The sequence below is a fragment of the Struthio camelus genome, chromosome 10, assembly GCF_040807025.1.
Source record: "Struthio camelus isolate bStrCam1 chromosome 10, bStrCam1.hap1, whole genome shotgun sequence".
NCBI classification, from domain to species: Eukaryota; Metazoa; Chordata; class Aves; order Struthioniformes; family Struthionidae; genus Struthio; species Struthio camelus.
The window spans coordinates 14,909,552-14,981,640 of NC_090951.1; positions in this window are offsets into that span (position 1 = coordinate 14,909,552).

The window sequence follows — 72,089 nt, forward strand, 5'->3', positions numbered from 1 at the left end:
CACACAAATCCAGATTTTTCAAAAGGAAAACTGCTTCCTTTTCCGTTATCAATATCATCTTTTCTACCAGTAAGAAATCTGAGTAGATCCCATTCACTGTGGCTCTGCGCTGGCATAAGCCATTTCAATATTGTAAGGGTTGTTTTAATCTACGTTTGAATTGATGTACTGTATGGTTTGGAAGGAAATTATTTTAAATTGAGGGCAAGAAGCCAACTGAGGTCATAGTTTCGCTTAATACACATGCTGCAGACTGTAAACATTTTTACCCTCATAAACATGCAGCAATTTAGTTTAAAACAAACTTCTTGTCTAGGACGATCTTAATCATGTTTTTCTGCAGCATGGAGATTAGCTTTTTTCTGTAGTTTCTGAAAAAGCAGGATGTAAGAATGACCTGGTGAGGATTTAAATTAACTGGAGCTGAATGCCATTGATGATAATCTGTGTTTTTAATTACTCCTGTCTCTTCTCAAATGAACTCTGTAGGTTTTCCACTCCATTGTAATCATTTTCTTAAAATTATAATTACATTTTAATAAGCCTAGTGGCACAGTAGCAGTGCATAAAGCTGCCTTGCAAAAGACCAGGTCCAAATACACCCTTGAGTTTTTATTAATGGCATTTACAACTTGAAGATTTTAAATTTTGATGGAGGATACGAAAACATATCCCCTCCATATTTTTAATATTATCTTAAAAAGACAGACTGCAAAACTCCGAACTCTGCCATATACATAGCAGATAACTGGATCTTCAAGAGCCTGAAGCCTCAATATTCTGGACTGCTGACAGCAAAAGAAATTCAGTCACTTCTCAAAGTAAGTACAAAAATATAGGCAACAAACACCCTGGCAAGACACTTTTCAAGATGCGCTTTGGGTACCTGCATCTCAGTAGGATGTCTGCACCAAAACGGAAAACATGCTTGAAGACTATGCCAGCGTAACTCAGCTAAACGTAACCTACAACAGCCATCAGCAGCAACAACAGCAAGGTGACTTCGCTGTGGATTTGAAGACTATCTCGAAACCTGCCTCTCCAGCCGGCTTTCGCAGCCTGTCCCAGGCAGGTGTTGGCATGGAGCCGAGCGAGGGAGACGGAAAGCCAGCTGGGTGCGCAGGACCGCGCTGCGACCGTGCTTCCAGCTGCCACGCAAAGGCATTGCTTGGTTTAGGAGTGAGAGCTTCATGAAGAGACAAAAAAATACCAGACATCTAAAGGACCGATAAATCTAAGGGGATTTTAAAAGTTTTGTTCATTCCTACTTTTGCCCCCTACTGGCTCTGCTTGCTCCTGACTTCACTAGAAAACTGGTTCACACCGAAATAAGTCTGTGAAGAGTCGAACCAACATGCCACTGAGGACTAAGCATACGAAAGGGCTAATCACGTTGAAAATCCTGCTGGATGAGCAAACCCAATGCACCACAGAAGGGACGATGACCACCTGAAACAACATCACGAGGACAAGCACCAGTTACACAGAAAATAATTTACAAAGAATGAGTTTGGAACAAAAGCCTCCTAAAGCTCACCTTAAGTCTTTGCCCATCTCAGAAACAAAACCAGGACTCTCAAAATCCACAAGCGAGCAGTCCTCACCAGCAATTTTTTTTGGCTTGACCTACACAAGTTGCTGCTCCTAAGGAAGCCCACTGCATATATTGTGCGCACTACAGATACTCCAGGGGCACATTTTGATCTCATTTACCCTGATGTAAATCTAGCACAACTTCACCAGGGCAGTTCAAAAGGACCAAAACTAGCCTGCAGATTTTAGTGCGAGCTCTGGGAGGAAAATGAATGCAACGCTGGTTCTGTGCAAGTTTCCGCGCTTAAAAGCTCTTGCGAAGTACATACGTCACTGTTGTCTGCCTGCTTTGCAGACAAAACTAATGACTACTTAAAAAAAAACCCCTACTATCTATATTTTTAAAAAAATAAATTATGACTTTCTTGCAGCTATTGGATATGTTTATATATATATATATATATATATATATATATACACACACACACACACACATATATTACCTTTAACTTTTTAACCTCATTTGCATTTAAAAAAATATGGCACTACAGTTTGATTTTCCCTGATATATCATCTTAATTAATCCTAACAGCTCGCCAGCTTTTTTACATTTCTATGATTACTATTTAAGGTTGAGAAGAGACTTCTAATTGATCTAAATTACATATTCAGATTAGCCTTTTATGAGCCGAAATTAACATACCATAGATATTTTATGTAATTTGGTGACCAAAATGTCACTTAAGTGATTTGTTTTTAACATATGAATTAGTACAACTTCACAAATTATAAAACTGTAATGAATTTCTCTACCTGAATTTCCCCCTGGAATAGCAACTTTTATGGTTTCCAAGGTTTAAAATAGTGTGAAATATTCCCCTGTCATCCCCCCACCCCACCCCAGGTCAGCTCATAGTCCAGGATGGCACCCTGCATTCGCAAGTCCCCTTTCCTCAGGTTCTTCAAGATTCGTTTTTGCCTATGCACTTCGGTTTGCAATGTCACAGCAATCACAAAATTAGAAATATCTGCTGGGATTCTCCCAGGTCTACTGAATAAGATTCAATCAGTTTCACTGACTTAGGATCTGACCTTCATCACTGGAAACAGAGCCCTGGAGAGTTTTTACTTAACACTGTGGTAGGATTCGGTGAGGAGTATCATTCACTGAGTGTCGGGTACCTCTATCCCGCCATCTACATTGCTGTTTAAATGATTCAACAGCAAAATCCAGTCTTGGAAACCCAGGAATCTTTAAAAAAAGGTTCAACTTCAGCCTGTGTGAACTGCTGATGAAATGCCATCTGGCTTCATAAGGAAAGCTAGTGACTATAAGAGTATACAGCTCTATAACTGTTGCTATCCTGTCTCTATCTGTATTCAATTTGAACATTTGTGACTAAGTTCAGTTTTCAAGCATAACTCAAGTTCATTATTATATTTTCCCTGAAGACTGACACTTTGCCCACAGATCTGAATGATGTATTTTGTTTAGAAGTTGGCTTAGTTGAGTGATGGCCTCATCTGCTGTAGTTCTCTGCTCCCAGAGATGAATCAGCTCTGTTTTCTTCAGTAAGTCATTTATCTACCAAACTATTTTTTCACTAAAGGATCAAGTGTTTATAAAAATAAAACCTATCATTTTCTGCATTCCCTACTAATAGTTATAGGGCACAGACTACAGATGAACTTTTTACCTACTCTGAATGTAACATTCTGTTTTTCCAAAATTAAATGCCTTAGGCTTTTTACTCTTTATCTGAAGCATCAATACATGTTAATGATGTCAGACGGTAATTGAAACCCACTGTATAGGTGTGCATCAATCTCTATTGCGAGTGAGTTTGCCTAGAGGTAGAACTGGCCACAATTTCTAGTTGACAGGAAATGCCAATATTTTGAAATTTGGTCTCATCCCAGTTTAGAACTAAATCATTTTTTTAGAAATTTATTTCTTATTGGAAATTCCATATGTTTTATGCTTGAGATAAAGCAAAAGTTGGAGTTTTCACAGCAAAGTATGTTTCTTGGAATCAGCAGCTGCTAAGAGATACTGGTACGATTCACCTCAGCTTAATTCTTAACAAGGATCATGCTGAATTCAGAGCTCTTAGTCCCAGATGCTATAGCCACAGGTACCCCGTGTCTGTTTATTACTAGATAAGAGCATGGGAAGAATTTGGAAGATTTTCTGCATTTATCCAGGACTTCTGGAACCTGCGCTCCATATGCTGTCGTTGGGACGCAGCGTTACGTAAAGTCGACTCTGAAACGCTGCCTGTTTCACAGGGTGAACTGAAGAAACAGCAGTGGTCCAAAACGCCTCAAAATATCATTTAGGTATGGATGGATTGCAACGCTGATTTGAATTTATTATCACTCTATTATGCATGCACAGATATTTGCCTTGGAAATCCTGGACAGGAATAGAGGTGCAAATGCAGTCAACGGAATCAGCAAACAAGTCTCTTCCCGTCAATATTTCCTGGGCTACTGCTCTATTCCTTTCTGTACAGAGAGTCTAAACAGGAAGTAAACGTGCTCTTAATGAATACAATCCCGGAGAAAACCCCACTTTCTTTCAATATAGAAGAAAAGTATCAATTAACTCACAAGAGGACCTTCAATGTCAAAGATGGACCTTCTATTAAAGGTCTACATTCATCAGTTCAATAAAACTGTAATGGCCCTTTCTAGAGCTTTTGCTCATAACACAAAATTTCTCCAACAGATACTTTAACTCATGTACATATTATATGTTGGCTCTATCGCAGTTCCTCACTCATAGTATCAATGAAACTGTGCACAATTTTAGTAACCCTGTGTACACTTAAGATATATCTGTCTTCAAGGAAAGCTTCTCGAGTTCTCATCAAATATCTGAGTTTTATGGTGGAATGAGAAATACAAGTAAACTATAGAAAAAATTTTCACGTTTCTGCTACCATTGAATCATAACAAAGAAAACTGCAGTTCTGCTGAAGTGAAATATTTAAACTCTGTAACCGAGGGGAGAGAAAACATCGACCACGGAGCCTACAATGCCCCAAGTCCAGAAAAATCAACACAGAAACTGCAACACAGAATGATACATATGTTAGCGGATGTTTTTAAAGTATAGAGGCAGAAGATTATTTTTTATAAAAACATCTTAAGTGGAAAAATATACTTCTCTGCCCACTTCAGGATTATCTTCAAGCTTTCATGAGTCACTGCCTCTTTTTCTGGGTTCTTTCTGAAAAATCCTACTGCTGGGATCAACTCTTAGTCCCAGGATTATCCGTCTTGATTTCGACAAAATTACTCCTTTGAAGAAGGGCTTGGGGAAAGTTTTGCAAGACTGAATCCTTCAAAAGTTTTGAGCGAGGGAAAAAAAAAAAATCACTGAAGGACAGATATCTACCACACTAGAAACTGACCAGAGATAATGGCTGATTATAACTTTTTCACAGTGTAAAAAGCTTTTCTCCTTCTTCCTTTTCCTACATAGTACATATTTCAAAGCAGATGAAACATAAGGTTAAAAATAAATCCATCAGAAAACCATTCAAAAGAAACACTATCAAACATAAAGCCACTGGGTTCAAACCTGTCTTTGGTTAGCACTTTGTTACAGCTCTTTAATGGCTACATGCTGGAATGATTTGAACTGGCACTAAATTCTCTGGAGCTTCTTTGTAGACTGTTATTCTGCTCACTAGTGAGTGGTAACACTAAAATTGTACAGAAAGACCCAAACTGGTCCTAATGAATAAGTCATTTTCTCACCATTGAAAAACAATCGTCTCTAGGCCAATAACTGAGTATGCTGAGAGGAGAAACCTGCGCCAGGACAACATAAACTGTACCACTTCCACAATAAACATAGGTGCTTATTCACTAGTGTTACAAACTTTCCATAAGAGCTGCAGTCATTTAGAAAGAAAAACCTAATTCAAAACAAGTCAGCCCAGAAAAGTCTACCCAGAACTTCTGGCAGAGAGTTCACATTAAATCATTTATCAGCTCATGATTCCCAAACTAAAGAGCAACTAAGAAACAGCAGTATTCTGACAGGTATTGCCTTATGATAGCCTTACGGCGCTTACACCCAGATATACAGCAGTAGTGCAAATACACCACGTAATGTACAAACACACCACGAATTCTGGCTAGAACAATGCTTTTTGGAAGTCTGCTAAGCAACAAGCCTGTTCAACCTTAAATTTTAGGAGGTAGGTAATAGCAAGTAGGTAATCTGCAGTCACAAAGCTGACACTGGATACATATCTGATGGTCACTTTATTTCTTACTACAGGTAGTGTTTAAAATTAATTTTTCCCCTGGGAACTAAATTGCCTTAAGACCTTTCTCCTTGGACTACTTTTGGGTTTGGTATTGCTGTGACTCCTCATGCCATGCCTATTTATCATACACGTTTATCAGCAGCCGCATCGGCCGTCTCTGCAGGACTGGGAGAGGCTGGGGCAAGGAGCTCACCGGCTCCTCGTCCCCGAGGCCGTGCGACCTGTGTGCTGAGCCCAAGCCCTGCACTGTTTCGGTTTCCTGTGGCTCCTAGGTTGGGAAATGAGAACCTCCGTTTTACTCTTACCAGAGCTCTGCATACTTGTGAGCAGCTGACTGACTTTGAATCTGGATAACCAAAACCTCAGAGTTTTCAAACTTAAGAGACTGACTCTGTTGTGTTCATACCTTCATGGGATTATACACTAAGTGTATGATGCTCTGCAGCAAACCGGAGCAAGAACTTTGCTAACGTCAAAACGCTCAAGATTTGAAGATCTGAATTGCTTTCATTGGAGCACGACCGAGGTCGCAAGGGGGGCTCCCGTACCTTACACAGCTACCCAGAGGGGATATGCAAGGAGAGAAAGTAACGTAGCTATGACACTTTCAGTCAAAAAGGATGAGTCTTTCCCTCGATGCATGAAAGCTGTACCTGGAATTTTAATGCCTCTCTCAGTATTTGCCAGGTATGGTGCAGCTGATCTAAAGTTCTTTAAGGGAAGTTTTACCTTCAAACAGGCACCTAAGGAAAACAGCATTTTCACACCATTGGATGTTACTGGGTGTGTTTTGTTTTTCTCTTTTCACAAGGTAGTCCAGCATGTGCTGCCTAGCGCTTCAATTATGCCAAAATCTGCCAACAGTAAATCTGAAAAACAAGCTTAGAATACTGAGTAAGTTAAAAATCAGCATATCTGAACATTTATTTTTAAAGTCAAAACCTCAGAAGCTGAAATTAAATAAACTTCTTATTACTCACATTTCCCCAAGGTCTGAGTCTCCTCCTCTGCTAAAGGGTCTGGCCAGCGAACTAAGTCATTTAATTCAGTACCTGACTTTTTTGGTAATTCTAAAACATCCCATCTCATTTTATTACTGTTTCCTGTTCCAATATTTGAATGTATCAAGCATACTTTGTTTGTTATTTACTATAACAGGATGTAGCCAAATTGATTTACAATAAACCACTTCCTATCCTAATTCTCATAAGCTGGCAAAAATCCAAGAGTGAGTTCAATTCTTCTCCTGGCATTGGTTTTATGCTGGTTTAATGAAGTCATACCTGATTTAACCTGACAGACAGCTCTGAGCAGGCAGAAAAGCTGCATCAGTTTATGCAAAGACACCATTAAATTAACAAAGGTAGCTTTTCCAAACTCTCACGTGCCCTCTTATTCCAGCCCAGGCACATATGAGCCCAACGAATTGGAATTAGCAATTTATGGGCGATTTCTTCTGTAAACAATAGAGGGCTATGCAACAAGTCCACAACTACCTCCACAAATAAACACAACTTTGTCAATCAGATACTGCACTTGAGCTAATTAAGAGAGGTTTATTTAATTGGGTGAAGTGGTGCAGTAACAGGGCTACAAGAGCTTCTGGGACTGGAGCTAGCATCTCTGCTCCGGTCTGCACCCATGGTCACTGGGCACCACGCAAACATGCTGCGAGCAGTGCTGGGTTAAGGAGGTGTTTTCTCTTCCTTCATCTGTGGCGACTTCCCCCCACCTTCTGCACCGGGTGCGATGCCTCTTCACTTGTTCTGACCATCATTTGTGAGGTCGTGAACTGGATCAGGCAACCGATCAGAGCTAAAAATAACCCTGGCAAAAAGGGGGCTCTTTTGCATCGGAGAGTCACTGAAGGAAGCAGGGTGGTTCAGCTAGGATGGACGGAAAGAAAAACGCCTCGGAGCTTTTTGGAAGTGCTGCCCTGCATCTGGTTTCTGAGAAATGCACGGCACTCGCTGCACAAGAGGCCTCTGTCGCGGCTGGAGAATCCAGCTCTCTGTTTGCCTCGGGAACTGAACAGGGGTTCTGTCCCTTAGATATATTAAGCAAAAAAGGAGGATGGGGGGGGGGGGAAGTCTTTAACAGTTTATGTACAAAACACTTTTATCCTGATCAGTTTGATTTCATATCAGTGCTTTTGATTTATTCAAAGTGATTTTTCCATTCTGATCATGCATCCTCTTCACTCACAGATTTAATTAAGATTAGGAAAATGAAAAGGTACTGAGAATTAGTCAGATTTCTGAGACAACATCTGTAACAATTATTCATTTTCAGGACTAGCCAGAAAAGCTAATGCATATAATGTATTTTGAAGAGGAAGAATACATATCATACAGCAAGTTCTCATTTAGGGAATACAATGTAATTTTGTGCTAGACAAGTGTCAAATTTGATTAATAATTCATTTTTGTGGAATCTCACAGGTCCCTTTTTGGGCACAGCACAAGGAAGAAAAGTCTCCAGGAGCCCTTGCATCAGCTCAAGACATTCTCACGCATCAGACACGCATTTCACCTTCTTTCTTAAAGGAATCTCCTACCCATAGGTTAAGATCTCCATTTACCTCAACACCATCTACATTTTTTTATTCCAAACATATGCATCTTGGTGGAAAAAAAAGAGGAACAGGATAAAATGGACCCAAATGAATTCAACAACAGGTCATACTGCACCTCTTGCACTGACTGAGAAGCCCGTTGGAAGAAGGCTTGGTGGGATGGAAGCAGGGGACAAGATGTGGGTGCAGGAAGGGCCTCAGCTCTCAGGCATCCCCTTTACACAGATCCAGCAGGGCCAGCCTCTGTAACAAGAAGCACTGGTAAAGTCTTATTCTCTGATAGTTAAGGTAATTATTGGCAGCATTTAGCTCCCTTCAAGTATTATTCTAATCACGAAGACTTCTTACAGTTGTACTTTCGCTCAGAAGGGTTTTTTTTTCCCTACGCTCATTTCATGAAATCCTCATTGATTTAATTTAGATCGCAAAGAAATGAAGATAGCAAATGGTTGCAAATATATTCAATTAGGGCCAGAATAATTCTATATTGTTATTTATTTTCATGCAGTTTTAAGTAAAGGGGGAAAGACTGTGAGCCAATGCTTGTTCAGAAAAATTCCTTGTTTAAAATTCTCCTGCTTTCTTTCATTTGTGGCATAGCCTTTCCCTTTCTTGCAGAGGCCACAAGCTCTTGTAGCACTAGAACTGGCGCTCAGTTTGGGGGAGCTCAGACTGGGAGAAGGATTAAGCACGGGCTGCATCCTAAGGGCTTCGGCCAGGCGGGACTGGGTGTAGGGGAGGGAGAGGCAAGGCAGAAGCCAGGAGATGCTCTCTCACCAGCACATCCCTAGCAGGAGGCAGGACATACTAACTTCATGGAGGAGTGTACTGATAAACCTGATAACAACTTTGTTCCCTGTCTTGCAGCTCCTCTCCCCTTCATCCCCACAGGGAAGGATTAATTAAAGATGTATTAATACGCACAAAGGAAGACAGGTCCTTAAATACCTTGTAGGACAGGACAGTGTCCTGTACCTTACAGGCTTGAACCTATTCTCACAAACACAGAAACGAGTTTTCCAACTCAAAAAGAGCACAGCTATGCATCTGAAAAGTCACCACAAGAAAATCTCCTTCATAAAATATAAATCTAGGTTATTTTCTCCTCACCATCATGTCCGTGGTGATTGGAAAATCTTCTCCAAATCTTATATGGGAAAACTCAGACATAATGCAGGTCAACTTAGGATTTCAGAATTATGTGAAATGGTGGGCCTATTGCTACAAGATATCATAGGCACCAAGAGTAGAAACAGGCTCAAAAAAGGGCTAGATTTAAAGCGTATACGGCCCTTGGTGAAAATTAAAGACAATACTCTGGAGGCAACCTCTACTTGGGCAGTCTCTAAACCAATAAGGATCACTTATATTCACTCTTTCCTGTTCTCTTTTTCTGATGCATTCATAACATTGTCAGAGACTCGCTACTGAGACAGATCAATTTTCCTTTAACCCTGGCTTTTCATATATTCTCATGTACCATACAGGAAAGACAGAAACCTCCATATCTAGAACATGGCGATATAAGCTTCTTAACACAAGGTCAAGCTTAACTGTGGAAGAGGAAAAGAAAAGATAGCATAAAATCATGTTGAAAGAAACAACAGAAGAAAAACACTCCAAAAATAAATCCAGAGCAGTGAGAAAATGCCATAGGAGTATTATGCCCCTGTGCACATAACGCCCCTCTGCCAGTGCTGTACCCCTCTTTCTCTGCTTTTGGCGGAACATACCAGGCTCCCATCAATTGCCATGCGCAGGCGTGTAAAATGGAGATGGAGATTCTTAGTTCTCCTCTGTCCTCATCTGTACTGGAGCAACATCCCAGGGTATCCCTGGAGTACCTGTTGACATGACAACTTTTACGTTTCTATTCACAAGGACATGTGATACTAGAAAGGAGCGGTCCTTCACTGCTTGGGTGAACACGGCTATGAGCACATCGGCTGGAAAGGTCACTTAATTTGTTGAAGTCCAACAAGGAAGACTTTGGGAGTAAATTAACTGAAAGACTGCAGAGTAAAAGAGCTAAAATTTATCAACCTATAGAATTTGACAAGAATATAAAAATTAATTCTATTTGAATGCCTGAGAAAATGACAACTGATGAATATGCTTGAGTGGGAATATAAATATTAACAAAAAGTGAAATACAGAAGTGGAATACAAAGGTGAAAAGGAAGAAATGTAAATCCCTACAGCTCTTGCAAGTCACTTTGACAAAGATTTATCTTGCAAAATCTGTACCGGTTATAGACCCAAACTACTCAGAAGCATGTAGTTGGGCAATGGTGCATCATATTGCCATAACCCTGCTCTTCTCCTTCCAAGCCCATACAGAGAACTTAAAATGGAATAAAAATCCACGGGCACAAGTTTGTGATTGCTGAGTAATCCGAGTTGCAAACCCACAAGTGAGTTATGAAAAACATCCCAAAACGCTGGAGAGCTGACTTGAAAAGGCTGAAGCCTCCAGCCAACACAGACTCGTTAGCAAGGGTTTTTAAGCATGATGATACCACGTAAGCATTACTAGAGCGTTAGAGACATTTAATCCTTCTTAAAGTACCAAACAGAAATACCCTCAGTAAAAATTATTTAATCAGAGTAGGCTGCTTAACTGTACACTTAAATCTGGAAAAGCAAGGTCTCACAGCAGAATTTTGTAAACAAAGGGAACTGCACTCAGCAAACTGCCCTTGGGAAAAGTTCACCATGAATTGAACATAACAGACCTTTTGCACTGTTCAGCATTGCTCTCTTCTCCTAGGAAAGAGCTGTACTAAGAAGTAATTTAAGCCATAATGTTTGTTTGTTAATTTAGAGTGCCCTGTAATCACTTTCTAGAATTGAACTACAACAAGGCTTTGTAATCTAGGTACTGAACAACAGGAAATTTTCTCCTAACCTTGTATACCTTTAAAAGAGGAATATTATAGGTATACAAGGTTAGGAGAAAATTTCCTAAAAATCCACTGTGAGGGATGCCAGTAGCATTTTCCTAGGAATTCCAAATTGAAAAATTGCAAATCTTTTGCAGAGGAATAATTTGATATAGAGGCCTTATGCTGTATTTTCCCCCATAACATTCCTGTGAGGTAGGACAGCAGCATCTTCCCGACTTTTCAGATGGAAATGTAGGTCCAAAAAAAATTCAGAGAGTTATTTCAATTAAAGCGATACATTTAGATGCTTCTTAAAATTGCATCAGTATCCATACACATTGTAAGATGCTCAGATATCTTCTCCATTTGGAACAGAAAAAATTTTTCCATAGTTCCCAGGAAATCTGCAGTTGAACAAGGAGCCTGGATTGTTTCTCCAAATGAAGATACTGCTATAAGGCAACAGTCTCCATCCTGACCAAGAGCAAAAAGCGCATAAAATTTAAGGTAGCAAACCCAAATCCACAGCCTTAAGGACTGTAACAAATCCACATGCTCTTTGGGTAGAGCAGAGTATTGGATTCATAACACATGATTAGTAAATTAACAGACAAATATTTTTGTAGAATCTTCGTTAAAAACTGCACCCAAAGAAACACCATAAATAAATTGTGTAAATTAAGGCTAGTTTCACTCCAATTTAATCTAATAACTAGGCAGCCTGAAGACATGCATATGTGGATAAGAGCTGCTTATTCTGGGGTTCACTAGTAACAGTTTAATAAGACAGACAGCATCCTACTCAACAAGAAGTCTCTGCAGCTTTGAGAAGCTTATTTCTCTGCATTTGAGTGCTAAATCCCCCTCAGTGATGTTAATAAGTACGCTGCTGTTAACACTGCAGAAAAATGGCACACCTTCACACGCCAAAACATGCTAGCTTGTTAACGTTACAGGGGTTCTGTACACTCTGGAGGAAGGAGAAAAGTGAACATTACAATTTAGACAAGTATGCAAAGTCCGAAAAAAACCTGCTGACATTTTTATTGGTAAAAGGCTAAAAGGAAGGAAGGAAGAAAGAATGAAGGTACAACAAGAGTCTGTAGATCTCCAGGACTGTCTGCTGCGTAACTTTAGGAAAGGTGATTCACAAACTTTTAGGCAAGTCAAGAATCAAGACTATGATGTGCACAGCCTTTCCTATTTGCTTTTCATGTTCATTTGCCTGATAAATCGTTTGCAATGAACAGTTCGATCTGGTGCAGTATTTTGTACACCAAGGGAGATGGATTACGAGAGGAAGTGACAGGGCAGTTCAATAAAGACACTAATCAAGAGGAGACAACCTAATCAGTGGGCGGATTTATTTCGTAATGTTTTTGAGAGATGTAATTTATACGCCCTCTTGAAGGGACAGATCCTGAGCCTGCTAAAAACTCCAATTAAATAAGCAGAGATCCATCCGCGAGATCTATCTGTTGTTCAGCACTCTGACCCACAATTTTCCTCCAAACTCCCACGCTGTTCAGTAATCACTCAGAGCTAACGAGTCTGACAGATCCCAATTCGCTGCCTGACACAAACTTATCAGCACTGAGCAAAACAAGCCTCCGTATGACTCAAGTGTTGGCTTACACAAGAGCCTCTGAAAGCTACGGTCTCCTGTATCTGCCCTGGATATTATTCCCCTATAGCCAGCCAGACTTCTTGGAGAGGGTACTGGGAATTTTTTTTTGCAGTGACAGAGCCAGTGATTGCAGATGTATTATATCACTAATAAATAAATGAAATAAAAAGGATACACACTAGAAAATCCCCAAGAAAGCCTCTACTTCTATTCTGGTTCTGCTTTTACCCTCTTAGAAATCCTTTTCAATTCTTCGTTCTCTTGTGCTTGCAGATGAAATTGCTGCCACTGACACTGGGACACGCACATGTTTCTATCGCTTATGCTGCTTTCCCTTGCTGAAGGCACGTTCTCCGTAGGCTACGGCCACCTCCTCGGAGTAGTTAGTGGTGTGGGGCAGGCGAGCCCTGCCTGGTTCGTGTCCCAGCCCAGTACAAGCTCCTGGCACTTCAACACCAGAGCAGCCCCATGAGCGACTGAAGCACCAAGTCACGTCTAACAGGGCAGCGGATCATCTGCCCATTTCCTTTGCTTTTTAACTCACGTCACACAAACTCCTCTGGGACCTGCTTGCTGCTCCGAGGTCAGACAGATTCTCAGTCAAGTCCTGTGAAATCACCTCTTGCTTCCACTTCTCAGACTTTAAGGTCCATATCTTGGGCTTTGGTGTTTTCACATTACAAATTTCACTTCCTTTTGTAATGATCATCTTTCCTATCCATCTGTTTTTAATAGCCAAAGGTCCTTCTGCAGCGTACTGCTGCCGAGGTGCCTTTTTTTGGCTTGGCGAGCACATGTGTTTGTCCAATATCAACACCTTTTCTCAGGTTTCCCAAATCTTTCCTTCTGTACACAGTGTGTTTTCCAGACCTCACCTACGGTTTCAGGTCTGTGTATATAATTCCAGTTAAACGTAGTATGTGGTGATTCAATGAGCAAATCCTTTTATCTGTCGCTGGCTTTGGCTTTCGGCAGAGGCACAGCTTCGGAGCTGAGCCCTGAAGGCAACCTGCCACAGCAGAAGCAACAGGGAAAGAGGAAAAGCGGAAGTCACGGCCCAGGCTGCCGTTCCCGGGAGCTGCTCCAGGCTTCCAGGGACGTTTCACCGCAGCCTTCCCAGGGCAGGGCAGAAACGGGGCTGCCATCACAGCCCCGGCGGGGAGGCAGCGCAGCTTACAGGCCGAAGCGAGGGCAACTCTTACCAGCCACCACTAAAAAAAAGTTGTATTCCAGAATCTAAGAGGATAATATTTCCATTAATATTTATTGATACTTAAAGTATTTAATATCATATTTGTAATTTTTTCAGTAAGTCTATAAAGAAGAAACCAATACAATAGAAACAACGGGGGGAAAAAAAAACATATCACACTTGAATACACCCAGGACAACAGCCCTGTGACCTGCAGGACAACGAAGCACCAGGGCCTGAAGGCTCAAGGAGTTCAGGAATGACAGCTTCAGCCCCCGGGCAGCTGTACAACCATGTGCACGCTTTTGGTAACAAATTGCAACTCCAACATCTCTTAAATCTGAATGAGACTCCTATCACAAAAAATAGCATGTTTTCACAGCTTCATGTATACTAGACAGTGGGGAAAAAATGCAATGGAAGCTAGTAAAAGCTTTCCTAGAACCACTGTAAATATCCACTGTTACCTGCTGGTTAAAATTTCTCTGGCTCTACCAAATAATGATTTATCTGTTCTCATTGTTCATATTATCTGTAAATAGGTTATTCCCACTAGTGTTGCTGTAAGAAACGTTTGTCACAGCTGTAAGAGGAGGGAGCCTAGCTAACTTCTGAATTCAGAAAGCAAGAGGAACACACAGTTGCCTTTCTCACCAAGCGCCTCCCTGCCTTAGCTTCAGTCAAGCCCCTTCTTTTGAATCAAAATGCTATCTTGAGATCTGACAGGTACCTCCACCCCGTTTTTCTACTCGTGTTTGCATGTTTAGAATGATATGTGCCATTGCATTTACTACTAATTAGGATGTAAGGTTAGAGAAAAGCAAGTAATTTGGACAAGTAATGTAAAGTATTGAAGTATAGTTAAAAAAATACTGAAACACAGCAGTACATAACATAGTAGATATATTAATGTATCAAAATAATAAATGCTTACAAGTGTTTGTCATAACTACAAATTTAATTTTATTGATTTCTCCTCCCTTCTCCTACTTGTTTAGTTGATTCACCTTCCACTGACTTATTCTTAGGCCTATCTTCTCTACCTAGATTGCAAGCTTTTTAGGAAACAGCATGTCTTTCCCAAATGTTATGGGGTCCTCTTTCAGCTGGAGTCACCTATACTTATCACACATTGGTGAGAAGAGATATTATATGTAAGATACCACTATTAAATTAAGGCATGAAGATCAGGCGTTCTTGGAGACCCTCCTGCTGCTAAGAACCCCACTAAGCAATATTCTAAAAGGCTCAAAAACACTCAGCGATTTGATAATCTGCTGAGTTCCAAACCTTCCTTCAGCACTAAAAAACTGAAAACTGAACACTAAAAAGTGATTAATATGAGCCTTTCGAAGGCTCAATCTACTATTAATTAGTCACAACCATCTTGCAGAACTTCATTTGTGGCACCAGGAGAACAGAAATTATAATGCTAGTTTAATAACCTGAAGGAACTTTGCTACTAAAAGACTGAATCATTTCTTTAATATTAAACAGCACATTTACTCTGTAAATGATGAACCAGTATTTCAGCAGAACGCGCAGTGTTAGCCAGCCAAGACTTTTCCTTATTAAAGAGAAGAGAGATTGCTGTGAGCTGAATCCCACAGTTTTTTCTCCTACAAAGCTCTCTTTGAGGTCAATGGAAAATTTAGCTATTAAAGAATGCCAAATACTGACCTCTGGAATCACACAGTACAAATCATATTTGGTTTTTGGAAAATAATGTCCCCTTCTAGGTCTGGAAAGATTTCAAAACAGGAGAAAGTGGTTGGGTAAGACATCATTCTTCTCTTATCCTTTCCTTAAGCACAGGACATCATTCTTCTATTATCCTTTCCTTAAACTCACAGTACCTGAAAGGTTACAACTTGGAACAGCTTGACAAATCATCTCAGCTTCCTCATCCGCTGGCCTTTATTGTTTATCGCCTACTTGTTTCTTCTTTTAGTATGTATGAGAAGTAACAAAGACTATGAATCTATTTAATCTAGTGAGAGTGAAGAAGCATTTATCAGTAGGCATGTCAAGCACAGTAAAAAAGAATACTGTCAATAAGCTTAATGTGCTTTTACCAAACTACCGTAACTGCTGGTGACAATGAACAAGGAGAGAATATAGATCAAACACCTTGCTTTTAGCATCTGAGATATTTTGCGTGAGCAGCGTCTAAAACTACACTGCGCAAAGCTCAAAGGTAAAAAGAAAAAAAAACAGATACTGTGGTAATATTCTGACAGAAGAGCTCTAGCCTTCAGGTTTCACATGAAAATTTACAGTTCTGTGATTTTTCTGGTAGATATTAGTATAGGCTAAGCCCAACCCCATAGAGATTGTTGTCTGGATGCTGGAAAGCAGAACCTGGCAGACTTAAACTTTCAAAAATTACAGACAACTGCATCTTACTACGTTTTCAGTGCTCATTTCAATATCAAGTACAGGAACGATGCCATTGGGAAAGACTCTGCACGGCCTGTAGCTGACAGGTAGATCAGTTCATTCATAAGGCAGCTTCAACCCCATCTTCCTGTTACTTATGCTCTGCTACTTCTCAGACAGCTTCTACTTCACAGTCAGCATCCTCGTGCATAGCCTCAAGGACGTAATTACATACTGTTCAGTACACCCAGGGCAACAGTAAACACAGGCAGGATTGAGACAACATTTTACAAGATGATCTCTCTCACTGCGTAAATCCCACCGACCTCAATAACACTATGCTAGGAGACTTGGGGACAGATGATTTTTAGAAGTACTGCTCCAGTACACTGGAGTTGCTGATCATACTTACTGGACTTTTATATGACTCTAAAGTCACATTTAATTCTTACAAATAGCACATTCAAAAACATTCCTTTGAAACTCCAGTCATGCTTTCTGACCTCCTTTGTCTTCTAATTTTCTACACCTGTTAAAAGTACCAGACTCAATAATACTTTTACATAGCTATCAACATTTACTTGACCACAATATTCAAATGACTGTGTATTTATTGTTCAAAAATGGCTTTCCATTAACTTTATTGCAGGTCATCAAAAAGCTTTTCGATTTTCACATTCAACTCAGGTCATGCATCTTTTTTTAAATGCACATATATTTTAGTTTTAAGTTCTTTCTTCAGTCTAAGTCTAATTTTATAGCTTTGGAAAACTTTTCTGTGGTCTCTACCTATTTCTATCATGCTCAAAATAATAACTTTTACTTAACATAACGATAGAACAATTTAACAACTCATTCTCTTCAAACAGTTAGTTATATCTGATTAATCTTGGCCCTATTAGGTCTGAAGAGTCCCTGAGCTCACCAGTCGATCCTTTCTAGACATCTAAACTAGGGTTTGGAATACATGAACTGCTGCTTGAAATGGAATAAAGGCTGGCCAGAACATTTTAGACTTCAACCACATCCGAGTCGTTCACTTTGTTTTAGAGAAAGATCAAGCACAGAACGTCACAGAGGTCTCCTGTCTTTGCAGGAGATCCATTTTGAGTGATCAGATCAGGAACTGCAGGGCTGGATTGAAATGCCAGGCACATTATAGCAAAATAATGGCTACAGCTCATGCCATATTGCTCTGTTCCATCAGGCTTAAAGGCAAGAGCTGCAACGGGACTGGAGTTCCCTGTGGCTGTCATTGCTCTCCCCAAAGCTCTCATCTGCTTAACACAGTCCTGTCCCAGAAGAAGAGAACTACTTCTTAACAAGCTCTTTGCACTATTTACAGGACTTTATTTCAGGAACAAAATGATTTTAAAGGGGAAAACAGGTTTTAGAAACTGTTCATGAGAACTACCTGAAACTGAAGTGTTGCGTTTGTACCTATACTTATTCTAAACGACAACATACAAGAGTAACCACATTCCAGAGAGCTCCGAGAAGACAGACACCGCCAATAAACCAGCACCTAGCAGACAAGAGTGAGGGGATGCAAGACAGGGCTTATGGTTCAGAGCCTCCAAAAGCACCTTCCACTTCTAACTTCACCTGCCCCAGTAAGTCATTTTGAAGCAAGTTTTGCACTGTTTGTGGGTAACGGCCCTCTGTGCTGTGTTTTCTCTTGCTCTGTTGCTTTGTGTAATTTGACAAACTACATCATCTGTTATCTGTACATTCATCTGTCCTCACCCACTCTAGTTCAGTTTGTTTAATCTCATCCTTAATTTTATCCCACTTCTTCCAAGCCAATTTCTATTTCCCTCTCTGCTCTGTTTGCGAGGCCACCGTAATGAAGTACTGAATAAGCTGTCCTCTGATATTTCATCACAGCACAAAAACTATGACAGCTTTTTCTGTTCTTACAATCTGCCTTGAAAAAAATCCACCACAAAACACAAAATCCAAAACTCAAAGCAGTTCTTTTAACTCCATTTGCAGCTTGAGGTGACGGCACTGACCAGAAGTAATAGGGGGGCCTGGAAACGTACCATCTATGAGTACTTCAAACACAAACCAAACGTGAGCCTTTTAAAACAAAAGTGCAACACGCACGTTAAAACTATCTTAAGGCAGCAGGAGATGACCAGCCTGACAATTAATTGCATGCTGGTTTTTTGCAGCAGCAGCAGATGTTCACCTAATGCTCTCTATTACAGCACTGTGCGAAAAACTAACCTTACTGCACTAAAGCCGAGGTCTGAACTAAACTAAACCTTTGTCCATACCATTTCTTTCAGCTGGCTGCAGCGCTTAGGGCTCTCCAGAAGAGCAGGGTGTTGGGTCTTAGCAGGCCCAACAATTTTTCCTATTAAGGAATTAAAGTAATACTTTTTAAAACAGCTACTTTCTGTTGGCCCTAAAAAATTCTTCTCTGGGTTTAAGGGATACTTACAGATGAAAGGCCAGAAATATGACTTGTTCTTTTTTAGACTTTATATGATATGATTAAAAAAATTAGAAAATATTTTCCTGGATTTGTTTTTCACTCACTGTTCTCCAAGCTTAGAAGTAGTGGGAACGTTAGGTCTGATCTTCACTGACGTCCTTGGACTGCAGATACAGGCCTGTAGCTCTGCTACTCTGTCAGCCAAGGGACACCGAGCGCATTCCTGAAAACAGCCGCAAGAACTCTATGCAATTATACCAACGTCAGGATGGGAGCTGGAGAAAGGACAGAAGTCCCTGTATCAGCAGTGCTTCCGTGTACGTGCACTGGTGTGGAGAGCCCCAGCGTGTATGTACCGCCCTGCCCCTATATCTGGCCTCATGCTTGGAATGGTATGATCGACACCTGCCTTACTGCCGCTCTGCAGCTATTGAGGCCAATGCAAAACAGCATCGCTTACCTGCCAAGCTAATACTTTTACAAGTCATCAATTGCTATATTACTTGTTTCTACTGCCTTTACAGTAGAGTTACCAGATTTAGAAGCAAAGGGTGCAGCTCCACATCTGCAAAAATCACTCCTTTTGAACTTCAAATGTTGGCAGATACGTACAATATTCTGATTTTATTTTCACTTTGTCCGATGGTAAACCACTGTAAGATATCTCTTCCAGACCTTCATCCTCTGAAGCTTCTTTTTTCCCTAGGAAACTCGCTAGACAAGGCTTCTTCACAGTCATCGTTACGGCTTCCAAAGATCACAGCAGGTAAGAGCTCGGGGTCTAAAAACGTTTGCTTCTGTAGCAGTATAAGGCCCTGCAGGTTTAGCAGCAAGTATGAACCATAATCCTCATGGCAATGGGGATTATACAACACCTTGCCTGACAGGCCAAACAATTATGACTTCTTACAGCCCTGCAATTTTTTCATGGTGAGAAGGCACTGAGCAGGAGCTGCGAGCTCTTCTGAACTGTGGAACGGATTTGCAGTGTGCACAAATGGAGACTAAAATGAACCCAGCAACCTACTTCATGTTTAAGATAGTGAGGAATTGAATCAATATTTTCAAAGCTGAAGTATTTTACGCTGTAAGCCACACTGTCTCCAACGTGCTTTATTTTGCTTCCTCCAGCGCTTCTTTATAGAAAGGTATTACTTTCTTTTGCACCTCAGCATACATGGAGTAAAATGACAGACACTGAACAGGAACACTCCATACATATACAGATGTAAAAAAACCTCTGTACTGTATCAGATGGGATGGTCCACCAAGGGCAAAGTCTTTTCCTCCCTCTTTTTTTCCAATATTGAAGGTGTTTCTCCCTCAGAAATCACAGTCCCTCAGATTAGGGAATTCCTTTAAAAAATAGACTCAACCTTGGGGTGCTTCTGCTTGGCAAGCGTGCTAGATGCTGACTGCCCTTCTCGGCTTGCTCTGTTTGATGCCACCAGCGTTGGGCCGGCGTGCTGCAGCAGTCTGCTCCCATCAGGGGAGCGCTGCGAATGCCGAGCCCGGACGGGAACCGCAGCGCCGCTCGGGCAGAGCACAGCCAGCAGTAACGGCAAACGCTGGGCAGGCGTGATGCCGCTGCCACCAGCCAACCCAAGGGCAGAACTTGCCAAAAAGAGGAGAGCCTTTTCCATAAGCATCAACAGAGATTCCAGAGCAATCTTTTAAAAAGGTATATATGACCTTTACTTCTTCCTCCTTGTGACCGTTCAAAACCTTGAGCAAAAATACGCTGAAAAACAAACTTTAAACTACAGTATTCCCTAAACGTCACCTAACAACAGCGCAAATTGTAATTCATTTGGGGTAAATCATTGCACAAGAAATACGTGGAAGACACGAGCCCAGTGTCACGCAACTTGTGCCCGCTACACAGAGTTACAGCATTTGAGCAATGACAATAGCATCAGTTGTGAGAATAACATTATTTCCAGAAGAAAAGGATACATAATTTTAGATAAGAAATTCTCCTGAGAGTGATTCTCTTCATAGGCATTTTTTAGAAGAAAAGACTAAAACAAATTAAATATGGTAATTCAATTCTACTCAGAAGCTCTTCCAAACCAGGTGTTCAGAAGGGCACGGGAAGCAATGGTACAGAGCTGCACTGGATTTTTCAAAGAAGCTGTTCTGCAAGTCAGCATTCCAAGAACTATTTCATTCAAGTTACCCCATAACCATCTATACATTGCTGTCCCATATTTTTATTGTAGAAAAGGGATAATGATAATTCTCTAGGGTTGCCTCCAAGTAACAATCTCTATTTTCAATAGGAAGATTTTCTTGATTTCTTCACAAGAATCCTTAAAAAAACCTCTCTGACTTGGGACATTTAGATAGGTGAAAAATGTATTTTTTTCCTACATCCAAGTTAAACTTTATTCACAAATTATATAACTAATCCCCAAAATTGTTTTAACTACTTTTTCTACTAATTTTTTATACAGCTGTTCATCTTCCGATGATGAAGATGAAAAATAAATTTCTGCTTTTCTGTGAATCAAAAAACATAGACTTGTCTTTTAAACTGCCATCATCTGTGATAATATATGCATATGTATGTAATAAGGTTAACTCAAGACCCTAGTTCCTTACCAAAGGAGGAGGACAAAAAACCCTCAGAAAATGTAGTGTGCACACTTTCCACCAAGGTGGAAGCCGGGACAGAATTTAGGGTATTACCAACTTTATTTCCTTGAACAAGACCATCATTAGGTCAAAGTGAAGGTCCTGTTCTGTGTAACTTTATAGGGTCATAAACTGATTGGCTTTCCCTTAAATTCAGAACTGACTACTTATGTTTTAAAAGTGTGCCCCCTTGCACTTCCCAAGAGTAAAATTCCTATTTCAGCAATTTACACAGTGGCAGCAGACTGCAGTACGGAAAGCGACCCTGCCTCCATGTTCATCCTCAGTGAGGAAAAGGTATTTTGATGCTTTTTTTAAAAAGAAAGAAAAAAATTGGGGTAATGCCTTTTCCATTTAAATTATACAGAATCATCCCGAGGTTTTGACATCAGCTGAAAGGTTTAAAAGCAAGATTGAGGTTTAACAGCAGGCTAGTATCCCAGTTTTATCTTTCCAGCAATAAAGTTTTAAGTGCCGTACTATACAACGCCTGCACTGCTTTCCTTACGGCCGCGTCCGGACGCATTAACAGCAGCACGGCCGGAGGAGCCTGCAGCAGCGCAGAAAAGCCCTCCTCGCGCCTCGTCCTACGGGATCGCCTTCCCAGCGCCCAGCCTGGCACAGAGCTGCCTCTCAGCCGTTCGCACACCGTCCCGCCAACGTTTCAAAACTGCCTGCCTCTGACGAGGGCAGACCATATCTGAGGGAAGGCGCAGCATTATTCTGCCCTTCTCTCCCGGCCGGCTCGGGGCTCTGCAAAGCGCGCGGCGCGGCACGGCGCGGCACAGGCTTCCTTGCGGTTCTCGGGCAATCGCAGGGCCACAGGAACTGAACCCTGGAAAACACTAAGTATCAAGGACTTTAAACACCCTGAGCAGCTACACTGCCCAATAAACCTGTATGCTTCCTCATGCTACTCAAAATATTTGCAATTAAAAATCTACTTGTTGAATATTAAATAAGAACAGTTAAGAAGTTGTAACAGTCAAGCGTTATGTGAACACATAACTTGGTCAAATTAAATACACAACTTTTTCAATAAATACTTTTAAGTTGCAGAAAGTTGCATTTTGAGAAGGGACCACAGAACTCGGGTAACGTATGCATTTGTTGACCTTCGTTAGTTGTTGAGCCTTAACACTGTAGCTTGGTGTGTCACCACTCCCTGCTCCCTCTGAAGCCATTTCTATCACGAACGTTTCATTGATCGTTCCAGCAAGAAATAACTCCCACTGTAACAACTACCCCCACACCTAAGAACACACACGTTACGTCTCAGATATGAATAGTTTTGTACTCTGTGCTCCTGTATCAAACTCTTGGGTACTCGCGCAGGTTAGGAGCGGCGCACCAAAGAAGGTACTGCTGTGCTGCACAGGACACTTCAGGCCTTGCTCTTCATAATGCTTACTCACATGACTAATTACACAAGAAAATAAATCCTACCGAAGTTCACAAGATCTGTAGCTAGTGGTGTCCCCCAGGGGTCAGTCCTGGGTCCGTGCACCCTCAGCAAGTTTGCTGATGATACTAAACTGGGGGGAGAGGCTAACACACCAGAAGACTGTGCTGCCATTCAGAGGGACCTGGACAGGCTGGAGAGCTGGGTGGAGAGGAACCTCCTGAAGTTCAACAAAGGCAAGTGCAAGGTCCTGCACCTAGGCAGGAATAACCCCAGGCACCAGGACAGGCTGGGGGTTGACCTGCTGGAAAGTAGCTCTGCCGAGAAGGACCTGGGAGTGCTGGTGGACAACAAGTTAAACATGAGCCAGCAGTGTGCCCTGGTGGCCAAGAAGGCCAATGGGATCCTGGGGTGCATTAGGCAGAGTGTTGCCAGCAGGTCGAGGGAAGTGATCCTGCCCCTCTACTCAGCCCTGGTGAGGCCTCACCTGGAGTACTGTGTCCAGTTCTGGGCTCCCCAGTCCAAGAGAGACATGGCCCTACTGGAGAGAGTCCAGCGGAGGGCTACAAAGATGATTAGAGGGCTGGAGCACCTCTCCTATGAAGAAAGACTGCAAGAGCTGGGCCTGTTCAGCCTGGAGAAGAGAAGATTGAGAGGCGATCTCATAAACGTGTACAAGTATCTGAAGGGGGAGTGTCAAGAGGATGAGGCCAGCCTCTTCTCCGTGGTGCCCAGCGACAGGACAAGAGGCAATGGGCAGAAACTGAACCACAGGAAGTTCCATCTGAACCTGAGAAAAAAACTTCTTGACTGTGAGGGTGACAGAGCATTGGACCAGGTTGCCCAGAGAGGTAGTGGAGTCTCCTTCGCTGGAGATATTCAAAAGCCGTCTGGAGGTGATCCTGGGCAATATGCTCTAGAGGTCCCTGCTTGAGCAGGGAGGTTGGACTAGATGATCTCCAGAGGTCCCTTCCAACCTAAATGATTCTGTGATTCTGTGATCTCACATGGACTAGTTGTTCAAAAAACTAGAGACTTAATTTAAAAACAAGAAGGAACTTCAAGTGTATTCAAAATGCACAAGTTTTAAACTCTTTGTCCAGAATGATTTAGGTATTTAGAAATCTGGCTTTGGAAACTTATTTGTGCCCAGGAGCAAGGCAAGCTAGGCTGTTTGTCAAAACAACTATGTCAGCTTGAAAGTTCTGATGATGCCACTCTCAGACTCCCTTCAGCATCTTATCCCTCTTCACCCTTCGAGAAGCTTCACAACATTATAATCCCAGGAGGGAATAAAGGCGGCCAAGGCTTCAGCTACTGGCAATATGATCACAAAATGGTCTACAACAACGCGTAAAGCCAACTAACTATCCCACGATTGTCGGGCAAGTACCCTATAAATCACACAGGCATCTTGCTACCTCTGTTCAACAGACATGAAAAATAATATGTTGGTCAAACAATAGTTAGCAGTTTCTTACAGGACCGTAAGAGTAAAGGCATTATTTCCACTGCCAAGTTCTCTCACACTTTCATGATTTTGATAGAACTTAAATTATTTTAGACTGAAATAATCAATTAATCTCAGTTCTTGCCAGGATATTCAAAGGATAAAGAGGTTTATCAGCAGGAATATAAAGACGCATCTCCTTAGAGCAGATTCCTGCCTTCTCTGGCCACCCAGCACCCTCGGCAGGTGCAGCCCAAAAGGGAGGCGCCTCGTTGCTTTGACTGCTGAATACTACTTGCAAGTCACTTCTAAAGTAACCTCCACGTGTGAACGCAACACCTTGCAGTAACTCTCCCTCCATATAAAATACTATTTGCTTCCTAACGACAATAGGTCAAGTTCTAAAATACAGCTTCTCCCGAGGTCTACTGAAGCTAACCAAAACCGCGCAGTGATTCCAGACAAGCCTAGCTCAAAGCTCCCTGGCCCGCGCAGAGCAAGGATGGCACATGGGAGCCGCGGCTCTTCCCTGCCATTGGCCTTTACGCTTCCAAGGGACAGCACAGGTCCCCAGCACGCACCTGAAATCCAAAAGCCAACAGGAAACACCCCTGTGCTGACAACTCCATAAACAGATCTGCATTTCTTACATCTCGTAAAGATATTAAGATGTAACAAAACATACTTGCAAATCCTAATGAATTAATGAAAAGAAATATTTTTGCTGTTGTAAACTGCAAAATACAAAATGGTAAAAAGAGTGTTTTTTCCTCATATAACTCCTACATTATCATCCGCCATGCAAAACCACTCAGCAAGAGAAAACTTCTAAACGCCCTGCTGTTGGGATCCAGTTTTAGCGAAGAAAACAAAGCAGGAGAGCTATATTTAAACAAATAAACACATTACAGTTTAGTGGACTACCTTTGGTGACCTTTAGCTTTTATGTTATAAATAACAAAAACCGATACTGTACTACATGATTAATTAAAAATACACTGTCCATTGTGAACAAAAACCAACAACATGCTATGGTCTATTAAATGAACTGATGATTCTGAATTGTAATTGCTTTATAGACCATTGAATTGGAAAGTGAGGAGAAAAGATTATGAGGGGCATTTGAGATCATTAGTAAAAAATAATTAAAAGGTTTTTATCTCCAAAGGCTAAGTCTGTTTCTGTACTTATGCATCCTTCTCTTTTTTTCCTGAATTATTAAGAATAACCATTGCCAACACTACCTCTATTTAAACCCTCCCAAAATAGTCTTACTAACCACCTTACTCAGATGAATGTAATTCTCTGTGGTGGCAATTCAGGAAGGCATGTAACTTTATCTTAAGTCCCACTGGGACAGATCCTCAGCTGATATATCATCACATTTATGGAGCTTCAGCATGTATCCCTATGAGCCTTAAATGCTTTCTTAGTAGACTGCTGAACCAGGTTATTAAAAAGAAATTTAAAAAAATTGTTACTGAAGCTGACACGTAGCTTTGACAATACTGAAATGAATTTCTGTATGTGGGATTTCATTCTAATGACTTCTATGCAATACGAAAATTCAATACTATATATAAACTTTCACCGATTAACACTTTGGTAATACACTATACTATAACACCGTTACTGCACACTAGATAGTAAAGTAGGAACATTTCTCAGTCTAAAGTAACACAGCCCTTCCTAAAAGATCATTAGCATTCCTTGTGGTTACGCAATCACTGAGTTGGGCATCTCATTTTGTAGCCAAAGCCATTAGGACAATACAAACCTGGTTTCAGGAAAGCACTTTAGTTAATTGTATAGTAATCTAAAACAACCCCAAAGGAGAATCTACTTTATTTATTCTAATTGTTTATAGATAGTATAAATTCTGCAGTTCTCTAACTTGGTATCTTGTCTGGGGGTATTACAGGATTTTGTAGGAATAGCAATAATAGGGTTTTAGACTTCTTACTTTCCCTTTAAGTAATTTTCTAATAATTTACTTACAGCTTCTACTAGCAAGAGTTGGTCCAAATCTTACGCCCCGCCCCGTTCTGCTCATGTTGGCATCAACAGCCACTAGTAGGTGCAGAATCAGGGTGACACCTTCCCATTCCCTTACTGACTGGTGACTGACAGGAAATTGCAGTTTCACACCACCTTTCACCAGCTGGTCTGTACAAACAGCTCACAAAGTAAGGGTGCAGAATCCAGCCCAAACCTTTCTTGAAAACATACCCACATGACATCCTTTCTATCAGCTGCACTGTTTTATTCTGCAGTCCACTTTGCCTTGCTCATTTGCCTTGCAGACCACAAGCTCCTCGGGGCAAAATGAGCACTCTGTGCTTTCAGACTACAGGGGAAAACGGGGCTTAACCTGTTTGTGGTCACCGGGGAAATGTTGAATAAATCATAACAGCAGTCAACATTGCATTAGAAACATGAACTGGATTTGTCTTCTGTTTCACAACATGAACATAGTGATCTTTTCGGCAGAAACTGCCTTTAGATTTTGCATTTATACAGAACCTATCATAGCAGAGTCTTGGGCTGAAACTGAGGCTCCTATGCTCAGGCTTAACATGCATAGAGACTCCCACTGACTTCCGCCACTGTTCTAGATCGCTTCTCGGATCCTGCTTCTTAGCAGTAATATGTCATTCGAATTGGTACCTGAACATATGATTCCTCATTGCATCTTAAGCTATCAAAGCTCATGAGGCAGAAACCAGTACTCGTATCTCATAGCTGTATTTCCTCTGCAACATGAAGTCTTTCTCTATTTACTGGCTTTCATTATACTCATCAAAAAGTTTACTCTTATCATAGACAAGACCAAGCACATCTAAAGAGATATTGTGGGCAATGCAGTATACTGCAATGTTGTACTACTAGTCACTACTAGTTTGACACACTCATTTCTAGTGCATTACATATTGCTAAGAGATAGCCTATAGTTTCATTCTCTAATGTTCACTTTCTGCGGGCAAACGCACTTCTGCCTTAGGTGTTTAGCTAACGTAGAAGCAGCTCCAGCATGCCCCATATGCAACTGCCATGAAATGTTTTGTAACATCTTTATCACAAAGTCTTTTTCATAGAACGACCCATCAACTCTTGCTTGGCTTTCCATTGCTTCCCCAAAACGCCTACCCAGGATCCAGCACATACTGCCAAAGCCATCCAAGGTCACCAGCTTCTTTAAATGCTATGAATTATATTACTAATTGGGGAACGCGTGAGACTTGTGGAGCTCTGAATTAAACTAAGCAGTTGTGACTCTGAGCTGCCCAGTAGCTGTTCCTATTGCTCAAGTCTCATCAGTGGCATAGCTCTTCAGCCACTGATGTCTACTGCAGAAGTCTCAGTGGTTTTACAGGGGAAAAATACATAATGTTTAGAACTGCTAATTTAAGTATGGGCTTGGAGGTCCAGCTTCTGTTTTACGAAAATAATTTCCCCAAATGAATTATAGCAAAGATGAAAAGATTCATACTGCTCACTACTACAGCAAAAGATTCAAAACGGCCAGTATTCCCAGTGGAGGCAGTGCTACTGCCCGGGGTTAGCTCCCAGTTCAGAGTCTTCACCTGAAGACCAAGAAGAATTAGCAGAGGTGACTCTCTGCTCCAAGCAGCCTGCTGCTGCATTCCCACAGCCACCACGGCAAGGCTGGGCTACGCACACTCCCTCAGCGCAGAGCTCTGATGCAAGCAGAGCTCGGACGCTCAAGGCCACAAAGCAGCACTTAGGAAGCTTACAATTAGCAGCCGCCTAAGGAAACTCAGTTTTGCTTTTTCCCTCCTCCACAGATGTGCATGTTTGGCTCCTTTATTTAGGCAGAAATCATATCAGGGAAAGAGAATAACAATCAAGGGTATAGCTTTCTGACCAGTTATCTCATCAGAATATATATTTGAACAGCATATATATTTACATGTAAACCACTTAGAAACACATTTTGGTCCCCAGTAAGCCAATGTTTCCATGTTTTAATTGTACATTATAATGCTACATGTGAATATTACTAATAAGTATAACTGTATCTTTAAAGGAAATGCATTACTTGACCAGGCATCTTTACTCCAGGAGGCAATTTCTGACATTTTAACAGAAAAAGCGCAAAATATGAAGCCCTTACTGCTCTAGAATAGCTTGGCCTTGTGGCAGTATCTTTTTAACCTCATTGATTTACATTAACTGACGTCCTAAACTCAGCTATTTATACAACTGCATGGTAAAGAGTCCATCTTCTCCCATGGCAGTATGGAAAGGTCTCCTCTTCTGGTCGTGACTTTCTAAATAAGTTTCAGAAAGTGGTGGCACCTCTCCTCTTATGCTCACTGTGGGCTCCTGGAGGCATGCTGTAAGTAACTAGATTTGAGTCAGACACTCTTGCCTTTATTAGCTACTTTCAATTATCTTGGAACAACATATACCTCCACTCTCCTGCCTTTCAGTTGCAATCAGTTTCCACTTTTCTTCTGTAGCATATAACGTTCACTCTCGCTCAGATCCTCAAAGCATGTTTGAATTGGCCTCCCTTCCCCTGAGTTTTGAAGAAGTGTTACTATGTCTGGCCGTCGCCAGTCATTGAATAGCACCGATTTAGCAGGTACGAAGCAAACTTGGCACAACTTAGTATCTCTGCAGGACAGTAAGGTCATAATTTCAACTATAATCATCATTATTTACTATGATTAAATGATTTTGTTAATAGTGCCAAAATTCAGGTTGTTAACATAACTAATTAACAGGCTATTCTGTTCATTGGCAAAACATTGATTCTTAGTCTTCTGGTGTTTTTTATTTTAGTTAACTGTTTCCACAGCAGATTTAACAAATGCAAACAAAGCAGAGGAATTGGAGAGTCTAGCAGCACCTGAAACATCTGTCACTGGAGATTTAAAAAAAAAAAAAAAGAAAAGAAAAGAAAGAAAAAGGTACACGATAGAGGCACATACCCTCAACCAAGGTAGTATTTTTCTTTTCTGCAAATTAAAAACAAACAAGATACTCTAAGGTATGATGGCAAGATGCAAGTAGTTTTGAAATGCCCATCACCTTCTGATAGGAGATGGAAAGGGGAAGAAAATATTTTGCACACAGAAGGTAAAACACCATCTCCACTGCCCTCTCCTATTATTTTTGGCACACAGAGGCTTACGTTCATAGGCCAAAACAGCGTCTAATTCCCTATGATTTCTAAGAGAGTTTAGTATATGAGGGGAAGAAGCGGGGGGCGTCCATTTTTGTTGTTTTGATGTTATGGATCAGTTTGAAGAGGAAAGGTGAGATACCCTCGGTGCTGAATGACTTTGCAAGGCCCCCAGAAACGGGGCTGCAGCAGGGCGTTGAGCCCAAGCGCCGTCCTCCTCCCCTCGGGCCGAGCGCCGGGCAGGGAGAGGGCGCGCGGGGGCCGAGCGGGCGCAGCTGGGCGCCGCGGCATGCCCCCAGGCGCCCGGACAGGAGGCCCTCTATACTATTTGAATCTTCAAACACTATATGACTTCATGAAGAACAGAGTGTGATGTGATCGTCTGATAAAGCAGTAGCTAACTTTCTGTGTTTTGTGACACAAATTTCTGAACTTTTTCAGTACAAGAAAGGAGCGAGGATTTAAGATTTATCCTGCTCTGCTGGAAGAAGGGTTTACTGCTCTTTATCTCTCACTGAATGAAAACTTTTAACTTCCTCACCTCTGTCCATCTCTTACGATTGCTAAAATTATACATTATGCATTAAGCGGAGCATCATCTAAAATCATGAAATGGGCAAGGGAAGGACAGCAAATCTACCATTTATCTTCTACTAGCACATCACATTACTCAGAAAAAAATATCCTGGCTAAGCACACAGTAAAATTAGGTCTGCAAAAATACGATTTTCATTGAACTCAACTCCTCGCCTTACATTTGTCAGACAGGCAGGAGTTTCTTGCCCTAGCTTAAAACCATGGACTGGCTAAGGGTAGGCTTCCATAATCCATGAAGAGCTGGCCTGTGTTTCAGCACACAACTGGGGGCCTTCATAATAGTGCTTAGGACTAATTTTATTCGGCAGCAGCTTGTTGTCTCTTTTTGGCCTTGGGTCAGATTTGCAACTGAGGCAATGGTTACTAGCGTTTAGTAATCTAAGACTAGACAATAGTCTTTAAGGAGTGCATTCTGGACTAGCACGAGGAACTAGGCACCTTGGTGGTCACTTGCCTTTGGTTGAGAATTGGATTCTGATTAGGATTTATGATACAGCTGGGTGTATCTCATGGGACAGACTGACAGTGCGGCCTTGGAAAGGCTAAGGAAAAGGTTTTGGTACAGTTCCAGCATATAAAGGAAGACTATTAACCCCTAGCCTGTATCACCTGTTTATGTCTAATTTCACAAGCCCTTTTTAGGCTGGAAAGAATCATACATACTACTCAAAGCCACAGATTCTTTGTGCTTTCTCTCAAAAATATAATAAGATAATGGTGAAAAAAACAGAACAGAGCCTTTTCAGAGGCTGTGCCTAGCTAGCTGTCTCGAGGGGCCTGAAATGGTAGGAAATCAATTCACCCCTGGGCAAAACCCTCTCCCGTAGGCTGCCATCCTATTCTGTTCCCAGTGAAAACAATACTGATGCTGCTAATGCCCAATAGGTTGATATAATCTAATAGTTGGTTTGTTGTCAGTTAGAAATGTTGCCTTAGAAAGCAAAATGCCTTAAACCACCCACTGGCAAAATGATAAATTCCTGGAGCCCATTATTTTAAATTTAAGGCCTAGCATTACGCGCCAACATGTTGCCAAAACCACCAAGTTCTTTCATTCCAAGAATTGAGCTCACACGTATCAAAACAATCACATCATTACACTCACGCTAAGAGACACAGTCTAGGCCATCACACACCATCCATTTGTAGCCTGCAGGCTTCACTAACTTTTTTTTTTCTTTAACATACATAGTTTACTAGATACATTTTTCTAAACTATCTGTGCATGAAAAAAAACAAGCCTAGGAGAGTGCAAGTGTCAGCAAAGGGCCTGGTTTTGACACAGGGATGGGAGATGGGCATCAGCCGTTTCAGGGCACGGGGAGAAGCCATGGCTGCCTCCAGCCCGTCACGCCGGTGTCGTGGCTGATGCTGCTGCCCTGAGCAGCCGGCTTCCCCCGGCCCCAGCAGCTTCCCAGGGCAGCAAGACAACCCAGGGCGAAGGCAGGTTACCCTGCCACGTGGGGCTTGGCTCTAGCAATCCCTGACTTGAGCCATGAGCAGGGCAGACCACCCTGCTTCAAGGCTTGGGGAACACCTGCCGGCAACAACTACTTCATCTACCCCATTTCAGACTATCGCCCTGTCTCTGTTCAGGCCCCAGGTCATATCGTGCGGTTGGGCTGCCTTGCTGCTCCTGCAGATCAATACAAGGTTTAGCCAACGAACCGGACCGCTCACTGCCTGCACTGGGACTTCCATGGTCGATGCACTACTTTCCTTTTTTTGTTTTCCATAACTAACCAACGCTATTTTTTAACTGGTTGTTATTCACAACTGAAGCTGATGGGGACAAAATGGTTGGGTTATTATAGAAGCAGCAAAGCACATACTCACCATGATGCATCACGTATGCCGTATGTCCTCCACTATAAACAAAGAGTTCAGCTTACCCAGAAATGTCTTTAAAATAGCTCCTTACTGTGTCTAGCTACTTCTGGACATATGGAAAGTATTCACTTAACAGCCCATCTTCTAATTCCAATGGGTTTATGCCAGTATTAAAAAAGAAAAAAAAGAAAGGAAAAAAAGCATTTTATTGTTGAAATTACAATTTCCCTTGGTTCAGTATCACTGCACTCTGGGAAGCCACTATGATTGCAAAATGGTAGCCTGGAATTGACAGTAAATTGATACTAAATTTGGCCCAGTGAAGTTTAGTCTATTATAAAACTACACTCACACGTGAAAAATTTAATTACAAATTAACCAGGACACCTCTACAGCATCCACCTAAACACTGCAAATAAATAAGGTTAATTCTTCAGGAACTTTCATGAGCTATGAGGTCCCACTAAAGTCTCGGAGGCTTGGGTTCACGCAACTGAGGGAAAAACCTGACCCAGAGTAGAGATTAAATATGAATGAAATAAGGGCTATAACTATGTATTGAGTTTAACTATTCTCTAAAATAAAATCATCAAACAATCATTCATCACAATGAGAATCCTGGGAAGCCTATTCCTTCTTTCCCTTTCCTTTATTTTACTCCAGGTTAAAGCCAAAAATCACAACCTACTTCCTCAATAACAGAACTGTAACTTTTCAACTAAGCATTAGCTTCACTAATTTTTTTTTCCACTTTTTTTTGTTTAGGCATTGCTCCAAGTTTTGTGAAAACACTGATCGTTCTCATGGTTGCTCTGAACGTCAAAGATGATTTAAAAAAAGACAAGTCTGAAGGGTTGTCGCATTTAGTTAGGAAACGAAATGGCATTCAGCAACGCATTTCTTCAAATGTGTCCTAAAGTTACCAGGTTAGCAATTCGCAGCGCTAGAGACAGGTTTCAAATAAACCCTTATACTCTGTGCAGATGAGCTGCTGGATTAAACTGATCACAGACTACATCTTCTTCAAACTTTATCATAAAGTATCATAGCAGACAGTATCTGTCCATGCAGCTGAAGAGGAGGAAGGAGTTTCCGCAAGCCCAATGGCCTTACTGGCACAACAGAACGAGAGCTGCTAACCACTTGCTTTTTCATATACAAATGCATAAAATTTTGCAATGGACAAAACATTTTGGTAACACAGCAATATGAAGCACCCACCAGCTGCTAAATGGCGGCCTCTCTAACAGATAGAGAGCAAGTTTATGCAGACTAGCAGCTGGTAGAGCCGCTGAAAAACTGGAACAGGTTTAGTGAGTATTACCAGTTTTTCCTACAGACTAGTTGCTCTTAATCACATGCTTAGTTTCCTTTATGCATAATAGCTAAGTCAATTGATTAACTTCATTCACGTATCTTCATTACATTCCTATTGCTCTGCCCAGGTAGATTCAGGAGCTCACAGGCCAGAGCAGTCACTAGCTAGACAAACCTAAAACCAAAAAAAGCCCAAAACAGCAACTCCCAACCCCCTTGCTGAGAGCAGCTGCTCAAGCTTTCCTTTAACTGAGCGATTCTCTGAACAGATTAGATCCATAAAGACTGTGAGCTAGAAACCAGAAGCAACTGCACTAAGTTTTGCAAGTTATACTGACTTGAAAACCTGGTTTAAATGAGTAACACAGGCAAACTCAAGTCCAATGTACACAGGAACATTTACAAAAAGTCAGCTGTTGCTGTATCCTTTTTTTCAGGATGCTACATGAAAAAAAGTAAAGCTGTCCCAACCATGGTTTTTCCCAGTTCAATCTAACAGAGGCACTGATTCAGGGGAACGGAGAGAAGTTCTGCAATTCTGACTCTGTGTTTAGAAAAAGATAATTGTACCTTCTTTGCTGTGCCTTGGGAACATTTAACCCAAGGAAGTTATCAGCCCCATGATAACAAATACCAGCACTTATAAGCAAATATGCTGAAAGAGAAAAATATGAAATAGATCCATTGGGTGTTATTTAAAAAATCCTAAATTTCTTATAACTTTTCTATATATTAATTTTCTTTCATGAAAAATTGGCCAGGATATAGAAATCTAGTCAAGCTTTTGGGAAATGTTCCGTTACCTCCAAACCAGTATTTATAGTCTTCTTCCAGTTGCCTATTCATAAAGGAATAACAGTTTCATAATGGAAATTATTTTATACTCTGCCAAGTTTCATGTCCATCAGTTTACAGAAGGTATTTCCCATTTTATTACCATATTCTGCTTTTAACTTCTCAGAAAGTAGTACTGGAAGTACCTTTAAAGTTCTAGCTGATAACAATACATAAAACAAACAAAAATACATCTGAGATACATTTCCAGTGGACTGAACATCACTCACATACAAAATGGACATGACTTGTTTCTGCCCAGCAAATACACCATCCTGCCTGCAGAAGCAGTCACAGAACTGCACATGAAAACAGAACATCCACATCCCCCATCACATGTGCAAATATTGATGTTTGAACTTTTGCAGTAAACGCTGTGAAAGTTATTTGCACCTTTATCTCTGAGATTCAACTTCTAAAACCCCTTTGAATTTGGCCCAAAGCAATTGCCAATGACAAGAACGGGCCACAGAGATAAATATCTTTATAACAGTGGTGATTTTCCTATAGAGGATGCAGCCCCAAATAACAGATGGGATCAACCTCCTTGGTGCAGGCAACGCTGAGAACACCACGAGGCCAGGAAGTAAGATGGCACCTTCCAGGGCAACGATTTGCCTTTTGTGCTCACATTTCCTATCAACATACACATGAAACAGTGTTTATTTAAGAACTGGGCAACGCACTGTTATACCTAAAATGTAACACTATACTGCATATGAATAATAAGTAAATACCACTAGTCAGTTTGTCTAACATGTGAAAACATAATTAGTTACCAAAAATATCTCTCTTTGATATTCTGGAACTGTATCTCATTCCTGAGTTAGGGGGAATCTGATAAAACAGAAATCCAGCAGATCTGATACTGTCATGCCTTCTGCAAAATAAAATGTATCCCCTCCTCCTCAATTTCTATATTGTGCCTGCTTAGGTCTTTGCATGTTTTGAAGTTTTCCTGCACAATCAAAAGATGACAGCATTTAGAAAATACGGTGTGCCTTAGTCTTTTTCAGCTTGCATGAACCAGCGTGCTCACGTTCCTCAGGCTCCTATTTTAATTCCGACATTTTCCATACTAAACATAAATCTTCTCCTTACTTTTTCAGTTTACATCAAATAACCAATTCTAAAAATAAGCCTGTATCGTTTCTTTTGATACCAGATTCAGTGATCCCAGGGGTCTCTTCCATGCTGTATTTGATTTGCAGACAGTCAAGCAGGCTATCTCTTGCAGTCCATGCCTTCCAATAATTGCACAAACTGGTGAACACATGCAGGAAGACAGCTTGCTCCAGGGCTGTTACTGAGTTCACAATTCTAGAGCATGAGACTGCGGATCCTGCTTGGTGACGTTCAGACCTGCAGTATAACTTTGCAAAACCTTGGGGGTTTGCTCGAGCAGATTTCATTTCTGTATGGAGTGTGTGTCTGTCTCATCTAATGACCCTATTCGATGGCTCCGCTGTAAACTACCATGAGCAGCAGTTAACAAAATGCAATAGAAGATGACTTCTATAATATAATTAGATGAGAAGCACATAATTGCAGCTGCTCCCAATGACAGTAATTGTTATGAAGAGTGAATTGCTCAGGGCTGCACTCAGGAATCTCTGCACAAACCACCTCTCTTGACCCCTCTTACCGCAGTGTAAGAGGCTATCAGGCACAGTGTAGGAGGCTATTAGGAAGCAATTACATAGGCTTATGAATTCAACCTCCTGAGTAAAAACCATAAATATTTCTTCTTAAAAATAAACACAGCTGTAAATATATACGATGCTCTCTAGCCTCACCTACAGCTCCCTGCTGCCTTTTCGGCCCGAGAGAGGGGCTGCTCTTAGCTACGGCACCCCTACATCACAGCAGAGGCCAGACCAGCCTATTGCCCACTCCGTGCAGCATCTCCGAACAGCTACTACAGGGCTGAAACACTTTGATGGCCAAGGCTCTTTGTTTTCACGAGTGTAGCAGTATCGATGTTCCTAAACTTAGGACCTCTGTTGATAAATACCAGCTCCAAGAGCCTTCAGTACCAGACAGCAAACTAAATAAGGAGTAAGTTACTACCTAAATGTGGACAGGAAAAAGATTCTTCTCACTCTTACTACAGGCATTTGATTAGTAGTGTTCTTGTCTCCCACCTGCCAACATTTTTTTTTCTTGTGTGAAAACAAAATAAAATAAAACTAGACATTATATTCCCCGCCACACCCCAAATCTCACAAAGCCTGTAAAAATACATCACAATGTTAGTGTTTATCTTAAGCCCCATAACTGTACATTACAGTAGTTTTATAAATGTCAAGTCCCTCTCAGAATATTATTAAACAATTTGCTTTAGCAGATTCTTGTAGCAATAAAGGCCATTACCTAATTGCTCATCAGTTTGAAACAGTATTTCCTTTTTCCTACATAAGTCTGTTGCTTTCTAATTTCATCCATGTATGAATGAGTAGTCTGGCTTGAGCAGTTATACCATTCCTTATTTTACATATTTTGTAAGCTTCAGTCATACATCATCTTACGCTTTTTCCCCTCCTCTTATTCCTTAAGTCTTTTCGGGAGGGGACTGAGGAGAAGCTAAATATAGGACACAGCATTCAACAATATCACTTCAGCATCTTTTATTATGCGCTACACTACTTCTGTACAAGCCCATCAAAACACACGGAAACATCTCCACGGAAACGTCTATGGTAGACCCTATTCCTTCTTCTACAGCTCACTAACCAGTTTGTTCTGTGTTATTCTCCCAGTGAGAAGTCACGACTTAGCGTTCTGAGGGCTTCCAGCCCATTGCCAGACTCTCAGTCCCACCACCCCTGCCCAGACTTCTGCCTGCTCCGACTAGGGACGGCCACACAACTCATTCGGGCCCCGGCACAGCAGAGCGGCAGGGCAGCAGAGCACCTGCCAGCAAATTCGCTTCAGATTTTAGCTCCATGCTCTTTCCAGATGGGCTGCAGAACCAACTATTTGAACTATTTGAAAATATATGTTGTCTTTTATCATTTCTTCCTACTTAAATAGCAGCTTGCCTAGGAGCCATAATTAAATAAAATCTTTACTGCTCATGACATTTCAAAACTAAATTTACTCAGCTGGATAACTGATTCTTTAAATAGTTTAGGCTGCAAACTACTGTAATCAAAAATAGTTTATAAATAGAAATTTCATTTTTTCCAGGATAATTTTCAACTAAAAACTGTTTCAGCAGGTATTTTCAGAAAGACCACTTAGCAGTTTGTAACTAGTGGAACCACCATGCTCTGTTCATTGTTTCTTCTCATACCCGCCCCCACCCAGTGGGGTTTGTGAAAGCTCATGCTGCAAGCTTTCTGGCACACTTTCATTCCTCACGATATTTTGTTCCCTCTGTTTCCTGAGCCCTAATCAGTACGTGATACTAATATTTTCATCCTTGCAAAATCCTAGCAGGTCTGGTGGAACGCTGCACAGCCATGAGGATCACAGCACTAGACACGCGGACAGATGTTCTTGCTCATTCTTGCCTCCTGAGCGTAAGCAGTCTCTCCACAACCTCTGGCACAGGTATGCTTTTTTTTGTCTACTTCTTCAAAAGGAATTACAAAGTTTGGAAGGCTCATAGATTGTCCTTCTAATATATATATATAGAATATCAGTACTTCTTCCCCACTTTTCTGTAGCCCCCTCAAATTCTGCTTTCATGAAACGGAGATATCCTCATGTTGCTATAGCATCTGCAAAACCACATACTGCAGTACAGTGTTCTGCAAGTCATTTCCATTCCAAGGTTCAGAGAAGTTTTAAAAGAGCGAGAGATCCTAAAATGATTCATACTGAAGATGAAAAGGTTACCATTAGTCCTGGATACTCACAACAGGTTCAGGTAACAAGAAGTTTAAGAAAACTCTCAGTTCAGTGATTCATCCTTCTACTTTTCAGAACTATGTAGCAGAACAGATTATATATGATAATCATACCCAATGTACACAAAACCCATCACTGTATATGCTAGTAATATTACTTAAAATCCCACTCATTGTCATAAATGCTTAAGGATGGAATTCCAGCTTTGAAAAAAATATAATGCAGGAAAGAAGAAAATTTCAACCTGTGGCCTTCACTGTATAGCATAATTTCAGGGGTGAGAAAAAAGAAGAAACATATAATTTGCTAGACATTCAGAATTTTTGGATACATTCAAGAGAGGAAAAGTACAGAACAATAAGGATGCTTCTGTCACACCTTCAAGCCTGAGCAATCCACTGCTTCAAGTACCATGTGTAACGTCAGCGCTAATAGATCATAGTGTAGATAATAGCTTCCTTGGGCTCAACAGCCCCAAGCGAGAGGCGATCCCTCGAGCAGCGCTTCTCCTGCGTTCAAACAGCGACAGCGGGCAAGTCCAACAAAACGGATCACACCACAGCAAGTGAAGCCTTTTCCCCCAGGACAGAAAGAGAACTAACACTTTTGCCACTGTACTCAAAACATTCCCGAAGAGCGTATAATCAGGAAGATGATGATAGCTGGCGTATGGGAACTGAAAGAGTGGAGTAACATGACCGCTTTTGATAAAAGCATTATTGAAACTTATGCTGATAATCTTTCTTGTAAAAAGCAAACTGATGAATCACACAACTGTACGTTAGTGCACTCTTCTTCTCAGCTCCCTACACTACCACATTGGCTGACAGTCCAAGATTTTTTCTGAAGATTTTTAATTTAACAATAACCACCACTAAAAAAATAAAATTAATGCTCTTACAGTCTATATTACTTGAAACTTATCCCTAGCAAGACATGAGCGTCTACTTTATCCCTAGCACTGACATAGCTGGTTATCCCGGTATCATAGCCAGCATCTGCAAAACTCTACAGTCCTAATCTGGGGTTGTTCTTTTAGTTATTTGCTCACTCAGCAGCAGTCATGCAGCAAAACACTGGATGATCTCCCGTTCTTCAGCATGGGAACTTCTACTTTTGAGTCTTATTCTGAATAATTCAAGTAGTTCCCAATAGATTAGTATCAAATTGCTCTTTTACAAAACAGACGCTACAGTGATACTCATCAACACAGAGATCATCTCTCTGACGGCACTCACGTACATGAGCTTTAAAAATAAGAGGAAATGTTGGAATATGGTGGAATAAAAGCAGAAAGGGAACCCTCAGATAGGAACAGGTATAACAGAACTGTGCCCCAATTTTAATTTATTTATCAAAGTTGTTACCACACTACCCAAAATGCTTCAAGTTATGTTTTCCCCTAATTAGACAATGCTTGTTCTATGTCTGTTTTTCCACTCCCACAAAACAATGACACTGACTAGGAGGCAATTAGTGGGCTGATTTCTGGAAAGGACTAAAGCAAACAAAAACATTTCTACCTTCTAAAACACTGGTTGAATCCGATCTCAAACAGCCAGTACTATAATTCTGCTTTCTAGAGAAGCTGTGACAACAGTTTCATTGCCTGTATTGTGCCTATTAAGAAAAACAAGTTTGTATTGCTTGATGCTCCTCCTTGGGCTCCACAGCACACTGACTTAGATGGGCCCACTCACTCATTATATCATTTGCAGGTTGCCTTTATTTGGCATGATGAGCAGCAAAAAATAAACAGATGTCATTATCTCTATAAAGTAGGACCAACAGAGAAAAACCACAGTTAACAGTTTTTCTGAGGGAGTTAATTCTAATACTCATGTTTCCTAGAAAGGCTTGAATACAAGGCATTTAAAATAACTCAGATAAAGAGGTCCCCCATCTATTTCTTGAACACAGGCAATTTGGTTAAACACCTTTTTCCTGTTATTTCTCCTTTGGTGATCTGAAGGTTCCAGTTTTCCCTAAGCTGTTCATTAGAGCTTGCGTGCTTACACTCAAGGACCCACTTCCAAAACTATCTAAATTAATTCTGGGTCCTTTTGCAATATTATCTCCAGCACGTGCACAGCTGGCCCGTGAGTGTCTGCACGGAAGAGAAGACCCTGGAGCCTAAGAGTATTCCATTTGCCTGCGAAGAGCAAAGCCCCAGCTGAGAAAAAATACACGAATATGAAAAATTAGTTGCGAAAGGGCGAGTAAAAATACTGTTTTAGAACCTAGAAAAGAAGCAATGGGATTGGTCACCTTCAGTTCAATCATATCTACAGATCTGGCAGGATCTGAAGGATTCAGCAATGTACCTCTTCACCCATTCTTACTCTAAATGAGAGATGTTTTCTTCTCTTATTTTAACTAGAACCCAAAACATTACCCTTCAGTGAAAGGGTGAAAAATGACAACTGATTCTGCAGGCAGAATAAATTGCTCTGTACTCACTGCAAAAAAAATCCAGAAATTTATATGGCCTTTTTAGTTTATGCAAAATTACTTGAAATGTTTCATCAGGTGAAAGGCTACTGTCTTTTTCTGTAGAAAGAAATGGATTTCAAGTCACAAGACCAAACCTAGCAAGAGATGTGGAGAGTGACCTCCTTATACCATCAAAACATAAACCCACATCTTGGTATTTACATTGATACATGCTTGCATTTATCAAAATACTAGATTTTTATTATGCTTTTCCTGCAGTTGTCTCAGTAACTTTGGTAAGACCTGATCTTAAAAAAAAAAAAAAAAAGTAAATAGTAAATCCAAGATGCACTTTTTTTCAGTTCCTATTTTGCCTGCAGAAAAAGAATGGTGGAAAAGAACCTGCTCTTGGGCGTACCTGTGAATTCCTGAGTTCTATCTTTCTTCAGCCTTTTAACATGTCCTTGGCTACTACAGAGATCATGAAAGCAATACAGAAAATACCAAACATGTTTTCTGATAAAATCCTTCTATTTTTCATCAAGAAGCAGTAAAGTCCAAAATTAATTCTTAATTTAGTTTTAGCCTACATTGAGAGAGGTCAAATATACCATTACCATTTTTAACATCAGTGTTTTTGTTCAGCTAGAAAGCTACAAATCTTTTTAGTCATCTTTACTTGCATTTTGCAAGCTATTATTGGATCATTTTGTCATGTGTAGAGTATTATCCATCTGAGGACCATCATATCATGAAAAGACATTAAGATATGCTCTCATTATGGACACACTGATTATTATAAATCCTTCTTTTCAGCTCTTAGGGTAGAAACTCACTTTAGCAGATGCAATTTATTAAAACATGCAGCAGTAAAAGGTTTCTCTGGAACTAAGAAATGTAATCATATAATGACAGTACTGGAGTCTCTCAGAGTGAAATGAAAAATTCATTTTCAGATCCTTTTGATCATTTTGCCTTGCACGAGGCAAAATATGTCGCATATTAAAGGCTCTTATATATTAAAGACAGTTTGTACTTAGAGAATCAACAGCTTCCATTATGGGTATCCAGTTTTTTCATGAGCCAGTGAAAGATCTCTTCTTTGTCTTTCTTCCTTTGGATTCAACTATTAGAACTCAAAGAGATCGATTTAACTAGTACCTGCAACAAGCGGCTGCAAGTGGAGATTTTTCCTTTCCTATCTTAGAGGCACGTGGTGCCCATAGCACCATCTCACAGACTTCACTGCATTTAATCCCACGGCACCTGCAGAGATGGCATGAACACTACCTGTCAGTGGGGAGGTGAAGCACAAGCCTCACAGCATCTAGGCACCTTGCACACTTTGGGATCAGATCTGGTATCTAACCACCTTCTGAGAGAGCAGCTTCAGCGGCTCATCAGAAAGCTTCCAAGAAGCAGCAGCTTGCACCCAGCTCCTTTAAGCCCTACGTTAGTGGCTGACCACCGGGCAGACCTTCTTGACAACATGCTTCACTGGGTTTCTAAAAATACAAGTCATTTTATGTAGGCCTTTTGCCTGCCATCTCTGTTCCTTGCTATTTTCAGTCTATCTCTTGTCACTTAAAGTCTGGAACGCTAGAGTCAGCGATCACATTGCAGCACAGGAAAAGTTTCTACAATTTCAAAACCAAATTCATTTTACACCCATTGCCCCATGATTAGGGGTACATTTCTGGGGCTGCCTGCGTGGGGAAGACGACTGGTTGTGAGCAAAGAGTATCATCAGAGTACAAGAAACTACACATTAGTGCAGAGAAAGCTCTGGGTGTTCCTCTGACCTGAACTTCAAAACTCTTTCACGTTTCATTCCCAAATAGTTTTCCCCCCCGCGAAAAGTCTCCCTAGTAGTAGAGTACTTGACCTGGCTCCTGGGACCTGCACCTTACCTCAGCAAAACTACAGACGCTCTACTTCGGCAGGTCATGTCTGAAACATGTGAAAAACAATTTAATGAAAGTATCAAAATTTAGTGAAATTTAAAGTGTTTGTACAAACTCTAGGACACATTGACTGCTAGATCCTTCAAGGAACTTTCTTGATTTGTGCAAGAAAAAATAATATACTTTCATTAGGCTTTAATTAGTTTTTAAAACTTTGGCGTGCCTTCATTTGAATTCACTGTAAACAGCCTAAAACGATCTGTCCTTTTCGTATTCTCACATCTGTAAAAGGTTACCACAATGATACTGCCTATCCACTTTAAAGAGTGCAGAAATTAGTAAACTGGAAGAGTCCACCAAAACAGAGAGGCATTTGATGCTTTAGCTTATAGCTCACATATTCATAAAGACAAAATTCAAATGCTTCTGTTACTTTCTTGATATTTCCTACCTTCAGGATTTTTCCTCTCTTCCTTATACCAGCAAGGACGCTCTGGATCTATTCTTTTTTGCCATGTAATGAGAAAGCCTTTGACCAAGGCTGAGCTGATTCTTCTTCTAGCAATCAGTATGCTGATTCCTATCCTATAAAGCTTCCTTCAGTATGATCCAGTGTAATATCCTATAAAGTGCTCAGCTACTCCCCCTCCCCCAAAAAGGACTTCCTTTATCTTTTCAAGTGACATACAATCCTATCCCAACATATTTGCATTTTCTCCTTAAACTTTGTGCCAGAATTACAGTACCTTGATTCAGTGTTTATGCTTATTACAGTGCTTCAAAGAACTGCTTTTATGCATTGTTTTCTCCTGGTGGGCAAACTGAAGCTTATGCACATTACAATTTTTTTTCCATATATCCTCTCAGACTTCCGATTACAGTATTTGCCAGTGTATTCAAAAGCTAGTCAACACTTTGTCAAATTAGAAGTTGTATTATCTCAATGGAAGAATTGTGGAATATTAAATAGAAAGCTGTCTCAAAATAAAACATGCACTTCAAAGTGATTACTTGATCCTCCAATACTCATGAGCTTGTTAACATGTGAAGAATTTAGACTCTTGTAATAAAAACCAGGAAGAATTTATTACTATAGCAGAGAACACAAATAACGGTTTGGATACATTGCATGAAAACTGAACTGGAACATATTACCAAGATCAGCTCTTTTTAGCCCACCAAGAAATGCAGAAGCCTATGAATGCAACACAGAATTTAAGAGAGGAAAAGCAACATAGTTTCTACGACAGAAAAGTAAGTATCCCACAATTCTGCATTTGCAATCTGATTTGAGCTAAAAGATGGAAAGTTACTTAAGATCATATTAGGAAATACACAGTTATCATGAGGTTAGTTTCAAGTGGCAAGGGATAAGCAGTTAATTTAATATCTAAACCACACAGAAGGCATGATTGCACCCGCCTGCCATCAAAGAGAAGTTACTTGTGTCAAAACCTAAAAACACTTTATTTGGACAGCAAAAGACACATTTGGACTCGCAAATGAAGCTTTTAAAATAGTTTTCATCTGCTTTTTAAAAAAATTTGGTACTGATTTTATCTGTTCCCCTACCCCCTTTATTTTTGCTCTCCTTCTGGAAGTAAAATATTGGAAAGAACCAAAATACTTCACTTGAAATAAACCCTTGTGGTACCAGTCACCAAGAAAACAAGTAAAGAGAAGAAAAAGCATCATCGCTGACCCCTTCCATCTCATAGCCCCAGATCACACACAGCCAGAGCTGAGGGCTTGGCTCAGTTCCCTGTTCCTGCGCTCGGGCTCCATAAGGCTTGAAGGTTTCCATGCAAAGAGCAGCAGCTGCCAGAGCAGAAAGCAAGCCGTTTGTCTCCGGGCACCTCATAGCCTGCACACTATTTGGGCAGTCTCCTGGGTAACAAAAAAAATGGGCTGAGGTCCTCTCGGATTGATCTGGACATTTCATACCCTGAAAAGATTCTTTAATGATTTAAGAAAAACATATCCTTCTCATCTACTGAACAGCAGATGAATTTTGAACACCCACCTGCAGAGGCGCTGGAAAGGGACCTGACTTTCTCAACTGCTTTGCCATAAAAGCTGACCTAAAGCAGCAACTAAAGTGGCACCACCTAACGGGTGACCTCATACTAGTCACTGCCTCAGTTTTCCTTTGAGCTCCAAGGACCACTCACTTGGCCTTGTTCTAAGGAACCGTTTGCCTCCTTATAAGGTAACCACATTTTTCTTAAGCTGGGGAGGACTCACGATCACATCCCTGGGCTGTCCCCTCAATGCGCCTTTCATTTTTCGATACTTAACAGGAGAACAATTTCAACACATTCCTTATCTGCCTTTGTCCACAGTTGCTGACGAGAGCTAAACTCTTGCATCCATCCCAGGCTATATCAGGAGTTTAATCAAGTCACTGTGTGATATGTTTGGTGACAGCAGGTACAGTTACCCTGCTGTGATAAAGGGTTGATCAATGTACTATTATTCTTTCCTTTATTGACTTTTCTTTCTTCCCGGCAAGTGTAATACTAACAGTATCAAAGACTAAGTTTTCCACACTTAAGAACTCACCACCCATTCCAAATCCAAAGATAGTATTTCCTGCTTTCTCAACAAAGGCTTTTTTTTTTTCCATCTTAAAATTCACCATTTTATAGCAATCCTTTCATTTTCACAAAATGGAATAGTTACCGCATTGAACTTTGTGTATTGGCCACCATTAATTGGAGACTTTTTTTTCCCAAATAACTCAAAGTAACCATCTTTTCTACAATACTCAAAACGAGTAAATAAAATAAAATAAAATCCTGCTTTACGATCTTCAGATTGCTGCCACTATAAATCAAAATATTCATTTGGTCTGTTGTCCAATCACTTTCCAACTTTGATCCCTCTAGTTCTCATACTAAGATCAAGCTGACCATGCCCAGATCAGTGAGCTTCAGTTGTAAAGCCACTGTACTGTACCTTTTCCAGTAAGGCTGGGGTTAGGTTGGGCTACTAGAACATGTTTCAAGTGATATTTATCCACAGTAAAGCCTCAACCAAGCACATTGTGCAATGCTGCATAAATACTAATTACTAATTTTCATAACTAATTCTTTTTTCTTTCTGCCAAGACAGAATATGAAATCTCCTTGGAAGAACAAAAGGAAAATAATCAGCATGAATAATGCAGTGGGTCTCCAGTTTCTGGATCTCACGGTAGCTTTAATGCAGCCAACATCAGTATTTAATCAAATCCTCAAAAAATGGTTACGCAAGAAATCAGAGTGCAATTCTTTTGATGCATATAAGAGAATTACAGTCAACAGATATTAAGTTATTTGTGTATTTGTGAAATACAATTTCCTCAGACTTTAACGGCTCTCCTTTTGACTTGGGATTTAACATGCACAACGTGCCACAGGCACTGGATGCTTGGTTCATCCTATTTTGTCGGCTACCTCAGACAGAATAAGGCTTCTGTTCAATGAGCAGATCAAATGCTCTTTTTTGGGGAGCCTGTATACCTGTGTTCAAAGTACATTTTCTGCATACTTTCACTTTTGAAAGATTCTTCATGGAAATTGGAAAATTTGGATTTTAAAATGCCTCATGCAAAGCCAGTTTGTTCTACATCTCACCTAGGAAACACCACCTTTGACTGCAAAATGTCATCTGGCATCTAACAGGACAGTAAAACAGAAGAGTGTTGCCAGGAACACTTCATTCTACAATACCTGTTTTATTTGAAGGTCTCCTATCCCAGTTCACTCAGAGATGTCACAAGAGTGCAACCCTTTAATATGAAATCTGCCCTTTTACTCCAAAGATGAGTCTGTGCTGTCTGTAGAGCCTGCCCTGCTATTCAGAGTGCTGTTATATATTAAAAACATGTATTAAATTTAAGTCTACATTTAAAAGGTAATTGAAGGATCAGAAAAGCTAAACTCCCCTTCAGGCTTTTTGCTTTTATTGCCATCATCCATCTTACTAAGCAATGTCTTGATCATGATGTCATTTCTTGTAAGGTAGTAAGTGCAAGAAATGCAGAAATCATTCATCTGCAGGAGGAGTTTGGAATGGGCACTTAACATCGGAACTTACCTTTACATTTTGATTATAAAAGAAAATGGCCCATATGGCAGAAATATCTTCAAGTGAAATGAGAGTTCATGAATTTATAGCAGATGTGATAAGGGTAAAAAGACCTCAAGAGGAAATGCTGCTATAATGGTATTGTAATAGACTTGAGAGGAAAAAATGGCCAACTCTCACCACAGCTGAGCAAATAAAGTCACAAATCAGTGAGAAAAGTTGCCAGTTCAGTAGAGAAGAATTCAGATCAAAGCTCATATAATAAAGCAAAAAGTGATCTGCCTTCTAAAGTAAGTTAAAAGGTAAAATTCTCTTAAGAAAAACCTGAGAGCACTAAAGGAAAATATGAAGACATCTGCATTCGTGAACGGTAAGAACTTTTAACTTGCTTAGTGACTTAAAATGCAGAATACAGTTCACACAAGCAGCTTAAATGAGAGTTCTGTTTTTTTTTTAAATTATCAATGTAATATTCTTTACATACAATGAAATTACTTCAATGTATGCAAAATTCAAATCTGTGTTCACTAGGGTATTAAAACACCAGTTTCTTAGGGAGATAACCTGTGGTTTCAAACACCGAGGGATAAAAACACTTCTGAACTCAATCTGTGTTATCAGTCTGGAAGCATACATTTACAGCCAGGCCTAGTCCTACTTTAAGCAAAGAAACAAACTCCTGTTCCGATCCTACTGAAAGGACTAAAAGGTCACCTGTAATTAGCTTGATAGCTTGCAAACTATTATTCCCAACCTGAAGTTCCCAATTGTTTTCTCCAAAAGCCCTATTATAGACTAACAGGTTTGATATTATCAGCAGTTCTTGTGCATAGTCTTTAGTCCTCAGCAGTTCTGCAAGTCAAAAGGTTGTGCTCCGGTAACAGACTGGAAATCTCTGTACACTGCATGAGACTAATAGCCAAGAATTCTTTCAGACACAGCCTAGGTTCTGGGAATACTATTTAACTGCACTGCTACATGTGAAGTAGAGACAGCTTAAAACATTTCTGTTTTCTCTGAGGTTAGTTTAATCTCATAAGTATACTCCCTGTAAAGTTTAGTGCCATACAAGCAAGAAGAACGAAAACATAATAACACAGATCAATAGGACCATTTCACTGGTCTGTGTAAACCAGGAACACAAGCACCTGATGACAGAACATGAGTATCACAAGTAACCAACGGAAGGCTCAGAAACACGGGCCACTACACACCAAAACCCCATAACAACTCCTAACAAATCATTTAAAAATAAGCATTCAAAATAATATATTTGTCCAATTTAATTCAGTTCACTTGTCAATAAATAAGCATTTTTCTGTAGAAAAATGAACGTACAGAAAAAAGACACACACACACTAGTTGATACATGCATGCAGCTACTGCAGACACATAGTCCAAGGCCCCTGCACTATACGCTAAGTCACTTGCACATTGCAGAAAAACATCCTTCTTTGAAAGTTAAGGTGTTCACAAATTAAATCCTTTTTTTCAGGTAAAGTGAGGTGGAAACTAGACCTTTTTGCTGCAGAATTTAGTGCCACTTTGCTGCATAATAAGCAAGGACTTTTTTATTCTCTTTCCTTTGCCAGAGATGAAAAACTGTGTTTTGACATTCTGCTCCCTTAACAGAGCTGTGTCTAGTGGTAACAAAACAGGTACAAATTCAGTCAGGTTAGTCACTTTAATTTCCTTTTCATTGTCCTGGAATGAAAGTGAGAAGAGCAGATGGACTAGACAGATCTTGCAGACAAGAGCGAGCATAAATTCTTCCTTGGTCTAATTCTTATTTCTTTTAAGCAGCATTATACTCAACAAATCAAATCACAAAAGAAAATGTATGACCTATGAAAATTTTAAATTACATATAGATATAGCCATACACCTCCTACACTGTTTGTGTCACAGTGCACTCTATCAAAGAACTTTTTATTAAGTAAGATGCTATTCAGTTCCTCCTGATGTAAATGAACGAATGCAACTGAATTAACAGCTGCTCCCACAAACCTACATACAGAAAAGGAGGCTAATTTTGTTGAATAAGTTATTCATTTTGAATTATTCTTCACCATGCTCCTTTCTGTTAGATGTGAATGTTTGTAATTGTGTCTTGACTTGCATCAGGAAGTTCTTGTTTTGCCTCATCTCCCAGTTCTCTTAACCACCACCCTAAACAGTTTTTTTCCCAAACAGATTTTTTTAACTTTCAGAGAAAGGGGAGAGGAAAAGAAATTTTCTGCTACTTGTTCAACACAGATCACAAGTCCTGAAATAATAAAGCCCAATGAGAGAATCTCTGCAAAGACATATGAAATCATGGCATATGATATGCATATGATATGTACCATGCAGTATGATGGTGTATATATATTCATATGTCATCATATGAATATATCAATGCAGCTGCAATATAATGACCAGGGAAAGGATTTAGGAGCCATTGCAGAAAAATCCCCAAAAGTAGGATGAGCCACAGCAAACGTTAAGATGGTATCAAAGCTGTTGGATTAAACTGACAGTTGCAGCTGAAACAGCTGAAAATAAAAATTCTACTAAACTTTTTTCAGCTAGGCTTTTGCCAAATATCACACCATGGATAATTCAGAGATCATCATTTCTCCTGAGCTCGTCTAAGAAGTAAAGAAACATAGCCTAAATTCACCATCAGGTTTGTAGGATTCTCCTTTGGGTACTGGAGGCTTTCTTCAGTGCAAGGTCTGTCCAGCCAGGCAATCAGAGCCAGGTGACACCACGGACACCAGCTCGTCAGGGACATCGACAACAGCACGCAGAGCCGCTACCTTGCTTCCACTGCAGGGACTTCTCCTGGGCAGTAAACTCTGCTCGAAATTCCACAGCACTCTCAGCATGATTTTAAAGCCACTTCCCTCAGAGAAAACGCCACCAACCATGTCACCTTCTATGGTGTAACTTCACCTCTGAGCAAGGAAACTTTTGACTGTCCAGGCAGAGTTTTCAACCACATTACACCAACAAGGCCAAAAAAGACTAGTTTTAGGGAACATACATAGCAATGACAGGTTAGCCTAAACAAAAACAGACCAAAAAATGCCATTTAGCTTGTGTGTGAACTGTTGAAATGACAAATCTGGAAGAAAAAAAAAATAAAATCAAGGGCTCTAATAACATCATAACATTTGGGGGCATTGCTGTGCATGCGTATCAGCTGAAAAGAAACAAAGAAACAGAAACCTCCAAACATTTCTGAAGTGTCAGCCAAACTTGCCTTTTGCTCAAGGGAAGTATGTTTTTTGTTGATTAAAGTTTTCTCTCTTCATCCTGTATTTGGACAAAATTTGCACTTTGGATGTTTCACTATTCTGCAGTACCATCTAGTGACGTTGCAATGAATGGGAATTAGGCTGCTCTGCAGTGCTACTTTTTGACAATGCAAACACTGAACCAAATATTACAAGTCCCACTTTAACCATTTTTTGGTTGGCTTGTTATGAACTGTAGGATGCTCCTAAAAGAACACGTATGGTTAGAAGATACAACCTGGAAGAAATAAAGACATTTGTGAGTCAGACAAAAGACACTTTCCACCCACTTCCAGTCTGGACAAGAAGAAAAGATTTCAGTGAATCTGCAAGTCTAAAAGATGTCATTTCTGAAATCAGCTTTAAAATCTGATTAGTAAAATCCTTAGGTTAATCTGTTGCTACTACCTGTTAGACAGCTCTGTAAGAATATCTCAACTACTGAGAAAAAACAACAACAAAATCCTAGTAAGCTGTGTCATTGATGACGATAGCTGCCTCACTTGTTCCCAGAAGAATTCAGCTGAATCTGCCCTCAGAGGACCTCTGGGGAAATCTAGGCAGCGAAAAATTATTTCAAAGCACATTCTAATATTCTATTGTGAAATGAATACAAATATTCTTATCACAAAGCATTAAAATAGTGGCTGTTAAAAGACTGTATTTGTTAAAAAAAAAAAAAAAAAAACTTTAGATATTGTTCCTTCATACCAAGAAAAATACTTCATTTCTAGACTGCCTTATCTCAGCTTTACTGTGGAGATTGTGAGAGACAAAGATAATGAGTTTTTGAGATGTCACAAAAGGTAAATAGGACCCTAAACTAAAAAAAAAAGAAGATCCTTTGTTACAAAAAGTTTTCACACTTTTCTTTGGACAGAAGAAACTCAACCTGGATTAAAACATTTTTTTCCAAAGCTGTCCTCACTCAGCTCACAAATAAAAACACAAAAGCTCACTTCTTTGTATCTTCAACCAGAGCTTTCAATTCCCATTCCTAACTACAATACCAGGCAGCACTGGACCTGTTACATTGTCCATGAAAACTGAACACATTGCTTAAAAACTTATTTTACACTAATATGGTACATGTTTTACAAATTTCAATAATTTATATCCAGCTAAAACAGAGAGAGCATTTCTGTGCAATATGTAGATTAAAGACATAACAAATGATTTGGAAAGAATACTAGAAAGACAGCTGATCAGCAATAACCCAGAAGTGCCAGCTGTGCATATTTTTTTTTCCTAATTTGCTTAACAAAGATTCAAATTATTTATGGTCTAGAGAGATAAGAGAAAGGAAAGTTTTTAAAATAAACTGAAATTGGTGGCAATCATAGCCACTGCTGGACAACCACCAACACAAACTTTCATCAGAAGAGGCAGGTAAAGCCATTACCTTTAGGCAACAAGGAAAACACCCCTCATGCAAGTAGTAACTTCATCCAGCTATCTCAGGCATTTCAATTCATCTACCTCGGGTGACCGTGAGCAGATGACATCAAAACACTGAGGCACGGACAAGACTTGATGCTACATGTCTCACCAACAAGCAACGATGCATCAGGCTTTCAGGCTTTCAGCCCCCTGCCTCTTTAAAATGAACAGCTAATAGAGGAGGAGGCCCTGTATAAGCAGTTCTGTACGTGCATGTCCACAATTCAGATGTTATGCCATGTATAAAACTATGACATTTTCAGAAATTCTTAATACTGCTTAATTTTGCTGTCACTGCATTCAATATTCAATTTTTTCATCAGCAACAAACATGTGAAGCAAAGGCAAATTAAAACCTTTTGAAAATCCTAGAAGCACATGCACCGTGGTCTAATTGACCAAGTTTGAGAATGGGCTCCATAAATTCCAATTATCTCAATAACCCAAACTAAAGTTACTCTGCAGCACCATCTAGTGAAACTACATTGGTTTCACAATAACCCAGAATTCCTAAACTTTTACACTCATTCCACAACCTGTATATATTAATATACTGCATACAACTCAAGCTGATCACTTGAGAAGCATTTTAACCAGAATATTTAGTCATATGTAAAAAAAATTTATAAAAAGGATTCCAAAACTCCAGACCATCATTGCATCAATGGAGAAAGAAATTACTTTCTCCTTAAGCCTTCCATGGGTTTTAATTCTAAAAGTCCTGTCAGCCACATTAATTAAAAACAGAAACATGAAAGTCATAATTAAGATGTGGATCAGCCAAAGCAAGAGAAAACTGTTCTGTCACAATATTTTCTTCAAAATTATGTCACAAATTTGAGACTAGTGGATATCTAAAAGTTTCAGATTCAGGATAACTCATCATTGTATCAGCAGCTCTTAAGAATACAGCAAAAGATCCTACTCTTAAGACTTTTGAAGCTTTCTCTTTCAGGGAGGGCTCAGAAATTGATGTTTTAATTTGGGGACTGGGGGAGAAAAAGCCTTTTTCATGACGTTATGTTATACTAAAGTCACTCAGTCCTATAGCCTTATACTGAAACGGTTAAGATTAAACTCTAGAGTGGCAGATTTCTTAGCAGCCAAGAAAGAGGAAAAAAAAAATCAGACTTTTACAATAAATTTCGCCTCACCTTCTTCAGTAACTGCTGTTGTTTAAGGAGACTTGTGTAGAAATCACGCAACAGCAATTCAGATGACTTCCCTTCCAGACGGGAACGCAAGCAGGCAGCAATGACGGCAGCTCCGAGTTACTGGCACCCAAGCGCTGGACCCAACCACCGCGCTGCACGTTAGCCACGAAAGGGCCACCATGAACCAGTGAATTCTGGCAGCCTGGAACCCACTTCATACGTTTTACTTCATGATCTAAAGCACTGAACTTCCTTCCTTATTCGGTAACTGTTTATCTGCCAGTGTTTTTAATTTGATCGGCCTTGTTTCCCTCCGCTGTGGAACAGTGTACTGAAGCCACCCGCTTGGGGCCTCAGAAAAGCAGTAAGAAAGCACTCAGTTAAAAGCAGGGCTGTTTCTCACCAAATATGACTGAACAACATGGACTAAAGTAAAAGAAAAGGACAAGGTGCTAAAAGGCAGGATACATCAGAAAAGAGGTACTTTTTGGCCACTTGTACCTAACTGAAAAAGACAACAAACGATCTGCGCGACTTCAACTTGTCCCAGCAATTTTTCAGACCTTAAATACATTCAGAGCAGAACAAGGAAACAAGAGCCGCACTCGCGCACGGTGTTTGTAGCTGTCAACTGTCGCATCCAGTCACAAGTTCCTGGGAGGAGATTCAGATTCCCCCGTTACAGCAGTTGCGAGCAGACTGAACGGGGACCGCTCTCCACCGCCCCCCGCCAGGGCACTCGCTAGCATCACACCGCGGGGCAACACAGGCCCTCAGGTTTAGGTGCCTGGGCTCAATGCGCGAAACGGCTTTTTACCCTTCAGAATTACAGGGGGAAAAAATCTTTGAAAACATGAGGTGCACCCACAAAAAGAAGAAAGAAATTGGGGGGGGGGGGGGGGCAGAATATCTTTTTCTCTGCTGACTGCCGCACCGGTGCCACAGCCTGCTTTAAGAAACATTCCATGAAGGACTTGCAGAAGTCACAATACACGTACCACGTCTGCATTTTGAGACGTTACATCGTTACATTTCGAAGAGCCCACATGAGCGCTTTTAGCTCTACCTCTTGCTTTTACTGATGCTATGTTAAGCTCATGAGTCTAAAGAATTTGTCTCACCTAATAACCAGCATCTGCAACCTTCTCTTATTAATTTAGTTAACTCTTTGTAACAATACTACAACGATTTTAGTACCAAATTCCCAAGAGGAAGATCTGAGAGAATAAAATTTGCAACATCAGTGAACAGCTACATCATCAAGGTTGTATTTGGAAATGATGCATTAAATAAGTGACTCCAGCGTTACTGCTGAAAGAAGACCGTAAGAGGCAGCCTAACGTTAATTCTTTGGCTGCCAGATTAGGCCATGTCGGGAGGAGAGCACTACGCAGCCAGCACAACAGACTTGCAGTGACCGTGTGTGCCGGGCCACGTGCCATTGATGGCAGAATGCTGATGTCTTGAATCCGGATGTTTGATGAAATAGCCAAAGGAGACAAATGCTCTGAACTCCACAGCAAAGCAAACACAGGTGTTTCAGTCAGGCACACACGCTGCTCTGCAAAAGGCAAGAGTCTCAAGAGCAACCCTTGCATGCGACACCACCTACTTTGGAAGACACTACTGTGCAAGCGCCCACAAGCCTCCCTGCTCCCAGCACTACTGCTTGGGAGGTTCATGAAGCATACTCCATGCAGGAAATTTATCTTGACTGAGGCTTCTGGCGTTATTGGAGTATGAAATATCACACTAAATAATAGAAATAGGGAACAAATGAGCAGTCTACCTTGGGAGGCACAAGCAGTGTCATCTGCATCTTCTCTAAAATATTAAAATCAGCACAATTCCCCTCCCTTCCATTTTTTTCTTATTAAAAATAATCGTTTGTCTTTGATACCTACATCATTTCTGCCAAAAGGCTTCCCGCCCATCCTCCTACTGCCCCATAGTGAGACTACATTTTACACACTACAGTCAGGGCTATCATACCAGGCCACGCCAAAAGCCCACACAGCATTATGTCTATAGGTCTTTCTAAAGGTGACCAGCAGCTGTTTTCACTAGAGAAGAGGTATGCTTCTGCTGCATGCACACGTTGGAATCAGTAGGAAGTAAACGGCACGTTTAAGCTGAAGCGGTTCAGTTTGCTAGCTGGCCTCACAATCTGTTCAAAGGGTAGAGGGTACCTTGCAAAATTCACAGAGCTGCTCTTTACACTGAAACAAAGCATCCTACTGGGTTTTGGGGGAAGATCAGAAAAAGAAATCAAATCATCTGCCAAGCAGAGAAATTTCTTTCAAAGACCTACACTATGCACCCCCGCCTCCCCCCAAAAATTTGTTCCTTCTACTTTTATCCTTTAGAAATGCCTTAGCACATTTTATAAACTATGGGAAGAAATAATTGATGGCAGCCTTCAAACATTTTGCAGGGTGAATTAGCTAAACTTAATTACATTTAAACTCCTTAATATAAGGGCTGAAATTACTGGAAATGCTGACCACAAACTAATAAGCTCTTTTAATGTTCATTCCAAGTGAAAACTAACAAACAGAATGATGTCTATTCAAAGCAGCTTTTAATTGCATACTGCCATACTGCATTGTACTGTAGATTAGAAAAACAATAGCTGAGTGTTTCTAAATTAGAAGTTTTAGTGTAAACACAGAAGGGCATCAACATGTTCACTACTTAATCCTCAGAAATTACATATATAAAAAAGAAATCAGTGCAGATTAGCTAGCAAGAAAAGACTCATTCCCTCTCCATACAGTCTCTCCTCTCACATACAAGACTAGCAAATCCACCAATATAGGGCTGAAACAGATCCCTGGGGTCTGCTTTACGCCACTGAATTGAACAGCAGTATCTCCTGCGTTGCAATCAGTCATACTGACGGAGGAGAGAGCGGGAAAGCCAAGCGAGAGGCTTGACTTAACCCTGGTTAGTTACCCGAGTAACTAGTACACAGGTACTTAAGGAATTCAGTCCAAAGTCTCATCTCATCTGTTCAAGAAAAGTACTTTATATGGCAACCATACAATAACGGAAATCATCACAAAAACAATGCATTTTATTTCACAGCACAGCACAAGTTACCTAATGCAGCTTCTACCAATATTAAACACAAATGTGCAGACATGCAAAGCTCAGCAATACAGCCCATAGTTCTTATTAGAAGGTTGTTTGCCCTGTGGCTCTTAAAATGATTCAAAACATATTGGCAGCATAATAAAACACTCTGTGGCATAGCACTTTCAGGGCAACATTAAGTAAGAACACACGTAGTAGATACAGTCCTCTTTCGAAACTGCACGACTCAGCCACAGGCAGCTTTGAGGCACTCCAGGAGCGCCAGCCCTGCAGAGAGCTGTCCCCAGGGTGCCACCAGCCCTTGAGAGCCCTGCGACACAGCACCTCCTGCTCCGCCCTACCTGCCTAACCCTCACTCAGAAATTTGGAAAACGGCTGTCACGTGAGAAAAGTAAATTGGGAAAAGCTAACACTGCGGAAGCAGTACAGCTCTGGAAGTTGCAAGAATCGGTGGAGGAAGAATGAAGCAAGAAGTAAGACTCAAAGAAAGAAGTGTGATAAACACATACAAATAATACAAAAAATACCCTAGCTGAAATACCTACTGTCCTCAGACCACAATTAACAAGCCAACTTCTTTTTCCCCAGTACTGCAGGTTTCAGGTAAACACACAATAGCAACCTAGGAAGAACAGTGAGACCACTGCAAGAAGGTGACTTAAAAGCCACTGTTTTTCCCTTCCCAGGATTCAGGTTGGTTCAGAAGGACCGTATCACCACAAAATATTTTTTACAGTCGGCTACACTTAACTTCTGGAAGCAGCTCTTTGCTATTCCTGCTGTCTCCAGTCCCAGGAAGCTGCAAGGGGATCTCCCCACTCTGCCAAGTCAGCAAGATCGGCGATGCTGAACTGCATGAGCATCACAGCACATCTTACAGCCCTTTCTGTCCGCTGCTCCACCAAGAGGAATATCAGTGTCTCTAGACATAAAAGAAATAGGCTGAAATAACCTTCAGTCTAATAAATAGATCCTTAATGCTATGCAAAGAACAACTGTGGAGAAACCTAAAACAAAAAGGCATCTGGATTTCTAAAAACCAAGACTGCTTTAAAATACAGTCTGTAGACATTGGTTAAAGAGAAAAGATTCTCTTTTTTATGAATATTGCTTTATATTATGAAGCTTTCACTTTTATTTGGACATATGGCAGAAGCACTTGGGTAAATTTGTTCTACTAGTAGATTTATTTAGCCAAGGTACGTTCGATAATATATTTACTCACTTTCCCCTAGCACCTGTCATCTGATCTATTCATCAGAGTAACAGTTGTTCCCCTGACTGCTGTGAAAAACAGTACACCCCTCTTATGCAAGGCTATAGGATTGTGTGGGGCAGAGGAGGTTTCGGAGCTTGCAGATGCCTGTGTAAGGTCTGTATACGGCCTGTAGGTCTGCATTGCAACAGTCCTTTATAGACAAGCTCCAGCGTCAAGATAAAGTAACTAAACTGCTGGAGAAGAACCTGGAGAGAACACGAAAGGATAAAACCACTCCCAAGTTCAGAGAGGCAAAAACCTGCTAGTTGCCCATTGCCTCAAAGCGTGTTTCTCAGCAGCAACCGTCTACCTCACACAGAGCTCTTCTGGGAGTCTGGCTCCAAGGACCACGTTTTCCACGGCTGTCAGAAACACAACTGTACCGAGCACTGCTGTTGTGTCGGTAGAACAGTTTTTCCACCGCTGAACCCGCTCTCAACCCCAGACCGCAGTAGATGGCCTGCCTGCGTCACAAGCCTGAACTCACGCTGCCATGCCATCTGTCCGAGGTGACCCTAGCGGCTCTCCCTGGGGGCTGGTGGCAGCAGCAATGCACCCGCCACCGCGCTGACCTGGCCCAAGGAACACCAGCGCCACGGTGCCTGGGCACTTCCCAGCCATCAGAAGCAGTAGCCAAGTACAAGCCAATACAAGCACTAGGGAGCTCAAATCCATGGTAGTGCTTCTCCTTTTACTTCAGCTGCCCATCAAAACAGTCCTTCTCCAAGTTCAGCCACAGGCAGAGTGACTCCCTTTCAGAAGGGGCAAAGGTACGAGCTCCTTCAAGCCAAGGCATTTTTCTTCTTCATTATGTTTCATGGAACGAATGAACAGTCTAGAGGATGCTCTAAGCCTTGAGATGGTGGGGGTGGGTAAAGAAGATTGGAGCCACAAAGGTTACTTTTCTACAGGGAAAAAGCTGCTGTATAATCAATTTAATGAGGAGAGGACACCATCCAACTGTTTAGTTGAGATCTGAACAACATCTTTAATGAATAAAATATTAGCAATAGAAATTGTGTTTATTCTCTTCTATAGGGGAATTTATAAGCAAACCACAAACAAAGTATGGCAACAAAAAGGCAACACACTTGTAAATATTCATGACGCTTTCCATTCCACTTTATTTTCATCCTAAAATCACTCAAGGCCCAATTGTTTTTTTTCAGGATCGCTGCATTAAAATAAAGGAGAGTAAAGACACAAAGGTCAATCTGACCACGCACGATCTTTTTTAATTTAGAATTTATGATATGATGGTTCCTTTGACAAAGGCAAAAGTAATGCCAGAATTAATTAGGATCCATACACTTTAATCCACTACAAGGAATTAATTCATTGTACAAGTGCCTTTGGGAGTGCTACTATCTGTATTTTTTTTCTTTTCTTTTTGAACAAGGAGGATATTCCCGTATCATTTTAGATGCAAAAAATGACAGGAAATGCAGATCAACACATTGAATTAATTTTTCAGGGAGGAAGCAGGTAGCCTATGCGCTGTAGTAGGTGTAAACTTCCAGCATTACTAGAGATAAAAACTGTTTAAATTCCTAACTGAACACAAATACTCAAAAACAGCATATTGCTATGGTCGGCAATAGCCCCCCCTCCCCCCGCAACACAATGCCAACTGCAACAACTACATGGCATCTTACATACTCCCTAGCTATTATTATAACCTTAGTAATTTTAAAAGACATTTATTTGAATGGCTATTTTATCTTTTGTAATTTGCATACAGAGTATTTCCTCTTGATGGGGCTTTTTCATTGAACATTGCAATTCCATTGTACTGAGGGTACTGATAATCTCATGTTATAAATGACTCTATTCATCTTTTTTTCTTGTCATCAGCTTTTTGCCAGGAAGAACGCTAGTGATACTTAGTAAAGCTGCGGCTACGTTTCACTTCATACTTAGGGTTTTACTTCACCCTGGTAAATACAGTATTATAGTACATGAGACCTTAGAGAGTGAGAAGGGTGAGGGAAAAGGGCATTTGTGGAAAATAACCATTTCATAGGTTTGAGTCACTTTGAGTTTAGAAACATTTTTGCAAATTCCAGTTTGCAAGGCACAAAACAGAAATGACACTAGCTGCACTGCTCCCCCCAAATTTCCAGCTAGGTTTTTGATGAAACTAATACTGCACAGAGGTTTCTCAAGCCATGTGAAATCCCATATCTGCACTGGGCTGCGGATGCTGAGCCAAGCCAAGGAAGCGGTCAGCAGCACAGCTTGTTCGCACCTGGGTCGGTACACACCGCCAGTCTTGAGAGCCTGTACAACCAGAGCTCTTCCAGGGCCCACAGCCCATACTCAGTGTTGTCTATAAATAAAGATTTGCTTTGAGAGATTAACCTGTTTTTGAAACCTGAACCTTCCGGGATAAACTTGCCAAGCATAAAAACTGAAAGCAAGCTTCTGAACCTTGCCTGCAATGGAGGTGCACGATTACACTGACAGACTCACAGCAGCTGGCAAGCAGGGTAAGATCCTAGTACAAGCAGAGACCTCCAGTGAAATCATGATGACCTCTCCTTGAAACAGGTTATGTTTTCTCCGTACAGGCAACTCGTCTGCAGTAGCAAGCGCAGCTGCACTACTGTTTATCCTCCAGCATCTGAAATCAAGACAGTCATAATCAAGACAATCATATGCAACTTGAGAAGGCAAAATATTGGGGGGGGAGAGGGAAGGAGGAGGAGGAGGAAGACAGGATTAGAAAGCAGAAATCTGCGATAGGAAATAGTTTAAATAATCTGAACATCAGAATAGTGCAACTGCTATCTCGGTCATATCACATCCGTCAGGAGAGCACACCCAGCTTTCAAAGTTGCTGACCTACATATGGAGCCCTTGTAGGGTGGGTAAAACAGGCAGCCTGGTACCAGAGGAAATAGAGAAAAGCCTACTTACCCCACTACACAAAGCTTCAGGTACCCTGTACAAGGGAAGCAGTTATCTTTCTTGGCACCGACAACGGTATCGCTACTGTCAAAGATTAAACTGGAGTTGCTGGGTAAGCCATGCACCGCGCCAAGCAGCTCCTGCAGCTCCCAAGTCTATCCTTCTTGCGTTCCCTCTGGTACGGCATCCGCTGGCATGACTGCAGTTTTAAGGTTGTTTTGAAAGTTGGTTGTTTTGTGAGCTACTTCCCATGCTTGTTAGACCTTATTTTATGAGAAAGAGATGTTAGAATATTTATGCCCCATATATTCTCTGCCAGATAGTGAGGTGCACTACTTTGACCTTTCTAGCATTCTGCAGTTTGATTCATGGGCAGATCCTACATCAAACACAGCACAGCACACTCGTGTGGACAGTGCAGGTGCACAAAACACCTCCAAAGCGAGCAGTTGGTGAAAAGGCTCACTAAGAATTCCCTGGCTGTTACAAGCTTTCTCCTAGTTATTCAGTAAGGAAAAAGTAAGAGCAGTTCTCAAAGAAAAACAAATAACCTGCACGTAAGTACCAGAAAGAATCTTATCCACCTGCTGCCATTTTGGAGGACTTGGTCATAGTTTTCTGAAGCTTTGCTTTTTCAGCTACATTTAGACTGGAATCAGAAACATCAGGGTAGTTCCACTGACTAAAACAAAAGCACAGACTATGATTTAAACAATTCTCAGATGTTAGATGCTGTCATCTAAAGAGCTTTTGTCTTAATAGCAACAAAAGACATCACCCCAATCATTTTCCACTCTTCAGAGAGCCACCGTATGGTGCTTTGGCTTAGGTGTTAGCACAAGAAAGGGGCTGATTAAAAAAAAAACCCACTCTTAAAAATCTTGATCTTGATACCTAATCCAAAAAGTCCTCTTCCAATGGAAGATTGGCAAGAAACGATTTCTCATCCTGGCAGACCAAGACATTTCATTCCCAGGCACTCTGTGGTAATTTAGGACACTCAAATTGAGAAGCTACTGCACAATAAACTGATGTGTGAATTTACAGCATATTCATTATTTCTCATGTGAATGCTTTTAGTAAGTGACAAGAACATCTTTGTGGATATGGTGCAATAGGTTGCATCATTTCATTTTTTCTTCTCAGGAGTTTATACAGAACCAATGCAGCACAGTAAATTCACTTGCTCTTTGACAAGTCCAGCACTGAGAAAAGCCTATAAACTCAATGTATCACACTCCATTTACTGATGAGTGAACAGCAATACAACAGTGACATTGCAAAGGTAATGGAAGACTTCAAAAACATGAAAAGGTTCAATAATCATTGTCACTACTTTAGCATGCTGTTGCATATATTTAAAAATAATTAATAAAAAAAATTCACCTTCAGTAAGTATGTACTTCAAACAATGAGTAACATCAGCTTTCACAGCTATGTAAATATCAAGCTCAATTTCTGCAGTGCACTTCAGACTGTCCTGCACACAGTGTGCTATAGTATGCAACATACCCATCAATGTTTTTAAATTCTTGTTCTCCTTTCACAAAGTGAAGAGGCAAACACGCAAACCCATCGCTTCAGACTCGTTCAGCCGTGTCTCCTGCTTTAGCTATATTCGCTATTTCTAAAGCGCATAGTTTTTCAAAGTACTAGAATTTCAATTTCTTTAATAATGAAATCAAATTTCTAAATCTCCTTTTACAGTTCTCCAAACAAGTACGTGCATTTAGACAAATAAAATAGATCACTATCTCATACTGTAAGTTTGTAACTATATCATTCACTGCATGCTTTAGTTAGGCAATATTTCTTCCATGCTGCAGTGTTTGTTATTAACATAGTCACACTAGCACTGTGTGCCGTAATGTCTTCCATATAACTAACACAGCTTTACTTTCTGTGCAGATAAAAAGAAACTCCTTGAACAAAAGCTCTGATGACTTAATTGTGTTTGGCTCCACCGAAGACAAGGAAAGTGGCCAGTGTCTGAGATGGGACTGTAAGTGCCCAAGAACCTTGCTGGTGCAAGCTTTTTACAATTTGCTGGAACAGTAACTGCAATGCTTAGATCTACTGGGCATCACAGTTCGGAGAAGACATTAAAACTGAAATTTTAAAGTTGAAAATTTTCTCGTCTGCCTACAAGCTGACAATAAAACAGCAACCAGAAAAAACAAAAACCTTCAGAGGGGTACCCACAAACACAAACTAAGTTGTCCTGCACTGACCTAAAGCAATTTCTAAAGCGCTCCCAAACTTCCACTTTTTCAGAGAACAAACTTGAAATATTAGTAGCATAACTGGATAAAGTACTCATTCAAATACCCTGGAATGCAATATTCCACATCAGCATGCTTCCTTTTCTTGGGATTTCCCATTTGAAACAAAATGAATTCAAAACAACAGTTATGGTAGAGGCAGCTTCAGGTGAGGAATACGCACCTTTGGCCTCCTGCACGGTCTCTAAAATAATCCTCTGTCTTAAAGAATATCACATTTTTCACCACATTGAAGGTAAAAGCAAAAAGGAAGGCTACCTTGGAGTTTCCCAGTGAAATTCTGGTCGTCCCAAGCATCCCCAAGCAAAACGTTTAACGTGCAAAGCTCCTGCAGAGTCAGTCCCTGCCTGACCCTGGACCCACGTGGCCAAGGCACTGGCACAGCCTCAAGCCCATCTCAGACCACTAGTCCTGCGGCAGCTGATTCAGGACGGCGGGCCAGGAAGAGGCACAACACACTGTGCTTGCCTTCATAAGGAGGTTGGCTGTAATCGCTTTCTTCATACTGATAACCAGAAAATCCCTTTCCGTCAGGCCCTTAAAAGCTCAAATGTTGCTGCATCAGCTGTACTGAAATATGTGACCTTTCCTTTTCAAAATATCTTCCTGCTTCCAAAACTGGACCTGAATAAATTGAGTAGCTGAAATTGGTGGGAAGAGGGCTGTAAATTCCTCATAGTAACCACTGCATTACTATGAACCCAAACTTCTGAAGTGCCCGCTGTACAGATGACTCACCCAAGCCGCTGTGCAAGTAATTCCCTGACATGCTCTCTTTCCCTCTCAAAAAGCAATTCAGCAGCTGTACAGCTTAAAATAAAAGAGAAAAGGGAAAAAGTATTATTTTGGATCCTCACCCAGAGAGGACAGCACACTGGCTGAAGACAGCCAGACATTATCGCTGAGATGTTACAAGGTGAAACCCGGATAATAGAAGTTACTTCAGCTTTTGGATTCTTCCCTGACAAAACACCTCAAAAGTTCACGAGACATAACCACCATGGAGGACACAGCACCACTAACGAAGCAATATCACCTATCGGTCCATATCCTAAATCTTTACACTTCTTATTCCTAAACTCAGATATTATAGGAGGAGCAATTTACACAAATCTGCTTCACTACTGATACAGAAGCAATATCTTCCATCTTAAAAGACAGAAATTAAAAACCAAGATTTCTACCAACAAAACACCACCTCTAATCCAACTCAGTGATTTCTGAAGACCTTAAAGCTTCCCCCTCAAGTAAGAGCATTAAAATACATTATGTCACCACATTTGTGGTGCAATATTTACCGTTTGCTGGAAGAGCTACTATCAGAGGTTTGCAAAATCAAGAGAGTGTAAGGAAAAAGTGCATACTCCTGCACTGAGCTTGAATTATTCATCCTCTTTTAAAAATAGAAAAATCATCTGAGCTACTGGGCTGCAGATTCCACTTCTTCCCACCTTTTCTCCTCAGTAACACGTAGGAAAAAATGGTGAGGGGAGAAAAATGGGGAGGGGGAGAAAAGAGGTTGAACACAAGTACTTCCCGAAGAAACAAGTCCTTTTTGACAAACATTTCACTTTTGTTCATTGAGGCTTGGAGAGAAGACAAGGTAGATCCAATATCAGGTTGAAAGATTACAGATTTGCCATACATACATATGCCCGTGCAAGGCTTTCCATTTTAGTACAGTCACACGCTGCAAGAGCACTCTTCAACAGGCAGCTCAGTTGCCCTCTTCAGCAGCGACAATCCCACTGGCCATTAAAGGCAGGGAAGCATCTGCTGCAGCCGCGCTATCTGAACAACGCAGCTTGAAAGAACTAAATTGCTTAGTGTGTTTCAAGCCTGCAGTAACAAAAACAGAAGCGTACCAAGGCACATCAGGGGCATTGTTCGCACTGCTTTTTAGGTATTAATACCACTTTCTGATAATGCATATTTCTGAGTTATTCTATTTAAAACATATAGAGATGAAAAGGGCTGACAGTTTCCAAGACATTTCAAAAACAACTTTTTTTTTTTAATTAAGAACTAAGCACATCAAATGAAGAATGTAAACTAAGTCATGGATACACCATTAACTTAATCAAAATGCTTTTGAATTTCTAATAGATATTGGATAGTTTGTGAAGTTTTTTTTTTTTTTTAAATCTTGTTCTTTTACAAGTGTTACTCTTCTTTGCACTCTCTTCTTTGAATATGGATGAATATTGTCCCAGAACTGGAAAAGAAGTCATAAGCAATAGCAGCTTATTACACTACTGCCAGGAACTTGGTATCACTACCTTCATGAGACCCTCCTTTTGTACCGGGAGGCCTTTCGAAGACTTTGCAGAAGTTTGGCAGACTTTCTGGATTTTCTTCAGGGTTGATCCATTAGCTTAGCACATGTTTTTTTCCCCCCTTATCTTAGAGAACGGGGTGAGGTGAGGGGAAAAAGTCTTTACAGAGAAGGAGAGCGCTCATTGGCTATCTTTCTTTCCAAGACCAGTAAGTCCAATCCACCCTGAAATCAGTAGTTTTCTTAAAACAATATAATAGTAAACCCACTTCAGCATGACATGCTGCTGCTCCCTTGCTACGCTCTGGCTCAGAAAGCTCTGCGGGTGGGCAGCAATCACCCCCACTCCGTAGGGGTGTGATCAAAGACTGCAGGCTTCTGCCGTATTTTCTGCCACGGGGTTCTCAACAACATGCGCAGAAATGCTGCTAAATGGAACCATTTTCTACTCAGGTCAACGTCATTTTCAAAACTGTGCTGCTAATGTGGTAGATGAGAAATAATTTAGATAGCAAACACCAATAGGCAACAGTGAGCGACTGAGTAAAATAACCAAGTATGGTAAAAACTCCATTGCCCCAAACCACTACGGGTTAGTGTTTACTCTGTCTCATTTGTGAAAACTTTTCAGAAAATTTCACTTCAGGGAAACAAGTGGATTCAAGCATTTAATTTTCCTCTTCAGCCACTAAAACCAGATTTAGTCAGCTACCCCAGAAGATTACTCAATCCACAATATATGGATATATGACCTTACATTGTTATTTTAACTGAAGATACTATTGCTTTTTTATGCTAGAAGAAAGGTGCAATTCAAGATTTTTGTCTGCACATTGCAAAAAAAAAAAAAAAAGGGCAATCTTTGGTTTCACTATTCAAATTCTTGTACAAAATTGTGACTCTGCAAAAGACCAGACCTCTATGTTTTCGTAAGTTTTATCGTCCCTTGGGGAGGAGGAGGCAACTTCATAACATTCTTCAATACAAGAAAAATACACATACGTACATATACAAATGTATTTCATACATTTTTCAGCTTACTTTCTATTAATACTTAGAGTGTCTCATTAGAAGGAAATCTTCCAGAGAAACTTATAAAACAATATAAGGAATCAAATTTCTAGAACTTCATAACTGAATTTAGAGGACAATGGTAAAAACTCCAAGAAAGTAGGGGAGTCATTGAAACTGTTATGAAATATATTTAATTGAAATGCATTTATTTCATTCAAGTGGTGCCTTATCTCATGATCTTTTCTGGAAAATACCATTGACCAACTCATAAACCTTTTAAGTTCAAATTGCATTCGAATGCTCATTAGTTTGAATTTCACCTGCTAAAGGCCGGTGTCAAAGTGAGACTTGTGCAATATCCACTGAGCATCATGTAGAACAAGGAACGCAAAGTATAGTAGAAAGAAAAGTAGAAGGGTATCAAGTGTTGCACAGACAACCGAGAAGATTACTAAAGTGGTTAAAGTCACTGTAGATCATATCATTGGTTCTTGAAAGAGGACAAATAAAAGAAATGTGATCATGAAACTGTCTGCACCAGTTAGCTTATCTGATAGTAAGGCATGTATCAAATATAAATGGAATTTACATTTATTTTTCATATATGAATATATAAAAAATATAATTGTGTGCATATGTGTATATATATCTCACATAAATCATTAATTATATTGAACCCCAATGTAACAGGAATATTTCTGAAGAAAGAACAAAAGGAACTGCTTCAGTGACATGGTACTTACACCATTCCAGGAGTTCCTGCATCCAACTCCATCCAAGGATCTGAATTCATATTCTCTTTTATATATATATATATATATAAAAGCATTTCACTTATATATTTAAATATGCATTTCACCACCAGTTAGTGTCACCATCCACCTTAAATTTATGCCAGGTTTTTTCATACCTATTTTCCTCTTCAGCCAGTCATAGGAAAAACAAGTTTGATGTTTAGAAACTAGAGGCATTGACTGCATTGCATAGACAGTACTCTGGCTTTATGATTTTCTTTTTTTAAACTGTCTGAATAAATTTCCTTTACTTTCTGACTGAATTCAAAGGGGTTTTTTTGTTTTTTGTTTTTTTTTTTTTGGGGGGGGGGGGGGGGTCTGCTGCCTTTGTGCACTGTTTTTTGCTACCTGCCTTTGTAAACGGCTGATACTTACTGTAATATTCTCAAAAGGGAATTTATTCTTATGTGGAGAAAAATTCACTTTGGACATAGCAGTAATTGTTTGTAGTTGGGATGACACTTTTCCACCCGAAGAAAGGCTGACAGTGTGTATGAAGGATTACTAACTTGCTTTTGTATAGGAAAGGTGTGAAGAAGCCATTACTTAGGAAGAAAGATGCCGGGAGGGAGAGGAGGCTGTCTGTTTTCTCAAACACTCAAATGAGCGGGCAAGATGAATTTCCTCCTAGGAATATTTGAAGGCCTGACTGATAAAACCCTTAGAGCCATCAGCAGTTTATTTTTGAGAACTCAAGAAAGATGGGTACAGTAAAAAGAGGTTAAACTTAAAGACTAGCAAGTGTAGCGTGCCTATGGAAGAGGAAGAACTGGGTAATTATAGGAAAACACCAGAACAAATAATCAGACTGTGTTTCACACAGACAAAGACGACAAAGTGCAGCGAACAGGATTTGTCAAAGACATATCAAGTTAATCTAATCTCTGTCTGTAGACGGTAATAGGCCTTATAGAAAGAAAAGAGCAATAACAATGTTTCATCTACATCGTGACAAAACCAACAAAGCATTAAGCCACATTGAAATCGTGGTATCAGAATGCCTTCTGAAGAAACGCAGTATACAACAGCCTGTGTATATAACCAGCCTTTTAGAGAAGATATCAGCAGTTTCCTGCCCAAAAAGAAAGGCTGCACTGAAGGGGATTCCACAGCGGTCAAGTCTGTGAGCCAGTCCTATTAAGTACCTTAATGACACGATCGATGAACTAAGGATTTTGGTAAACTTTACCAAAGCCAGGAGGGCCAGGAAACAGAGAGGGAACCGGAGAGAAATCAGTGATCTTAAATTGGAGATGTGCTCTGGGGTGGGGGGAAGGAAAGAGCAAAAGTTGTAACATTTCAGCAGGAACAATCAGCCACGACAGCAAACTGTGGTTGTTCTGCATGCTGTAAAAGAGCATAGCACAGTTTAGCATAAAAATGTGGAGGCAGAGGCAAGAGTGTATGGTTGCTTTTATGTACATAAAAACCCACTGCAGCGAACACTTTGCCTTTGTGTCCATGTTGAATACGGACAACAACAGTACTCCAAAACCATGGCAAGAAATATTCAGGACAGACGTTTGAGAAATTTTTCAAACCATAATAACAAACAATGTAATATATAATCTGGAAAAAGCTAATGGAGAGTACAGGGAAACACTTGCCAGGAATGACACAGGTGTATTTGATCCTGCTTCAGAGAAAAGCAAAGGATGAAAAGGTCCTGCAGGTTCTTGTCCTGCTCAGGGGTACAATGATCTCAGGTTTTCTTCCCAGTTGTCTACCTAAATTCCCTTTTCAGTTCTTTTGCTGTCATCCTTCTCTCCTCTGGTAGCTTCATTTTCAGTATCAGTTTCACCACATTTGTGAATTAATATCTTTATCATATCAGCATATCCTTTTCTGGAACATCACTGATGCTTCAAAGCTGATCTACTGCTTTCATTTATATCTCATCATAGATGCTTTCTTAAGCATCTCATCCCTGAGTTTATAGCCTTCGGAAATCTCAGCTATAGCAAAGCTAGGAAGTCCAGCCTGCTGGGATCAGCTTCCCACATGACTTGCCAATGTTAAGGTAAGGTGGCAGAAATCCAAATTACCCTAGTACTAGTACTGTTTCTCCAGCTCAGACAGTAGCAGCAACAGAAGTTGCTGAGTAAGTCTGGAGATTGGATCCTGAGAGGCCAGGCTTCCCTCAGCTTGAACTCATCAGTTTGTCACATGGAAAGACAGTGACATCACAGCTTACAGAGCACTGGCAGTAAAGAACATGGATATACACTGCAGAGTAACAAGCACTAAGCTTTCAGTTAGAACTTACCGAAAAGGCTACACTTTTTCCAAATATTACACTCCATCACTTTTCTGTGCTCTGCTAGTTTCTGTTTAGGGCCACATATTAATTTTTGTGTAGGGCTACTAACAGAGTTTGAGTAAAAATCATCAATAAAATTGGCTGCAATTTAGTTTTTAAAAAGTACAACAGCCGTAAACACTGACACAGTGATGTTATCTCTTTGGATAACATCAAAGGATAGTTAGTATCAATTAGCACTTTATAATGAAGAAATAAAAGACATCCTAGAAGTCAGAAGGTATATAAAATGGAAGATTAAGGTCTTGAATATCAAAACTCCCATCAGCCATAAATGGACTTTAACTGCAACTCATTAATTACTAATCCCTTGAGAGTACCTACTAATTAAGCTGACATAACCCCAAATTACTGAAACAGTCAAGTGGTGACAAAGAAGCGTTTTCCTTTGTTGTAAGAGATGTCTTCAGCATTTCTGGCATCTCAGGCAGCTGACATCAGCTGCACTGCAAACTGTTCAGTCACCTAAAATACTAAACCAGATACTTTAAGACAGTTTTCCTGAATCCCACTGAAGGCAAAGGGGCAGGGGAAAGTTCTCTACTGGTTATAGCAGACATATAAACTATATCTAATACATAGACGCTGGCCGGTTAATGGTAATAAAAGCCTTATTAGTGGCAGAAGAGAGAGAAGGGAGAGCAGAGAAAGGAAAAGGAGTCGGCAAAAAACATTGTGACCTGCCTAGCGAGACTGAGTTCTGCCTGGCTTGGGCACTCATAGAAACCTACTGTTTTTATGAAAAGAAGAAATCATATGGCACTGAATATACCATTGCAATCCAAATTAAGGTAAGCAATGAAAGGCATCTTCTTGAAGACATCTCTCTGTCATGCCTTAAAATAATTTATCCACGATTTTATCAGTTTTTAGGATCAGATCTCAGTCATTTACGTGTACTCTATTAGGGTCCAGAAGCCACATAATTGCTCTTAACTTTTCCTTACTGTGCCCCTACAGCATATGGGGGAGAGGGGAAAAATGTTTTAGAATCCCTAGTCAAAGTGAGAAGATGGTTGCAATCCTCAGATGAAAAATGCATGAGAAATTCAACAACCACACAAAATACCGAATCTCAAAAGAACTTACGAGAAGATTAATAGGAAAATGAAGAATAGGAAAAATCCAGACACATTCAAAAGAATAGTATTGACTGAAAAAACAACCAGCAAAGCATCCAACCAAGGGAACTCTTCTATTCCTAAAGAAGAGCAGCTTTAGAACCACAGATATTTTCCTTTGTAATGCCAAAGTACTTTAGAGGGTCAATTCAAATGTAGAAAAATATTTCCCAGTCTCTGTAATTATCTTTGAATTAATGGCATTTCTACAGAAAGCACTTTGTAATTTTACAAATGCATAAAGGCTCTGAAAAATGAGGTCCTTCTCTCCCCAGTAATGAAATGAAGATTGTCATTGCACTTATCTATAATAGAAATGAATATCTTGCCTTTACAATAAACAGATACAGGAACACACTCTGCTGCAGTTGCTTGCACAAACAAATGTGATCAATTTTTATCATACTTAAGGGACAATATGATTTCACTAGGCAGTGCAAAGATTAAATTATTTAAAACAAAAGCAAAGCTAAATATATAGGGAAGATAAATGTGTGTTATTTGCTAGCACACAAGTGTGCAGAGCCTGACTGTAAGAATTTCCCAGTAAAGTTTTAGCAAATAAAATTAAGAGACATGCCTTTGAGGTCCAAGTTGTTTTCTCCACAGACACAATTGTGCTCACCTGTTTTCCTCATTAAAACTTTACATTGAGAACCAACGGTCATGATATCTTTTATCGTGCAAGGAAAAGCCAGTCATACTGGGATTCACATTGCTTTCAAATACTCAGGACATTAACAAAAGCATAACAACAATCCGGATGGGTCCCTGTTGTTCAGGATCTACGATCTGATTCACCTGAGGCTTTATATAAAACTCAGTGAAGTCAGGATGGATCTTTCCAAACTTGGCCTACAAAAACCACCTATGCATAAGCCAGAGACACAATTTAAGTTCAAAGACTAGAATTTTCTTTCAAATACATTCATATAATAGTTACAGCTTGACAGAAACTGCATCACGCACTTTAGTGATGCTTTTTCAGCCCTGTCATAATAGAAAGATCCTTGGTCTATTAAGGTAGAGTATAAGATCTGTTCAAGGTCTCTCAGTGTGCATCCTGTTCACCAAAGTCCTCCCGAGCCCCACTTGGGCAGGCTGCTCCCAGGTGCACCAGGCCCGGCCTGTAGAGCTTCCTGCAGCTTGCAAGCTAAACAACAGTGGCATCCCTCCTAGACAGCTCCGCTCCCCTGCCGCGGCGGGCAGAACGGCTAGGGTGGCTAGTTTGTGCTCTCTGTCCACCGCAGGCAATGACCGCCCCCTTGCACCATTCCTGTTGCGCTTTATAACCAAATCAACAGCAAATGAGTGATTTGCTGCTGACTCCTGTTGCTTCAGCAACTAAAGGAGCCCAGAAGCCCTCCTGATACCGGTGTCTCCCAGGAGTGGAAGGTGCCAGCACTGGCTCCCATGGGGCCAGCTCAGTCCTCCCTCCTCCGGCCCTCATCAGAGCCTGCCAAATCCCCCCCAGGGTTTTGTCACAGCCCCACGTGAACAACAGCTACCCTTAACAGTTCAGTTCTCTGTCATTTTGCTCCCCTTTAACGAATGCCTTTGCAAATCCTGGGGGGTTGTTATTTTCTTTTTATTTCATCTACAGCATCTTAATCTCTTCTGAGGATGACAAAACAAGTAGCAGAAGAGCAGCACAACTTTGTGCTCTGAGGAGGCTCTGCCCTGCAAAGGGCTCCTTCAAATTTTCACCTTTCAATGTTTTAAAAATCAAGGAAATGAAAAATAAAGAGGTCCAATAGGCTGGTTCAAAAAGAGCTTTTCAAAAACACAGAAATACAAGTCCGGTTATCTGAATTCACATGAAGTTAGATTTAAAAGGAGTTACAGCTATCAGAAACAGCTTCTACGGAAAGAACTCGGGGAAGCTTTTGGCTATGGCTAACTATCAAGAGAAATGAGCATTTTTTCACAATTAATAGTTTTATAACCCTGCAGACTGTCTAAAAGACCTTGAGATAGTTTCCTTAACTGTTATTCTCCTTCCATACAGGCACCAGACTGGAAACTTTCCACATTAGTGTTCCTCAGCTTGACATCCCACAGCAATATATTAAGATGAATATTAATCACTGGCACATTCCCTACTTCCTTCTTTCATGTTAATTTTACTTCCCTTTCTCTTTTTGGTTAGATTTTTTATTTAAATAACCACATTTGTGGTAGCAAGAAGCACTTAATGTCCTGATGTCACTGAAACTTATTTTCAGAGCTGCTAACCACACACCAACATAAAACTGAAATGGGATCAGGGTGGGGGGAGAAGGTGGGCAAGTGTTTTTTGCTTGCCTCCCCCCTCCCCCCCCCCCCTTTTTTTTTTTTTTTTAAATTAAGAGTATTCTCTCTTGGAATCATTTTACCTTTACTAAGAACTAGACAGTCTAGTTAAGGAGTCTGTCCCATCCCTCACACACACAAAGAGAGAGAAAGGAAAAAAGTCCCACACAATCACCAATCAGGAATGTTAATCTTGGTTATCCCTATCAGGAGTTCCCAAACTTTTATTATTGGTCATATCTGTACCAGGCCACTTAAAGTACTATAATCTTAATTGACATAAGTAATCTTAATGATCCAACACAGGTCCTCCAAAAAACAATGCTGCTTTGCTATTGTGAAATGGACCAACTGCAGGATGCGGGAAAAGCAAGAAGAAAATGAAAACATTGACTTCAGTATATAGAGGCAGGAAAAAAGCAACTTTTCCCTGAAAGAGGTAAAAAAAAA